Source organism: Zootoca vivipara, chromosome 9 (genome assembly GCF_965207765.1).
Source record: "Zootoca vivipara chromosome 9, rZooViv2.hap1.1, whole genome shotgun sequence".
Taxonomy (NCBI): Eukaryota; Metazoa; Chordata; class Lepidosauria; order Squamata; family Lacertidae; genus Zootoca; species Zootoca vivipara.
This window is the reverse complement of record NC_142592.1, coordinates 23,982,968-24,042,198: the sequence shown is the minus strand read 5'-3', so window position 1 is coordinate 24,042,198 and position 59,231 is coordinate 23,982,968. Positions and strand designations below refer to the sequence as shown.

General features: G+C 42.2%; 1 protein-coding gene across 2 annotated transcripts; it reads left to right on the top strand.

Moving 5' to 3' along the window:
- Nucleotides 1–8,453: 8,453 nt before the first annotated feature.
- SLC38A1 (solute carrier family 38 member 1) lies at nucleotides 8,454–52,636 on the top strand. 2 transcript variants are annotated; one of them, XM_035128289.3, is made up of 16 exons: nucleotides 8,454–8,850; nucleotides 17,990–18,184; nucleotides 22,664–22,739; nucleotides 24,110–24,225; nucleotides 32,613–32,686; nucleotides 34,014–34,106; nucleotides 35,224–35,305; nucleotides 36,951–37,033; nucleotides 38,576–38,634; nucleotides 38,734–38,862; nucleotides 39,469–39,548; nucleotides 41,261–41,361; nucleotides 42,832–42,950; nucleotides 44,224–44,365; nucleotides 44,465–44,562; nucleotides 44,751–52,636. In XM_035128289.3, the coding sequence occupies exons 2-16, from the start codon at nucleotides 18,066–18,068 to the stop codon at nucleotides 44,850–44,852; spliced, it is 1,473 nt and encodes a 490-aa protein (XP_034984180.1). In that variant the 5' UTR covers nucleotides 8,454–8,850; nucleotides 17,990–18,065; the 3' UTR covers nucleotides 44,853–52,636. The 2 variants fall into 2 exon arrangements, with proteins under 2 accessions (XP_034984180.1, XP_088532962.1); XM_088676836.1 differs by lacking the exon at nucleotides 8,454–8,850 and adding an exon at nucleotides 11,552–11,645.
- The last annotated feature ends 6,595 nt before the right edge of the window (nucleotides 52,637–59,231 follow it).

Sequence of the window (59,231 nt, the reverse complement as noted above, 5' to 3'; positions counted from 1 at the left end):
GTAGTAATTGACAGCATGTACACGGAACAAAACTGAAAGGCTATGTTGCTGAAGGTTGGGTCTATGAGAGCATACTTATTGCTATGGCAGCAAAGCACATTATTGGCGGGACGGGGGAGTGACCAATATGATCCAGGGGTTGGAGCAATTCCCCTATGAGGAAATGTTACAAAACCTGGGGCATTATAACTTTTAGAAAAAAGGCAAGTAATTGGGGGTGGGAATGAGAGATTTTTATCCTTCTCATAATACTAGAACCAGGGAATATCCAATTAAGTGGATGTGAAATTCAATCTATTTTAGCATTTTAACTTTTTGTACGTTTTAAAGTGGGGGGGGATCAAGTTTTGTAAGAACAGAAGGCACCCCACCTATCAAGTCTTTGCTGGAGAGAAAATATGTCTGAAGATCTGCATATGACCTTCTCCACCTGCCCCCCCCCATCTTATTTTTCTTCTTCCCAGGAGGGGTGAGGGGTTAAAATTAGGAGCTGGGTTTGATTTGATCACTGGCAGTTTATTAATCTTTAAATCCTACCTAAGATAAAATGAATCAGCCCTATAGATAGGTATAGATAGATCCCCAGCCAAGCTCTCCCGGGCAGCCCCATTGCCACTGCAGAGCACTCCTTCAGCTCACCAGGTCTCACCTGGTGAATGGGGCTTGGGCTAGAGGGTGGTTTGGCAGGGCACATACCAAACTTTCTGTGGGATGGCCGCCCCTGGAGTCCTTTCCAGTGACTGCCACAGAGAAGCCTGTTTGTATATTTCTTGGAGTATTTTAATCATAGGATCACAGAACTAGATGGTTGGAAGGGACCCCCGAGGGTCCTCTAGACCAACCCCCTCCAGTGCAGGAATCACAGCACAAGCATCTCTCCCAAAACAAGTTTGCTCTATCTTTCCTGTGAACAGCCCTTCAGATACAACAGAATCATTCACATAGTTGGAAGGGAACCACCAGGATCATCTAGTCCAACCCCCTGCAATGCAGGAATATTTTGCCCAACATGGGGCTTGAAACCACAACATTAAGAGTCTCATGCTTTACTGACTGAGGTTTGTTTATGTTTCCTGTTTTATTTTCCCAAGCAGAGATAATGTGTAAGCGTGGTGTCAGCTCCCTAAAAAAAGGTCAGTTTCACCTGGGCTCCGTAGCCCCACCCACATTCCCACTTTGTGGCCCCTCCCCTCCCGTGTCTTGGCCCCGCCCCTGAATGACCATGGCTTGCCCCCCCCCCTAGTTTTGATCCTGGGTACGCCCCTGAGATCAAGGATTTATGATACTGTATATTTATATGGACTTTTCCAGCTGATCTTCGCTGCAGTTATCTTAAATCTCATCTCATCAAAACATGACATACAACTTTCTCTCTAGGCATCTGAACACAGAGGGCAACTGATGAAGGCTGTCCAGTCAGACAGCCTTCATCAGTTGCCCTCTGTGTTCAGATGCCTAGAGAACTCTTAGAAAAAAAATCAGCTACAATGTTGATATTGCTGAAAGTCAGTCAGAACACCTAGGATGACTTGAAATGGTAAAAATGAAGTACAGTATACCCCAAGGGAGAGAGAGAGAGGTAGAAGACCCCTCTCCTTCCATCTCTTTGGGAGAAATGTATGGCATAAGAAAATTCAAACCCATGCCTGTGGGGACAAGGTGCAGCAGCACAATCACTGCTTCTCTCACCAGTCCATGGAGAATGGGCATTGTAGTGTCATGGAGAATGGGCATTGTAGTTTCATATATATATAGTGCAAAAATAGCAACCAAACATCCAGCATGTGTGTAAACCACCACTGACCACCAATTGTGGTCCTGATGTATACATGACAGCCATATATATATAGCGTTAACCCCTCTGCTGGGCTGAGCAGGCATAGGATAAAGAGATCGCTACACCAGCCTAGTCACAATGTGTCTGCACCCCCCACCATGAAATGGTGTATAAGAACGAAGGAGCCCCACTGTGGCAGACTAACAACCACAATTTCTCCAAATCATGCATATCTTTTATCATATCTCTATCATGTCACCATACAGTCATTGTTTAAAAAAATAAACTACGGTAAATATTGCACCCTTTCCTCATGTGGGAGTTGTTCCAGTCCCACCAACATTTTGGTGGTTCTGCCCATATTTTTAAATGCCACCGAGCATGAATTTCCATTCCTTTAGGTCAGGGGTGGCCAACTTCCAAGAGACTGTGATCTACTCACAGTTAAAAACTGGCAGTGATCTACCCCCTTTTGGGGGGTTCAGGTCGAGGTTGTTGAGCTTTTTTAGGAAGGAAAGCCCTGTTTTGGGGGCTTCAGGGCAAAGATGTAAAGGTTTTTTTTAGGGGAGCCAAAGTTGCTGAGCTTCTTTGGGGGGAGCCAGTGATCTACCAGTGATCTACCACAGACGTCCAGTGATCTACTGTAGATCATGATCTACCTGTTGGACATGCCTGCTTTAGGTCAATGGAGATTTGCAAACATTAACTATATATGTTATGATAATAACACAGAAGCAGAAGCTGTGCTGTTGTTATGACTTTTGGCATTCTTATTTGCATGGTGTTAAAGACTTAGAAGTATATTTACTGTAACCGTCTAGCTACACATTGGTGTGTTTTCTTTTCAGAAGCACACAAACACTGCACATTTTCCTCCTTTCAAAAATAATTTGAATGAATGTATTTGCTGAACATGTGCCGAATCCTGCTAAAACCTACAATAGAGCCAAAAGGTTAACTGCAAGCTGGCAAATCTTTGGCATCGGTGTAATCATTTTTTTTATTATTATTTCATAAAAAGTTATACACCGCTTGATTGTAAAAATAAATAAATAAATCTCAAAGCGGTTTACAAAAGATAAAACAGTAAAATCAAGGAACAAAAATACAAACCTACTTTAAAGCATACGAATGTTAGGTAAAGGTAAAGGGACCCCTGACCATTAGGTCCAGTCATGACCGACTCTGGGGTTGCACACTCATCTCGCATTATTGGCTGAGGGAGCCGGCGTATAGTTTCCAGGTCATGTGGCCAGCATGACAAAGCCGCTTCTGGCAAACCAGAGCAGCACATGGAAACGCCGTTTACCTTCCCGCTGTAGCGGTTCCTATTTATCTACTTGCACTTTGACGTGCTTTCGAACTGCTAGGTTGGCAGGAGCTGGGACCAAGCAACGGGAGCTCACCCCGTCACAGGGATTCGAACTGCCGACCTTCTGATCAGCAAGCCCTAGGCTCAGTGGTTTAACCACAGTGCCACATTAAAATTAACCCCAGCTTTCCAAATGTCTGGATGGGTTTGTTTAAACAGGAATGATTTTAGCAGGAGCTGAAAATAGGAGCGCAATGAAAGTGGCTACTTGACTTCAATAGGCACTGCCATACGAAACTATTGAGTTCTTACAGGTATTATGTGCTACAAGTATTCTGTGGCACCTGTACTATTGCCAATTCCATCAACTGAAGTGGCTGAATGGGCACCTGTGGGGTAGAGCATTCTCGTATTAAGACAGCTTAATAGGTTATCTGATTTCGCAAGTTAATGAATACTTAAGAATGGGTGTTCAACCGATGCATCTCTGCAGCAGGATTTCTCTTTTGACATTTGTAACGGTTTATTCAGAAAGGAAGGAAATGATCAATACATATATTAAAACTAACAATGACTGCTCAAAATGGACTTCGACCGAACTTTGAGTATCAAATTCCAGGAAATCTGATTTCAGCTGTCAAGCTTCTCACAGGTTCCCATCCCTTTCTGTGTACAGATAATATCAGGACTAGCATAGGCTCCCTGGCCAATACAACCTGAAGCAATTATCAGTGATTAAAAGAAACTATTCAGCTATTTCAAAATCCTATTTAAACATCCTACTTGCAAACTTTGCACAAAATGTACATGGCCAAATTGAAAATGTTATATCAGACAAAACAAGTCTACATTTGGTATAAAAGCATCTGAACATATATTTGGAATATGTTTGCGTTTCCCCCCTCTACAATGTGATTTCTGTAAAAATCAATAGAAATATTATTTTTAAAGAATTCAACATGGGAAAGCCCCATAGGTACCTGCTGCTCCTCCAAAGTAGGAACTTTGACGTCAATCTGCCTTTGTTTTTTTCTTTTCGGAGAGAAGCCATCATATGAACCCATGGCTGCAGGGATTAAAATGTGAGCAGCAATTGGGGAGGTCTCATTTTTATTGCTGTTGCATTTCTTGTTTTACTAGCATCGTATTGGTTTAAGTAGGAGATGAAAATGCAAGGCCTGTGGAAAATGTAAGTTATTTAAAATGAAATTGGATCCAGGTAAATCTTTCAGCCCTGTGGTGGCACTGTAGCATTCTCAGAGTTAGGTAGCTGTCGTTTAATAGCCCTGTACCAATGTTACCTACCAATGACTGCTTTATGAATTCAAGCCTCCGCAGTCACCTGCCTTTCTCTCTCAGTCACATGACCTTTTTGATGTCAGAGCGTGTGATCTCTCTCACTCCACATAAAGAATTCTAATTTTTTTCTCAAGGAAGCCAATATTCCATATGCACGCAGACCAGCTTTTTAGCAGCTGGATTCTGAGCTCAGAATGCTGGTACATGCACACGCAAACACACACGCATATATAACACACCACACTATGTGAACATGGAAGGAGCCACAAAGCAATATGCAACCCATGAATAATATACACTGCTGAGCCCAATACTCAAATATACAGAGGAACACTTCAGTAGCTAATATAGTAAACAAACAAGACTGTGATAAAAGGATGCTCAGTTTTGTTTATCTAACTGTCACAATACCGCCTAGATGAAGCACATTTCATGAATTCCAGAAGCAGAGCTGGAAGGAATTCCCTTCTGCTAATTTTTGTTACCATCTTCACACATTGCCATGAAAATGTAGCTGTGGTTTGCCTCGCAGACTGACATGTTTTCTGCAAGTGAAATGAAATGCATGTCCAATTATACATTACAGGCAGAGGCAGCTGTGGCTGCAACCCTTGACAAGCTTAGTAAAAGCCAATGGGTCTTCATTTGAATTAAGTATGCTTAAGAAGATTTATTTATTTATTTATTTATTTATTTATTATACCACTCTTTATCTGTAGATCTCAGGGTGGTGCAAAACCAAAAAATGAGCTTTTATCTAAAATTCTCCTTGCTGGCAAATACCACACAGGTAGCATTAAACAGCCCCTCCAAGTGTCCCTATTTTCAAGAGACAGTCCCAGATTTATAGAGGCTGTCCCAATTTCTGATTTGATCCTGAATGTTCTGCTTTTCCTTAGGATGTCCCTATTTTCATCAAAGAAACGGTGGAGGGTATGGAGTTGTGTAATCCCTGAGCTAAGAAGATGAGTAACTAACTATGCAATCTTTAGAAGACAGCTGAAGGCCACTGGCAGACAAGGGGGGGCAGAGGAAGCGGTCCGTCTCGGGTGCCATCCCTGGAGGGGTGTCAATGCCCCACGGACTCCATGGGCAGCGCACCATGCCCTCCCAGGACACACGCCAGCCACGCCGCCTCCTGTTCTCCACTCCCGGTGCCGGAGCATGTAGCTCTGCCACTGCTGAAAGCAGCCCTGTCGAAGGAAGTTTTTTTTAATGTTTAATGTTTTATTATGTTTTTATATATGTGGGAAGCCACCCACAGAGTGGATGGGGCAACCCAGTCAGATGGGCAGGGTATAAATAATAATATTATTGTTGCTTTTGTTGTTGAATAGGCTGTCCCTATTTTCATCATAGAAATGTTGGAGGGTATGCATTAAAAGAACTATCAGGCTTAACTAGATAACCTAAAAATTATTGTCTGGACATTTGGCTTTCACAAATACACATATACCATTCAGTTTAATCCAGTGCTCAGATTACAGGTGGGGGGAAAAGAGTGCCTGGCCCCAGCCCCCTATTTTTTGTGATGCCCTTCCTCAGGGACTGAAGAGGGGCATGATTTGGCTAAAATATAGTGGCAAGTAAAGCAGCCTCCTGTTAAATCACATGCCCTTTTGCAGCCCATCCACCTGCAAGGAAAGGAAATAAAGTGTGGTGGGAGGGGGAAGCAAATCCCCCCCCGCCTTATATTTAAAATCATAGTTTGGCAATTCACATGGGAATCCCCAAGTTCCCCTCTATAATTCGAGCACAAATCACATTACTGCTTTGCAATGTTGAAAACAAAACAGTGGCAACGGCTTCACCTAGACTGAGGATCCCAAGCATGCTCTACCCCAGGCATAGGCAACCTCGGCCCTCCAGATGTTTTGAATGCAATGAAACAGAGACAAGTGGAGCGATAAGACACTGAATGAAACATCAAAGAAAGCTCTTAAAAAACAACAACACCCCACCTTCTTTCCTGTGTATATAGGTTGCCACCAACTTTCCAGAAGGCTGTGTGTAGTTTCCCCCCTACCTCCCCATAAAACAAAGATTGGCTATCCTGCATAGGAGCCAACTTCTAAGCATGGGCGTAGGCAGGGGGGGGCAGGAGGGGGCAGCTGCCCCCCCCTAGAAGCAAAAAAATTAATGTATTTTACAGACCATAACCAGCACTTTTCCCCTCCAAAAACTGAAGTGGAAAGGGCTTTGCTTTAGCAAGAGCAGCTAAGTCTCCGCTTGCTGGGGGGGGGGGGACACACAGCAGTAACAAAAACACATCAAATAAATAAAGCAAAGTGGCTACCAGTAGTTAAGCAGTTAAGACAATGGAGCATATATCCCCAGGCAAGATTCGATAGCTGACCATTTCACCCTATTGTTCTTAAGTGGGAGCTGTTAATGAGCATTCAGGAGCATTAAGAGTTCTATTGGCGATTTAATGAGGGTGCAGACTCAGGGGATTCAATTTGACTAAGGTGGCTCTGCAAGGCTAAAAAGAAGTGAATAAGAAAGGGGGGGTGTAGCTTTGACAGACACAGTGATGTTTATAAAAAGCATTGGTGTTCCAGTCTGCCCCTCCTCCTGCATCTGTATACTGTAAATCAGGGGTGGCCACCTCCCAAGAGACTCTGATCTACTCAGAGTTTAAAACTGGGGGTTCAGGTCAAAGCTGTTGAGTTTTTTTAAAGGAAGGGAAGCCCTGTTTTTGGGGGGTTAGGTCAAACTTGTTGAGCTTCTTTTAGGAGGGAGGGAGGTCCATTTTTGTTTAGGGCTTCAGGTCATAGTTCAACTTTTTTGAGGGAGGAGGAAAATTTTGGGTGAGCTTTTTTTAGGGGTGCCAGTGACCTACCAGTGATCTACCACAGACATCCTAGGAGTAGGACAATTCAAGAAAGCAGAATGATGCATATGCTATGGTAATATATCAATAGAATCATAGAATTGTAGTCGGAAGGTACCACAAGGGTCATCTAGTCCAACCCCCTGCAATGCAGGATTTTTTCCTAAGGTGGGGCTTGAACCATGGTTGAAATATTATGCTGATATGCAGCAACGCCTCGGAGCCGTCGTGGCTGCGGCCGTGTCTTGCCTCGCCCTCGCCCGCCCTGCCACCCCCTCTCGCCTGCCCGACCCTCCCGTCCTCTCCAGCCAAGCAGGGTAGCCGCCAACGCTACCAGCCCCAGAAGCACAAGGTGGCCGCTGCTGCCACCGCCACGATGTCATCAGGCCCGTTGGCCCTTTAGCCCCGCCCACTTTGTGGCCCCTCCCCTTCTGTGCCTTGGCCCCGCCCCTGAACGACCATGGCTTGCCCCCCCCTAGTTTTGATCCTGGCTACGCCCCTGCTTCTAAGGTCCCCACTAAGCTGTTGGGGATTGCCATTGGAATGGTGTGCATGCACAGCATCATGTGATTGATTATGCAGGGTGGGGCTTACCTGGATCTCCCCCATATTTTATTCAAGTTGGCACCACTGATATCCTGTATATCATGGGATAGGTCTGTCCGTACAGCATAGAATCCTAGAAATGTAAAGTTGGAAGGGACCCTGAGAATCACCCCTGCAATGCTGTCCCATCCGAGGATCAACCTTGACGTTATCAGCACCATAATCTCAGAGTTGCGAGTTCGGGTCCCACTTTGGGCAAAAGACTCCTTGCATTGCAGCAGGTTGGACTAGACGGCCCTCGTAGTCCCTTCCGACTGTACAATCCTTTGGTGTGTGTGTGTGTTAGATGTGTGTTGTCCCTTAAACTCTCCTCACCTAGATCAGAAGAAACGGTTCAGCTCAGGCCTAGGGAAAGCTTGCCCACGCTTGACTCCCTCTTCGTATCGCTTTCTTATTATGGGGCAAAGCCGATCGCGTTCAAAACACAAAAGCACAGATGGTCCTACGGCAAACAGCATCCTTGCCACCTGCGAGGGAGGGAAGGAAGGAAACGAAAAGGGCTGGGGCGGGGGGAGGTGGAGGGAGGAGAGCCCACGCGCCCCAGCCTGAGATTTAAAAGCATTTAATCCCTCAAGAACGGATTAAGAATAAAATATAATAATAATAATGCGATACTGAGGCACAGAGCATCCATTCACCCACCGACTACGACGACGAGGAGGAGGAGACGCGAGAGGAAGGAGGCGGGAGCTGCGCGCTTAGCGCCCCCTTGAAGGTCGTTTGGCATCTTCCATTCATTCCGTCTAGCGCTTCGCCACGCCGCCTCAGAAACAATCGCTTGGCTTTAAAAATTAAATTAAATTTTAAAAAGGAGACAAATTTTCTTCCTCTGAGCTCCCAAACGTCACCCCTTCTTTGCAGCAGCTCGAAAAAGATTCCGAGAGCGACCAAGGGAGAGCCAGATCTTCTAACAAAGGAGAGACCCCCTCCCCCGAAGGCGGGGCGCGGGAGAAACACCTCAGCTTGGGCTTCTTTTTTTCGTGAAGACGGAGGAAAAAAAAGAGGGATCGGCTGCATTAACAGGTACGGAGTTTGGGGAGGGGGTGGCAAAGAGATAGCCTCGTGTCCTCCCTCCCTCCCTCATCTCAGCCATTCACCCTCGGAAGGACACATGGCCGGGGACAGGAGACAGCAGCTTTCTAGCTGGCGCATGTTGGGCGTAGGTGCTTGGCCAAAGAGGTCGGGAGCTCCTGCACGCCTGAGGGAAAGGCTCGAGGAAATGGCGAGAAGAGGCGCCTCGCCGCGGCCCGGGAGCCGCGTGTCGTAGCCGCATGGCTAGGGGCCCCCAGCTGCTTCTTGTCGGGTCTGCTCGTGAGGAGACCCTTACCCCAGCCAGCCCCCTTTCTTCCCGCCTTCGGTTCTCGGGCTGGCAAGCATTCTTCTCCCGGGCAAGTAGCGGTTGCGAAAAAGACCCGCACGTTTTGATCTCTCTTTTCTTTCTCCATTGTGGGTGGAGGAAAAAGGCGCGTAGGAAGCGAATGCGTGTGACTCATGCGCCGCACTTATTTCCACCTCAGAGAGATATATATATAAAATATACAGTATATATACACCACACACATGCTAAATGAGACCCTAATGAAACAGTTTTAGCAGACATAGGTCACTGTTCAGGCTGAGGCGCAAACCATGTTACTAGAATGTAGTCCTAATAAAAAGAAGCGGGCTTGCTCCTCCAATATATAAACGGATTTGACGGCTGGCAACCTTGACATGGGGAAAGAAGGGGAGCGAGCAGGGAGAGTGAAATTCGCCTTTGTCCTCCTCACTTTACAAAAAGGTTCCACCTGAAATGGTCCCTTCCTTTCTTCCAGAAGCCCCTCCCCCAGTTTATTTCTATTTTAACAAATGGAATTGGGTTTCTGAATTGCTGGCAAGCTAAAGCTGATACTCTTGAAAGCCAAAAATAGGGAATGTTGGTGGACCGAAACCAAAAGAGAGAGATTTTAAATGACATGAGGGAATTTTTTGAATGGAACATATTGTCACTGATCTTTCTCTTTTTTTTAAGGCAGTTGACTTTTCAGCTGCTTAGGTACATTTGCCGTGGGTGTATTTATTAATGCTTCGCTGCATTGGTCCTTTTCACCACAAAAAGACTTTGTCCCAACCTTGCTTGTGGCCCACTCAGGTCTAAATTATGCATGCCATGAATAAAGAGGTTATTGCTGTCACAGGAAATTCAAATTTGCCTTCTTCTTTTTTAGAACCAGTAGTTTCACCCCACTCCACTCCACCCCACTCCACTCCACCCCTTTAAAGCTCCACTGGAACATTTTTGTGCCTTTTTCTTTTTAAGATAACAATCATCTGTGCAAAATTAAAATGCTGCTACCGGTACTCTGCTCAGACTGATTCTGTAGGGCTCTGCTGGGTATTCAAGAGGGATGCTACAGATTACTTTTGAATTAATTATCAATTTCTTATGTCACTTGGCTGTATTGTAGTCCTTGTGCACCGCTTGGAGACTGGAAGTTAAGCGGTTTATAATTTTATCAAATAAATAACCGCTTCACTGGGGAGTACAAGGTTATGCTAGGAATGCAGGCCTGGTTCCAGACTGAATCTGTATAGAGCTGGCATCTTTTCCAAGTCTTGGTTTCTCTCCTAGAGAGCCTTTTTCTCTGTTCTGTTCTTTTCTCTCTCTCTCCTGTGGTTAGCGCCTTTGCTCTTTTTATCACACACCACCAGTGTCCTTTCTGCCATAAGCCATTTGTTCACAAAGCAGAGTTATCATACAACCTGTTGCTATCACTGATTGCCTTCATGGGCAATACAGAAATACTGGGTGATGTCCAATGAATTCCTAGAGTAGGTCCATTGATTACAGTGGGTCTGCTTTGAGTGTGACTAAACACTGTGTAGTGCCCCTTATAATCACCACACTCATTAGTATTATTAGCTTAAATTCAAGACAGAGTTAAACTTACTGAAATGCACTGAAATCGGTGAAGTTAAGTAAGTCCCGATTCTGTGTTGGATTTAGGCTATTAATATTATGATTATTGGCATCCTTGTCTTCAGCCTGCTTAAACATGTTAGAGTATCATTTGATTATCCTGCCTCCCACTGGTCTCCTTCTGCTCCTTTTATAGACATTTTAGTCAGGCCTCTTTTATCCATGAAAATAGTTGCATCTTTTATGGAGGTTTTCACCTTTCCCTGCCTGATTTCATTTCAAAAAGAATGCTGAATTTATCATTTATACCGTATTTATTCATGTGGTGCAGTGGTTAGAGAGTGTTGGACTGTGACCGGCGAGACCAGGGCTCAAATCCCGGAACAGCCCCTGCGCCTGCAGATGTAGCAAGCCGGGCTTACCAGATTCTGAAATACCTTCTAAAGATCACCCCCACCACCTGCAACACGATGAAACCCAGAGTCTAAAGTTACCTAAGTGCTCCATTTCTCATATCTATCCTGCCTGAAGATCTTTGGTGAAAGAAAGGCAAGGTATAAATATAATAAAATGCTCTTAAAGATGTCCCATTGGACTCTTTGGGAGAGGGGCTTAGCCACTAAACTTTACATCAGCTTGCAAACTGAACTTTGATAATGAAGTAGTGGGTGGGAAATGGCTGTTCAGTTGAAATCCACCACCAGAAAACCACCAACATGCTTTTCTTAGAACGGAAGAGTAATTTCCATAACGCTACTTGTGCCACATAGTTTATCTCATCTATTTAAACAACAACAACAAAGATGTGTACATACAGAGAAGAACATGCCAATCCACAATGTAGCTCTCAACTCTCCTCCATCCCACAACATGATTTCTGCCTTCCCCCACTACATTGTTGGGATCAGAGATAAGAATGGTGAGGATGTCTTAATATCCTCTTTTTGCTATCGTTTTCTCTCGCTCTTAATAGTTCAGGCCTAAATGAATGTGGGCTTTAAACCACAAATTGGGCAAGAAAAAAGATATTTAAAGCACTCTTCAGTTGACTCTATGCTGTATAAATAGCCCTTCAGTCCATATATTTAATGTTCTGAATCAAAGAATGAATAGAATTTAGGAGGCCGATGAGCTAGAGGTGCTTGCGGTCTAAAGCCCTGGCATTATGGAATAATTTTAATATCCTACATGATGATCTTAATAATGCATTTTAAGAGACTTGAATGAAACACTGTTTGGGTAGCTAACCTTCTTTACAGTAGCTCTTCTCAAGCCTGAATTAGCTTTACATTTTGAGGTGATGTGGTGAGGGTTTTATATTTGCTTACTGTATGTGTTTTAAATGTTTTGGTATTTTTTAAAAAAAGATATTTATATTTTTGTCAGCTACCACATGCAAATCATTGCTGGCTAGTTGGTAGAATGCTCCTTTTAGAATAAAATAATAATAAAATATGTCCATTTTGCAAAAAACGAGAACAGGCTCAGAGAAATCGCATGTGAGCTGATAAAGAGGATGTTAATGAACATGAATATATATATAATATTCAGTACACTTCCAGCAAAGTGCAGAATTAATTGCTTTTTACTATGTCTGTTCTGCATTTGTGATCTCTCCACCCCATGCCTGCACCTGCCCTCCCCCTTCTATTTTAAATGTTTGGCTGTAATTCTGTAGCCAGTTTCCTGGGTGTAAAGCCTGCTAAACTCAGTTGGACTACTTCTGAGTAGTCATGCATAGGACTGCACTGTTAGTGGTGTGTTGATTTGATATAGCACAGCAATTTGTTTTAGTTTGTAGCTGCATGCTGGCATGTGTAATCACAGTGGTTTCTCATGGTTATGCTGAGTTATCAGCACAGGGATGAATTTAGGAACACAGGTCTCAGAGGGCACCTCTCATGGGCTGGCTACTCATCTCTCCAGTCAACAAGCAAAGCAAATAGTTCACCTTTACTGTTGACAAGCGAGCAGTGTGACATTTATGTTTGTTTGTGTTTGTTTAATTTGTGGGGAACTTTACGCCACCACTGCTCATTCAATGACGTACATATGACTGTGAGTGATTGTGATCCAGACTCATGCATGCAGATTTATAGTCTTCTATGGCAAGCATGCTCTATGCATCAAAGTTATTAAATCTCTGCACATACAATAAAAAAACAAGGTATTCAGAAATGGAGCAAATATATGCAGGGAGCACTACTGATGATTCTTGTTCCTGATCCTTGGTTGACAGCTCCATGCCTGGTTGGGTACGCTGAAGACCCTGTCCCACCAGCAGGCAAACCCTTCTCATCCTTGCTTTTTCCTTGAGCTGCAAATTGGTGCTGGGGACAAGATGGACAAACAGTCACAGAAGACTGTTCCTTGCAGGAGTACAACTTCATGGTTCAGTATGGAGTTGGGCTTGGTGTTAGCCATAGCTGTCAAGTTCTCCCTTTTTTTAAGGGAAATTCCCTTATGCTGAATAGGCTTCCTCGCGAGAAAAGGGAAAACTTGACAGCTATGGTGTTAGCACAGAGTGCTTAATAAGCACACCAAAAGCTGCTTCTGTGTTTGGCTGACAGAGAAGGGATTTTTCCCAGAGGTTAGAAAAATTAGCAACATCATATATTTTTCAGTTCAATCTGTCCCTTTCCCAAGCCTGGCTAAGAGAAGTTTCAAAGGAGAACGATGAGCTTGAATTGATTTGCATTTTCTCCCCTTGGTGGTGCATGTGATTTGCCCAAAGCTAAATGCAGTGAGAGCAGTCAGATTAGAGTTTAATGATTCCTGATCTATTTATCAACCTGGTAGCAGGAAACCAGTTTCTGAACATGTGCAGTATGGTTTGTTGGAACTCTCTTTTTTTAACAGTTGAATAGAACGTTCTGTTTATGTCTCCAAATGGAGCGTGTGTGTTGCCGGGGGGTGGGTGGGAGAAGTAGGGTTGCAGTAGCAGGCCAGGCCTTTGACTTTTACACATTCAATATACCCTATCTGTGTGAAATGAAAGCCCACACCTATCAGAAAATTCTCTTTTCTGTTTCGCAAACTTTTTCAAACTTAGAAAACATGCCCTTTCTGCATATATGCAGTATGGCTAATAGGTGGTTCATCAGTGGCAGTGTTCAAAATTAGCCAGGCATATTTTGCACCCTGCTATCGGTCACTTGGAACCAAGGGAAGCTGCCTGGGCACCAGGATGGCACCTGACATCTCCACCATCTGGAAGTGCATGCCTGGTGATCTTTGGAACTCAACTGTTTTTACACAATAATACCACATCCTGTAGAATTTCTATCCGTTGTATGTTATGTGCACAATCAGAATGAATTTCATGAACCAATATGCTTTTTCTGTGCAGCAAGCAGGAGCAAGCAGTAAACAATGCTATAGTTAATTGCTATAGCTTGTCTTCATTTACCCCACCCCACTGTCCTGCTCATAGTTGCAAAGAATATTCCTACATTATGAATGGTCTGTGTCACCATAAGAAAAAGAGGTCGGAACAGGCCAATAGATATTTGACAGGCCCTGGATCAAGTGGCTTTTCTTATTTAAGTTCTCAAAAGTTCTTAGCCCAGCTGAAGGTTGTCATATGAACTAGCCAGATGTTTTACTGATAATCAATCACAGGCAGCCCATCATTTGAAAAATAAGACTTTAGAGCCGTCTTGCCCCAAAATTCCATTTTGGCAACTGTAACCTTGGTTTATGGAGCCATTTGGCGCCTAGCGGCACTGTGGTCTAAACCACTGAGCCTAGGGCTTGCCGATCGGAAGGTTGGCAGTTCGAATCCCCGTGACGGGGTGAGCTCCCGTTGCTCGGTCCTAGTTCCTGCCAACCTAGCAGTTCGAAAGCAGGTCAAAGTGCAAGTAGATAAATAGGTACCTCTCTGGCAGGAAGGTAAAATGGTATTTCCGTGCGCTGCTCTGGTTTCGCCAGAGGCGGCTTAGTAATGCTGGCCACATAGCCCAGAAAAACTCTGCAGACAAACATTGGCTCCCTCGGCCAGTAAAGCGAGATGAGCGCCGCAACTCCAGAGTCGTTTGTGAGTGGACTTAACTGTTAGGGGTCCTTTACCCTTTTTACCTTATATCTCTTGAGTTTCTAACAATGATCAGTAGCATAATAATGGAAGCATTAATATGCCTAATTTAGGGTTGCCATATTTCAATATTTCAAATTCGGACACAAAACTTGTTGAACTTTTTTTGGGGGGGGGGCAAAGTTGTTGAGACTCTTCCCCCTCATCCATACTTCTCCAATGGCAATTAGAGCATGTTCAAGGCAGTGTTAGAAACTCATCTATATAACCTAATCATTTATATATCTGAGGAAGAAGCCTACAAAGAAATAGAAGTGCAGAAAGGGTCAGTGCTGGATTTATTTCTGAATGTTTGCTATTTCCTCAGTGAATCTTTATTTCCCTTAAAGAAAAGGATAGTATTATCCCCTCAGAGCAGAAGTACTTAGATGGTTAAACTTTGTAATAAGCTTTCACTTACTTACATCAATGTTATGAGATCACAACCCATTTGAAGACTTCCCTCCTTTTCTTTCTTTTTAAAAAGCGGGTTATATTTAACATTCCTTATCGAGCCTGCCTTTTACATTCAATGTTTTACAAGCAATTGTGCTTTTTAAAAATCTCTTTCCTGTTGCTGAACTTTATCTTCTAGAAATTATCACCTGTGATAACTTCCTTCCTTTCTAGTTCTTGGCATGTGTTTTGTTTGAAAGGGCCAGTTTTTAGAGTTGCTGTGGAACTTAATAACTTATGCCAATAATTCTCTAGTCAGTCTTCCTGGTCCTCGTCCTCTTCTTTTCAAAGGTGAGGCTAGGGAGAGGAGGGAACACAAAAGATATCACATGGCAGTCTTTACATAAAGGAAGCAGTTTATGTGTAACTAGAGCTCTAGGTCTGAAGGCATCACTTAGGCACATAAATGAGCCTCTAGCAAGATCAGCCTGCCTATGAACAGAAAGAGGAATCCAATTTCAGACTGTAAGCAAATTGTTGACTTCTATGGCTGAAGCTAGTACCCTCTAAAGCCCAGCTTTAAAATCTACCTGAACTCAGGTGGAAACAGTCCAAAGGAATGGAGGCTGAAAGTCTTTTTTTTAAAAAAAGAAAGTAATTTTAAGAGACCCCATAAGGGTCAGTGTTAGAGTGCTGCCTGGACTAGGACCTGTGAGACCAGGGTTCGAATCCCCACACTGCCATGAAGCTCACAGGGTGACCTTGGGCCAATCACTGTCTCCCAGCCTAACTTACTTCATAGAGTTGTGGGAATAAAATGAGGAGAGAACCACATACACCACTTTGAGCCTCTTGGAGAAAAGGTGGAATATAAATTTCTGTCCTTACACTTTTAATAGCCTTATAAATCAGTTTTTTTCTCATCACATTTCCCACAGCCAGACAAAGATAAGATGAACATTTAATAAGTGATGCTCGCTAATAGTATTATCACTAATTAGTTCAATGGCACGTTTTAACTGTACAATAGTTGCTGCCGTCATTATTACCACTACTTCTTTCTTTCTTTTTTGCCAATCAGTCGTAGCTGAGTAAGATTGTCTTCCATAATCACGCTTTTAACAGTGACTCCGTACGTGACTGTGGAGGCCAATTCTGGATCCACACGTCCTTCTACAGTGGAGACATAGGTTTCTGGGTGGGAGTTGACCACAGTGAGGATTTTCCAAGCATGCTTTCCTCTTAGCCCGTTTCTCCCTTTCATCCTGAGTTTGTGCTTCTCCAAAGTTCATGATGCCTTTGGTCGAGGCGGTTATCCAACTGGAGCTCTCACAGGCCAGTGATTCTCAGTTGTCAGTGTTTTATGCTACATACTGAATTTATTAGCTACTTTCTCCAGGTTTGATGTACTTTTAAAACATGGTTTTAAAAATGAGCAGCTGGTACTGCTTTAGAAATGGCAACAAAATTATAATTTTAAAGGATACTGTACTTGTATAAACAAGATTTTCCCTTCCCTATGAAATAACATTCCATTGGGAGGCCAAAATGTCTAGGGCAGGTGGCAGGCTTCAATCATGTCCCAGCTTCATTATCTGGAAATTATAAGTAGGTAGCCATGTTGGTCTGTCGTGGTCAAAATAAAATAAAAATATTCCTTCCAGTAGCACCTTAGAGACCAACTAAGTTTGTCATTGGTATGAGCTTTCGTGTGCTTGCACACTTCTTCAGATGCACTGAAACAGATGTCACCAGACCCTGGTGAGTTGCAGTCCACTTATGACAGTCATTGGAACGATCCTTTGATACAGATCCTCTCTTCTGCGGATCTGCATGGATCAGCTAAGAGGTGACTGTGTGTTTGTAGGAGGGGGAGTGGCCACACCCATTTCTGACATGTGGCCACCAGATGTTTGGCCAAGGATTAATGTGGCCCTTAGGCCAAATAAGGTTAGCCACCCCTGCTTTACACTGTTGATAGGATTTTTAATCTCCTTACCTTCTCCCTGCATAATTGTCTTCTTTTTAAAGGATTATTCACATAGTATCTTTGTCCATGCTAATATGCAGCCTGTCACCACTCCAGGTAACTAGTTTGTAGAGTAAATGGTGACCCTGCACTATCGGCATTAAACAGCAGGTGCAGTCCAGGAAAAATGCATGATGGTGTTACATGTGCAACTGCATCCAGAGGAACTGCATTCATTGTATTGGGACTGGAGAGACATGGGTTAAAATTCCCACACAGCTATAAATCTTACCAGGTGGCCTTGAAACAGTCTCTTATCTCTCAACTGAAGAGAGTTATTTTGAGGAGGAGATGTGGGAGAGAAGCGTGGCAGCTGCCACAAAAAGGGCATGGTGTAAATGTAATTATTAAATTAGTTGTTAAGAGTGCAAGCATTAATAAAGTTTTTTTCACCTCATATAACCTGCAATAATATTTAATTTCATAATTTTGCATTTTTCTCAAAGTATGTACACACATTGGAGTAGAACGCTTTGCTTGCCGAATGACAACCTTGATTATATGTTGTGCAAAATTAAATACATCTAGATGGGGAGGAAGAATCTCTCTTAATCTTCCCCAAAGTTCTCAGACTGCTGTTTGTCTGTCAACAATTATATACTGATGGTAGAAATATACAAATGCCATATAGAGCATTCAGATCACCAATCCTAGAGAAAGTCCTAGCACCAAGGTGTGTGTGTGTGAGAGAGAGAGACACTTGAGAGGTTATTGTTCATTCTCTTATTCTGACTTTGAATTTTTCTCTTTTCTTTCCTTTCTGCAGGTTTTCAGGCTCACATTACAGGTGCTACTGATCTCTAAAGACCAGGCAGGCTTCAGAATAAGTTCACTAAATCAAGATGCCTTTCAAAGCAGGCCTAGAATTAACCGAGATGCAGAATATGACAGTTCCTGAGGATGATAACATCAGCAACGACTCCAATGATTTCACAGAAGTAGAAAATGGCCAGATGAATAGGTGAGTAGTTTTCCACTGGCCCAGATTTACCGTGTGAAAACACGTTGCTTAAAAACAGTGTTTCTGACTTGAAACACAGCTCATGAATGATTCATTACTGAGTCATGTTCCATTTGAGAATGTGATTTGAATTTCATACCCAGCCTCTGTTGGGCATTGGCAGTAAAAACATAGTGTACTAATTTTTTCAACCTTTAAATGTTGGCATATTTAATACAAATGTATAGTGTGCTGTGTAACCAACCAACCCCACAACTCAGCCTGGTCATTAAAAGCACAGCACAAAGTAAAAAGAAAAAGAAGAAGCAACAACATTTAACATTTGGGATTAGCATTACACACAATCTTATATGTTTCTGGGTCTTTGTCTACTTTTCGGTCGCCAAAATAGTGGCTAAATTGGTTCCAAACTGAAAGACGGTTCAGATAATCCAATTTTCTTAGGTTTGGAGCATAATGTAAAAGAGTAAACTTCCCTGTTGTGCAGGATTCTTCATTAATTTGGTTTACATTGAGATTTGTGCATCTTCAAGCAAGATTATTTGTTATTATTATTGCATATTGCACCAAGCACCTGTTTTTCTGCTGCTGAACTTGATGCAGCATGATGCATTCTTAAATAAATGAGCTTGAAAGTTCAAAAATCTCATGAAGGCCAACTTGGTGGAAGAATGCTAGATCAAGGATAACCCACCTGCTTTTGACAGTACATTGCACCATCTCCTGTTCTAAAGCAAAATTACTTGAACCCAAGTTACCTAAAGAACCTCCTGTCTTGGTATGTGCCTACCTGTACATTAAAAACTTCAGTAGAGCCTCCCCCCGCCATCATTTTAGGTGTGGTGAGTAGTTACCATGGAGAGGACCCTCTTACTTGTAGAGTGCTCTCCCCAGAGATGTTTGCCTGACTCCTATTTTATTGCCCTTTTAGTGCCAGCCAGGCAAATACGCTTCTAAGTTTCCCAAGCTTTTTTTGATACAGTTTCAATCCTACTGCCTGTTTGATGCTGTCTTTGTAACGTTGTGGCCTTTAGCTTAATTGCGGATGCATATTTTGTATGTACATTTTAATTGTTCTAGTATTCCATGCTACAGATAAGACTGAACCCTAACCCTACCACTGCCAAAGAAAAGAAGCTCAGCTCATAGAAAACTAGCATATAAGAAAAAAAAGGTTATAGACCAGGCTTCTCTTAGCTGGGCTAGTTTTGTTTTCTTTGCACTGTATATCCTGTGTGTGTGTTTACATATACAGACATACACAAAGGGTAGAGCATTCAGCATGTATTTCTCCACCTGCATTCTGAAGTGATACACTCCCAGGAGGTCTTGAGCTGTTCATTATGTTTGAGGCAAGCAGACTAAGAGCTAAATAGGTCAAATCCTTCTCAGGTCCATTTTGAGTCAGGATAAAAGCTCTGTTTTCAATATACGCACATATGTTTTCACCATGCCTTGCTGTTTTAATGGCTTGATTAGCTGTTGCAAATGTTGTTAGCTTATTCTAGCAAATAAGAAAGAAAGAAAAGCTTTGCTGACTGTTGTAACCTCAGATCACAAATGTGCACCTAATAAAAGCTGTGTGATTGCAGAACCTTTGCTAAATTCCTTTAGAGGGAGAAGTGTAGAATAAGAAATCAAAATGTATCAAATTTTATGAAATGCCGTGTTTTAGCAATCCGAAGAATGCAATATTTTAAACTAATGTTTTCATTAGTTCAAGTTGCTTGTTCATATATTTTCTGGCCCTAATCCAGCAAAAGTTTGTTATAACTGAAGCTGCAATCCTATGTACACTTCCCTGGGAGTAAGGCTGATTAAACACAGTGGCCTGATTGCTTCTGAGTAGCTATGTACAGGAACATAACTTCACTGTGCAATCCTAAAGACTGTTTGATGAAGGAATAACCCTGTAAGTTTTATTGAAACTAATGGAAGAAGTTAGCTGTGACTAATTAAAACTCCATTGTTTTCAGATTTATTTGCATGGAGGCCATGGCATTTAATATGAGCCAGTTAAACTTGTCACACATACATGTCTACTTAGAGATAAGTCCTGCTGAGTTTAGTGCACATAGAATTGCAGCCTTTAAGTCCCACTAATTTCAGTAGAGCAGAGAAACGTGTGCTTCAGAGTCTTCCACTGAAATAAATGGAGCTTATATGTCCTTGCTTTTGGTTTTTCTGTTCTCAAGGACCGGATCCAGATTTGACCATGCATAGAGTAGATCCATAAAATCAATGAGACTTGAGTTAGTAAATCCCATGTACTTACCGTGTTTCTCCTAAAATAAGACACGTCTTATATTTATTTTTCCTCCAAAAAAAACACACCACGGCTTATTTTCAGGGGATGTCTTATTTTATTTTTTATTAAGTATGGTACAACAACTGGGCTGGTATCCTTACAGAGCTTTCACAGTCAGAGTTTTGCAACTGCGGCTCTTGCTGAGTCCTTCAGCATGGCAGAGCCTATCAGGTGCGAGTTATATGGGCTGGGGAGGAGGCTTACCAGCTGACCTCCCCACCCCGACCCTGGGATCATGAGTTTGTGCAGACTGCCTTTTCACCACAAAGCGGCCAAACCTCTAGGGTTAAAGGGCAGAGCTTTCGGGCTGCTGAACCAGCCTCCCGAGCTGGCTTGAGACTGCTCTGAAACGGAGTGCGCGTTGCATGCACCTCAAATAGAGCCTGCCTGATGCTCAGTCAACAACCGGTGGAGGGGCGCCTTAAATAGCTGCTAAACTGCTGTGAGTCTGGAGCTCTGAATCGGAGCTGCCAGAGATCTCTCATTGGCAGCGTACCAGGAGGTCCCGGCTTTGGTTATTATGAGTGCATATTTATTTACATGTAAATGAAAAAGCAAACAATCCCCAGCCTTCGGACTTCGGTTGGCATTTCTCTTTTGCTTTAAACGCAGTAGCTGGGAGCGTGATAGCTGAGAGTGAGTTGGGAGCCAGGAAATCGTCACTTCAGAGCTCTCTGAAGTCGGGGCTTGGTGCGGCGCGCGCCGCTGCCCTTGCCGGCTCCCGCGGGGCCAGGGCGCGGCGCGGTGCGGCGCTGCGACTTTCGCCGGGTCCCACTAGGTCGGGGCTTGGCACAGCGTGTGCCGCTGCCCTTGCCGGCACCCGCTGGGTCGGGACGCTGCGACTTTCGCCGGGTCCCGCTAGGTCGGGGCTTGGCACAGCGCGTGCCACTGCCCTTGCCGGCTCCCGCTGGGTCGGGGCTCGGCGCGGCGCGCACTGTGACTCTCGCCAGGTCCCGCTAGGTCGGGGCTCGGCACAGCGCATCCTGCAGCTTTTGCCGGCTCCCGCTCGGGCTGAGCTCCACGTGGCGGTTCCGGCAAGGACAGGCATCTTCCTTTTACTCTTCGTTACAGAACCACCATCCAGACCTGCTCCCACCACTACCCCGGTATGGCTTATTTTGGGGGTATGTCTTATATTTTGTTGCTTCAAGAAAATCGTGCCATGGCTTATTTTATAGGCACGTCTTATTTTGGGAGAAACACGGTAGCTGGATCAAACGCCAAATATGTATGGCATGAGCAACATAAATCCTGGTGGCAAGCACCCTAACATATAATACTTTTATACTGAATATATTTCTGTATAGATAAATTTTAAAAATAATGAAAAACAAGATTTACAGTGCAGTCCACAAATGTATTTTTAATGCCTATAACTGGATCACACTGAAACCCCATCTCATCCAGCATTTGATTTCCAGCTGTAGCTAGCATTGGTTCACAAGCACAATGAATTGCATTAGCAAGCAGGCGAAGCTGGAGTTCATGGCCTATCCTGAGGGTTTTTTCCGTCCATGTTTGCCCTCCTTATGGTCTTCTTGCAAGCATCTGGCTGGCCACACTGGTGAAACAGTATGCTGGACTTGGTAGACCTTTGGTAATGCCACCTTTGAAAATGGAGGCTTTGTCCAGCTATATGGCTAATGGCATTCAGTAGAGCTGTCCTCTGTAAATTAGTGTAAAAGCAGTGGTGCCCTCAGGGTAGGACCTTGGGGCAGATGCCTAGGGTGTCATTCAGCAAATTGAGCAAGAAGACCCCCCAAAATGCCACTATTCAAAGAGAGAAGCCCCTGTAAGACAACTGAAGCCCAGCAGATTATTGTTTTAATGGTTTTAAAATCCCTCCAACAATCTAAACTAGTCTTCCTTCCTCATGGCAGTTTATAGGAGAGCTGAATATGGCTCTGTACATATGTACTTCCCAGACTTAATCATTCATGCCTATCCCTTTTTGTGTGTCTTTTCTTTCGTGTGTGTACCAACCCATGCCGTTATCTGTATGATTCATTTCCTTATGGCCCAACCTTCTTGTACAACTGGGTTCTAGGTAGTAGCTTAATTAAAACAATACACACCAACTCCATAACGGCTACAGCTCAATAATAGCACTAATATATGTTCCTCCTGTGTATGATGTAATGCTAAAGAAAATCCTGTTTGTTCTTTTTCAGTAAATTTATTTCAGACCGCGAGAGCAGAAGAAGCCTAACCAACAGCCACTTGGAAAAGAAGAAATGTGATGAATATGTAGGTTACCCTCCTTGCCCTCCTTGCATGAAGAGCCAACCTGATGCCCTCCAAAAGCTGTTGGACTACATCTCCCATAATCCCTGAGCACTGGCCATGCTATCTGGGGCTGTTGGGAGATGGAGTCTAGCAACATCTGGAGAGAACCATGTCTGCTACCCCTGTCCTACAGTTGCACACAGATCTCCTTTGCAAACAGATCTCCTTTGCTGTTTGTGGAACAGCTCACCCACATTTTATTTATTACATCGATATTCTCCTTTCTAAAGAGCTTAAGGCAGTGTGCTCAATTCTCCCCAACCTCAAATGTTACCCTCATAACAATCCTGTGAGGTAGGTTAACCTAAAAGATACTGACTGACGCCAGATCACCCAGTTAGCTTCATGTGGCTAAGTCAGGGCTTGAACCGGGGTCTTCATGTTCCTAGTCCCGACATTTTACTGCTACACCACACCGAACTCTTTTGAGTTCCACTGAAGTGAATGGTTAAGCTCCTTGGTAGAAGAGGTATCTGTAAGTACAGAGTTCTCTTGTCCTGGAGGAAGGATTGTGTGGGATGTCACCACCCATTTCTCCACTGGCAGGAAGTCAGACTTTCATGAGGGTATACCTGGTGGGCAGGGCAACCCCTTCACCAGCTCAGCTTCCTGCCAGCTCCACTGCACGTCATTCTTGTCGGCTGCTCCAGGCAGGAAACCATTTCGGAAGGAATTTTCCTTTGTCTTCATTTGTTTGTCTTTCCTAGATCCTCTTTCCTCTCCCCCATCTGCTCCTTTTTTGTTTCCTTCTGGCTCCATAGATCTCTCCTTTCCCTCCTCCCGGCATCTATTTTCTTTTGGCTTTTTGGGCCTACAGCCCTTGGAAGCCTCTGGACATCCTGGAGGGGGAGAGCTTTGGAAAGGGGTGAAACATGGCAAATGGGGCTTTGCGCAGGAGGAGGTCCCACGGGCCAAGGAGCAATCCCAGGGAGTAGGCAGTGCCTCCAAGGCCTTTCCTGAGTGTAGCCCCCCCCCCTTGAGAGTTTTCCCTTTTCTAGAAGAGTTCAGTTAGAACATCGTGCATGAATGGCAGATTCCTGGGGCCTCAGTGTGAAATTACAGGTGATATTCAGTCTATTTGATTTCAATGCATCTACTGAATGTATGACTTTGTTGGGTATCATCCTATGTTCTCTCTGTTACTTTTGTGGCTTTTCAATTATAATAATTCACCTCTTGCCACTGTACCCAAATGGGCAAATAATCAAATTATCTGACTCAAGGGAAAGGGTTGGGATGAGAAAGTATATTCAGAAAAAAGCATAGGATCCTTTTCAAATATGCTGCAAACCATAGGAAGTTTTTTTCCCCTTTTACTTCAACCTGTACAGATTCCAGGCACAACTTCATTGGGAATGTCTGTCTTCAATCTCAGCAATGCCATTATGGGCAGTGGAATATTAGGTCTTGCCTTTGCGTTGGCCAACACAGGAATCCTGCTCTTTACGTAAGTCATCAACATGCAAAAGGCCTTACTTAAATTTTCACTTTGACACAGACATGATCAATCAATGTTCATACTCCATTCATATGCTGTTTTAATAAATGAAATAAGCTATTAAAAACTAAGTGTGCAATTCACATACAACTTAAAAGGCAGCTGTTTAACATTCAGGCAGCCCAACACACTGGTGTCTAGTTTCTTCTTTTTCACCTTCAGATTTATTTCTGTAGGAGTAAGGCAGAGGATTGCATAGAATCCCAAGCAATGCCACTTTTCCCTTGTGCTAAAACAGGCACCCCCAAACTTCGGCCCTACAGATGTTTTGGACCACAATTCCTATCTTCCCCAACCACTGGCCCTGTTAGCTAGGGATCATGGGAGTTGTAGGCCAAAACATCTGGAGGGCCGCAGTTTGGGGATGCTTTCCCTTGTGCTAAAACATCTCTCAGAGAACAAATGCACTATTAAATGGCATTATTCTTATCTGATTTCTGGGGGTGATGTTCAACTAAGTTTTACTCAGAGCAGACCTATCAAAATTAATGGCCCTGACATGTTCATTAATTTCAATGAATTTACTCTTGAGTAAGCCACCCCAGTTACCTATCCTTAGGAAATTGTGTTTAGGTGATCATATATTAAAATCACAGCATTGAAAACTAGCACATTTCAGAGAAATAGTTCTTGTTCTGAGCCAGCAATATTATACCCCATAATAATATTTTGAATTAAAACATGTAGTAGGTTAGTGCAAAAATGCTTTAATGCTATGAACAACAGAGGCTTCAATTCCTAGCATACTTTCTTGAAAGCAAGTCCCATTGAATCCAGTGGGTTAGACCCAACCTGTAAGTGTTATTTGTGGAGGGTTGCCACTCTAGGTAGGAGTCTTGCTGATTCTGCTTCATGGAGGAAGCTCAATGGCCACTGCCGTGTCCCAGAGCAGCCACTGGAGGGAGGCACCAAGGAGGGGCCGGTCCAGTCCAGGGCGGGAGGCTGCGGAGCCCCCTCTGCGGGAGGTGAGCTCTGCGCCCCTGCAAGGTGGTGTGCGCCGTCCAGGCGCCACAATCCTCCGTCTCCACCCCTCAGCCGCCCGCTACTGCTGCCGTGGGGGGGGGGGCGCCGAAGGATTCTTGAATCACGGCGCTGGATACCCTTAAGATGTTACTGGGGGAAACCTTATAGCTGTTTTAAAATCTCCCAATAATGAATGCTTATTAGATGCATTTTGGCAGTCCATCCATAATGTTTGCCTTTGGTCATTGGTAGGTCCCAGCTCGTCATTTGAGTATTCTTATCTAGACCAAAATATATTTCCTCTATATAAGTTCCAGTATCTTAGCAGCATCTGAAGGAGCAAACCTGAAAAGTTTTAATTGCATATAGGAGTGAATTACTTAAGCTTTAAGTAAGACTTTAGGTGTTAGAAACACAGGTTCTTTCAATCTTCCAGAAGTGCCAAAGAGTGTAAAGGAACATTGCAGTAACTTCACAGTCTTTAAAAAAGAAACACCTTTGTGAAGCAGTTTTACAGCTTCCTTGAAAAAGATGTCTCTTGTAAACAAAACAGATTTTATAGATTAAAGATGAATCAGTGCCCACCCTCAAAAAACATAAAAATATTTTTCGCTCCAGAGACATGTTATATTTTTAAAATAAAATTTGATTTTAAAAAGTAGTTTAGAAGATCCTATTAATGTGAACATAGAGAGAAAACCAGACTGTAACTGAAATCCTGTGTATATTTTCTTGGGAATAAATCCTCTTGAATACAATGGGGGTTACTTCTGAGTAAATATACATATTGTGTGGGCAGGTTACAGAGAGAGGGTGCCTTGTGCAAGCCTTGTTGAAATGAATGCGAACCAGATTAAAATTAATAGTTTATTTCATGGGCAGGAGAGCTTCTACCTGAAATGCACCCTTTGCAATTACGTACATTGTTAAAAATAAATAAATTCCAGTACAGTACTGCACTGGAGAAATTCAAGAGAGGTCATATATGTGCTACTCAATACCCAGAGTCATTGTTGAGTATCTAATATTTGTTACAAAGGAACCACAAACTGCTTCACAGTCAAGGATAAATGTGCGTTAGGTTGTTTTTTTTTACACTGTAACCAAAATCTTTGTTTCCAAGGGAAGCTGTGGCTACATTGCAGTGTATCAAAAGCTGGGTTACTAGAGCTACAGGTGTTAGAATGAAGCTTTTTTTAAAAAAACTGAGCTGGGAACCTCAAGAATCTACCCAGAATATTCAAGGTGATTCACACATTTCCAGATCACATATGGAGTGAAAGAATGAATTGGGGTTTTTTTGGGGGGGGTAGTGGTGAGGTTAGTCAATGAGGTTGTCCAGAGATAGCAAAATATCCAGCCTTGGACCTGTTCAATAGAAAGAGGAACTATTTCCTGCCAACAACCTCCCCCCCCCCCCAGTTTTTGAAGGCAGCCAAGGAGATTCTTCAGGTGTGTTTTATGCTATGAAGATATGTAATGTTTGAGGCTATTTGAATGAGAGGAAAGGGAGAGTTTGTGTGAAAAAGGAGAGCAAAAAAGGAGGGAAGGGTCCTTCTTTGCCTTGTGTGCGCTCCCCCCCTTCTTTTCAGCCCCCAAGCTATACAAAAGCAAACGTACGGACAGGTCTGGCTACATTTTTCATGTAACAAATATTCAGCAAGCCAGGAGCAATTTGACCACAGGAAATCACCTTGTGGAACAGATAGCTGCAGGTGACTCACACAAATGAGCAACACTGCTTTTGAGGGCGAGGAGCTACTTAGTAGCAAGCCTGCTCTCGGACGAAAGACCATGTTGTCAACATCAAGAACAGGGCTCAGATAGGTGATGAGGCAAAGGCCTTCACTCGCGATTAGGCAAAAACCACATTTCATTTGTAGCCCAGTATTCTGAGAAATGGTGGGAGGGAAGTGAGAATAACTTTAGTATTTACCCAGTTTAATAATAAAAATGACCAAAAGTTGCTGATTGGCAAAAAGAAAAAAGAAAACTCTGGCCTTCTCTTGGACCTTTAAGCAGCAAACAGACCCAGAGCCAGGACTGTTGCTGTCACATGTCAGCTGCAGGGCTGGCTCAGGATCCAGCCCCATTTCCAGAGTTTCCACTGGTTACCAGTGGCAGGGATAGCACCAGCTGTTGTCTTTGCCCGGAATCTGGGCAGGCGCATTGCGGTGCTCCTCACCAGCAGGCAGGGGCGGAGCTAGGGGGCGTAGGGGGTGGGCTGCCCCGGGTTCCACTATGGGGGGGTGACAGTCGGCGCCCCACCCAGCGACTCCCAAGGCAAGCCCCTCCAGCCTCCCAGTAAAAAGCCCGCTTGGCACGGCATGGCACGCTGCGCCAGTGGGCTATCTACCTGGAGCCTGGGCATTCCGTTTAGGCTCCGTTTAGAAGTCGCGGGGGGCATGATCCCCCTCTGTGTAGCACGCATGTAGCTACACATCCCCCCGGTGCATGGCAATTTGCTGGCCCAGGTGTCGCGGCGGCTTGCTACGCCGCTGCCAGCAGGCTTCCCTGCTGACAGTAGAGCTTCTCTACTAGCCAGTGGGAGGGTCCAAGGAACATCTACGCTCTATCAAGATCCCTTCCAGCATAGCTGATTGGCAGCTTGAAATGCTCTGTTACACAGAATGGAGAGAAGCAGTCGTGAAATTTACAGCAACAGTGGTCAGTGGAAATGCTGGAAACCCAGTGCTTTTTTCCCCTAAAATGTTTAGGGGTACTCTCATTTTCCTACTCATATTGAAATACTGGCCCTCAATGAGGCCAGACTTAGATTCACAAAATGTTTAGGGGTATGCGTACCCCTGGGTGCCCCCCCCCAGAAAAGAAAGCACTGTGGAAACCCTAATGTGTGCTCCAGCACAAAAGAGCACGAGGAGGGTTTTTAAAAGGTTAAGACAGCACTAAATGGCTTTGAACCTGACACAGTCATTTTCTGAAGAAGGTATCTGAAGAAGTGTGCATGCACACGAAAGCTCATACCAATGACAAACTTAGTTGGTCTCTAAGGTGCTGCTGGAAGGAATTTTTTTTATTTTGTTTCGATTACCTCAGAATGTTATGACTGCAACCTTAAATCTCCACCCTCCCTCACACTGCAGCCCATTCTTATCTGTTCTCACTAATAGGTGCAATGCCATCTAACACTTAACAGGGTAAGAAGCAGCACCTTTGTGTTGCTAGCAGGAAGTAAGAGCCATTTGCTTTGTACACATTTAATATCCCTCAGACTCAGGTGAAGAACCTTTTTTCTAACTTCAGTACATTGATGCTAAAAAACGCTGGAACTGTTTGAGGGAAGCCTTGTGTGTTGTGAACCCGTTAAATGGCATTATCACTTGCACACTGTTTTCCTTTCCATTTGTGGAATAAATAGACAACAATCAACTCAGGACAATGCTCCATATGTATTCACATATGTATTTGCCGCAAAATTAGTTCTGCGGATTTATTTTTTTTAACAGTGGTTTTTTACAAGTATGCTTTTGTTAGCCCTGATTCAACATATGAAACATAAGAGCTCTTTGGGTGCTGCAGAGTTTTCCCGGCTCCGCAGTGCATGTTTTGAATTTGCAGAAAGCCAGCGCTGTTCATGTTTTCATACCATTCCCTGGGTTGGTACTGGCAGTAGTCAGTCTGTCTCAACCACAACCCGTACAGCAAACCATCTGTTCATGCTGTTTTATTGGAAGCCATGGAAAATACCAAGTTTATGGATAGCAACCTGCAGCAGCTTTTGAGGGCAAGGAAGGACAGCAGATTAGAAGATTGTTCCCTGTTCCCCTTTTTATTTGCAAAGACCATCCTGGGCTTGCCATGGGGAGCTCAAGACTAGAAACCACATTGCTGTTTTGCAGAAACGACAAATTGGGGCTCTTGAATAAACATCTGTGACTAAGCACGAGTCACCAGAGACTTCTTCCTATCCAATTCAAACACTGGCCACAGCTACTGATGGCTTGAACAGAAACATGATTAGTAGCAGTTATTTAAAGAACTCCTCAGCCATTAGGCAATGTGCTGAAAATTCAGGAAAGACCGTATCATGTCCTGGATTTTTTCTGTCTCCTAAGTACAACTTCTTGCAGTTTGGCGATCCAGTACTCACATACCGTATAGGCCCAAATATAAGCTGCACTTCTTTTCCAAATTCTGGCCATAAAAAGTTAAAGTGCGGCTTAAATTCTTGACCTTACAAAAATGGGCTTTTACGATATCACATACGGTAAAACAACGGGTGTGAGTGCCTGCAGAATTTTAAGGGAGTGACTTATATTTAGGTATTGTATTCCCCCCCCCCTGAATTTTAAAGGTGTGGCTTATTTGCAGGTGCGGCTTATATTTGGGCCAATAGAGTATTATGCTAAGCTTTGGTTCACCATTACATGCATGAGCTTCAGGGTCCACATGCTCCCCACCAAGACATTTGTTTGTATAGCACAGCCACAGGGAGGAGATCAGAAGTTCTTGCTTCAGTGAACAGTGGTTATTTGTTGTGTCTGAACCCAGACAAGCATAAGTTAAGTAAGGTTTAGGGAAACCATGGTTTATAATCTTGTTTCTCTAAACCATAGTTAACACTAACCACTAACAGTTCTTAGTTTGGATCGGTGGGAAATACCTACATTCATTTATTCATATGCCTCTTCAAAGCCAATAAATATGCAGATCAATACAATGAAATACAATTACAGATACAAATCACAAGCTCAAGTGTAAAACTGGGTAGACATATGGAGAACAAATAGAGGCTAGCCTGGGAATGGAAGTGAACATTCCCAATTTCATCCTCCCAGCTGCTCCAGTGGAGGGAAGGGGAAGGAGGAGTATGAAAGCCTGAGGCTTACCTAGGCTTGTTTCTGATATACTAAACCTTGGTTTAGCATTATATCTGAACACAATCATTATCTGGCTGCTACCGGAATTGATTTTGCTAATGGGAGAGGATGTTTTCTTTCTTAGAGAAGTTCTGCAGGAATGATGCTCAACCAAAGTGGCCATCCAAAGTGGTCTAACAACATCTGACAGATGTGCAGGGACATTATTCATTTCCTTGCTTGAATACAAAGGACAATAGTCTGGATGGAAATCACTACAAGAGCATGTAACTCCCAGCTGTGTCATATATTTAAACATTTTCTTAATACAACTCTTGTCTATTCAGACTAATTTATCTTGTTGGCTTGCATCAAGGTACTAAATATAGCTGCATTTGTAACTAACCACCACACCGTTTTCATACCATACTCATTTGAAGAGCTTTACACTGCTTGTTCCAATTTATGGTACTAATTTATTGAGTGAGACTATTTGGAGAGTCTGGTTTTGGGCATCTGCTGTAGCATTAGCCAACACATGAGCAATGCCGTCTGTACCCAGGCCTTAATTAAAGGAGGCCCAACTTTGGCTCATTCCATAATACTTGCAAGACACAAAAGAGCTCTTAGAACAGGGGTTAGCAATTTTTTTCAGCAGGTGGCCAGTCCACTGTCCCTCAGATCTTGGGGGGGGGGGCTGGACTATATTTTTTGGGGGGTGTTAACAAATTCCTATGCCCCACAAATAACCCAGAGATGCATTTTAAATAAAAGGACACATTCTACTCATGTAAAAACACACTGATTCCCAGACCATCTGCAGGCCAGATTTAGAAGGCGACTGGGCCGGATCCAGCCCCTGGGCTTTAGTTTGCGTACCCCTGTCTTAGAAACTATAGCTTCCATTATATACCCCACAATTTAGTTCCATACAAAATATGGGTGATGATTTCCCCTATGTATATAAAAATGTACATATCTTGCCATATCGCTGCTGTTATTAGTTTATAATATTTATAAGGCCCCTTTTCACACACAAAAATGAACTCTTGAGTGTCTTGCAGAAACAAACATGAAAAACAAATATAAAACCCGGAATATAAACATATTAAGCCACAATAATATGCATAAAAGAGCAAATCCAACTCAACACCACCTCACTAAAAATAGGCAGAGAATTAAATGCCAATGGCCAAGTGAATAAAACTGTTTGGGAAGGTGCCAAGTGGGCCTCCCTGGGGAAAGCATTCCACAGCTTTCCTAGAGGGGCCTAGTTTAGCTAACACGCCATCATTAATTATATGGATAGAGAGTTTGGCCAAAACAGTAGCCCTTAATTGAAAATTAAATTCAAAAGTTCTGGTGGTAGTGTAGCTTAGCTATTGACTTTCCAATTAATGCAAGGCTATCCTGTTCTGAGGGCTAAACTGGGGTCAGAAAATCTCATAATAATTCTGGTATTAAAATTCCCCAATAAATCCATATGGATTTATATACTAATATACTAATATTTTTTAATATACTAATGTTTTTTTCTTTTCTTTTTAAAGACCCGGGCCTTTGATCACTCCACAGGAAGATGAATGGCCTATGATTCAGAGTTCCTAGTTCTTCTAAACCAGGCACCCCCAAACTCAGCCCTCCAGATGTTTTGGGACTACAATTCCCACCATCCCTGACCACTGGTCCTACTAGCTAGGGATGATGGGAGTTGTAGTTCCAAAACATCTGGAGGGCCGAGTTTGGGGGTGCCTGTTCTAAACTATCATTTTTTACAGGAAATATCTTAACATTCATTCTGCTAATTGAGAAGTCAGCAGTATTAATTATTTTGCCCCTTAACTCTGGTTAACTCACTTTTTCAACACTTAATGACAATCAGAAGAATGACAGTATCAAATAAACTAGAATGGACAGGGTTTTAAAAAAATTGCATATGTGAATTGGCAAACAAAAAACAAGCAGGAAACACATGATGCTCAGGGATATGTATGACGCCTGCTATGAGCCTGTGAGGTCTCTCTGGCTCCCTCAGAATCACTGAGGGTGCTCCCAGACAGAGGTTGATTGTTGAGTCAGTGTTGCTCATCTGCATAAAATTTTGTGCTGTCCACGCATCATCACTGCCTTCAAAATGCCAGTCCGTGCATTTTTACATTTAACCTTTCCTCTTGCCATGCAATATCTGTTAAGTCATAACAACCCATAGCTGCCAAGTTATCCCTTTTTTTAAGGGATTTTCCCTTATGCTGAATAGGCTTCCTCGCGAGAAAAGGGAAAACTTGGCAGCTATGTAACAACCCATTACACATTTGCAAGCACCACTGGTGTGGAAGCCTATTAGCACTGCAGCCTGTGCTGTGATGATATTTAAATGGGTGGTATCTTTCCCCATATCTCTACTTCCATTTGCTCGTCATCTGAGCACTACTGAGTCATTTTGTTTCCAGTGGCTGAAACAATATTTATACCACTGTTCCAAATTCAGTGCCGTACAGGACCTGGCTTATATAACGATGATATGTTTTTCTTTCTTATTTCCTTTTTTTATAGGTTGCTTTTGATTTCAGTGACGTTGCTGTCTATTTATTCAATAAACCTCCTGTTGTTGTGTGCCAAGGAAACAGGTAATTCATACGAACGTTGTACAATTCAACAGCAATGAAGGTGACGGGGTGAAGTATATGGAGAATAAAATAACTGCTTTTGCTTCCCCCCCCCATCAGTGCTATAATAGTGCGGGAGGGGGGATTTTAGTAGTAGTCCTGAATACAATAGAAAACATTAAATGCACTTTACTTCACCAGAGAAATTGAAGCCTTGCAGAAGTGTATCAAAGGAAGCAATAATCGAGCCTTCTATTCATGAAGGCAGATACAGACTCAGGTGAGACTGCAGGAAACAGAGCAGAACCAGTTCTTGATGCATTGCCTTTTCTGCCTCAAACTCCCCATCCTGTGCTTTAACAAAGGTATAAAGAGACAGTGTAAATGACAACAGTGCATAAAGGAAGTGCATGTAGTGCCTCAGATTTCCTAAGCTAGATAAAGGAACATTCCTGCTGCTGGTGCCATGTCGACTTAAAGTGTTCTTACGTATTGGCTAACCCTAAACAAATGGATCCTTGGTATGATTGCAAGTCCTTCATGCATGCCAAAGGAAGCGAACATTGTTGGAAACAGGAAGGTTCTCTAATTTTCTGTACAGTGCACCTGTTAGGGATCAACAACATGAAAGGGTGGTTTCCTTAATGACCTGCTTGTGAACTTCCCTGGGGCATCTGGTTGGTCACTGTATGAAACAGGATTCTAGACCAGATAAACCATTGATCAGATCCAGCAGTGCTCTTCTAAGGTTCAGTGGTTTATTGTGCACCAAGAGTTGTGTTGTATCATGTTCTTCTTTTTAATTTTTCACCTTTTAAAATAGTTTCTTCTCAGATTGTAAGATTATATCCAAAAATGATTTTTTTTAAAGAAAGAATTTGAAGTGAAATAAAAAGAAAAGTTTGCTTGTTAATATACTCTGAGAGGTCATAGACCTCAGTCTGCCTATTTACATGACCCCCCCCCCCAAAAAATTATGATGATGCAAATGCTATGAATGGGCTTTAGAATGCTTGGTGTTCCACTTGTTCCTAGAGCTCTCGATATTCAATTTCCTGCTGTTTCAGATATGTACATTTGCCAAAACGTATTGAGGTTAAAGGAGCTTACTGAAGTGTTTGAATAGAAGCGTTACAAATGTCAAGGAGGTGGGAGCAAGGAGATTTCATTTTGCTTTGAACTCCACCTCTCTAAGTGACAACTCCTGACATTTTGGAAATGCATGATAAGTGGACTGGACTACAGAGATGAACACAGAATTATGAATGGGGTGTATGTGTAGATGAGAGTGCGAGAACTGTAAATGACTTGCCATTATTGTATCATATCACGACTCTTTTCCAACCAGGCTGCATGGTCTATGAAAAACTTGGCGAGCAAATCTTTGGCACCCCGGGGAAGTTTATTGTTTTTGGATCCACATCTCTTCAGAACACTGGAGGTAAATGCTGTGTGCTTAGAGGAGACCTTTTGGTATTTTCAGTCTCCCTAGTACCACTGTACTCTGCTCAAATTCTCGCTGCATTGTAATAAATGTTAGAAAGTATATCTAGTGTTTATGCTGTCTTGGCTATTTGGATTCACTTTCTGCCCATATGCCTTTGCTCCTTCTTCTGCCAGTTCTAATAAAGAGACCGGTGTGTTTCCAACGATAGATGGAAGTCTAGCAATTCCTTTCCCCACCCATATATTTTTTTTGGAAACCCTTTCCTAGTATGGGTCATGTTAATGACATCATGTGAGTTTGCCTGCCCAGTTATTCTATTTCTATAGGACTATCCCTGGGTTATATTCACTGCATAAGCTGAAGCCTGGAGGCCACTTCAAATGAGACCTTTTGTACTTGGTTATGGTTCCTGACTTGAGTACAAAAAAACTTACGCTGTGTGTCTCAGATTCAAATGATGCATTTTAAGTGACTTGTCTCTTTAAAATGCACACAAATGGTGAGTGGGAAAGGATTGGGCCACTTCTGGTGCATATATTAAAGGCATAAGCCACTGACAGTACTGTACAGGCATGTGTCATTTAGACATCCATGTGAGATACACAAACAGAGGGCAGGTTCAGACATAACATTTCTGGTCCATTGGAAATGGGCAAGCAACCTGAGCATTCCCGCATTCCCTTTATTTTCAGTAATATCTGCACTCGAAAGTTTGAGTGCTACCTGCAAGCCAGAATTGCAAACCACAGCTTGATACTGGTTTGCAATCCTGGCTTGCCAGAAGCAGTTAAAACCATGGTTTCCTCATCCAGATGACATGGAGATACTGCAATTTAACAGACTAGGCACTCTTCTCTGCAGCTGGGTGGGCTAGAAGAGAAAGAGGGAGCCCTCAATCTCATCACTTGTTCACATGCCAACATACCAGAGTTTATTGGACCAGCAATATTAATCTCTGAACCCACCCACTTGGGGATATCATAGCTGAATATACAAAAAGACTCGTTTGAATTGGCCCTGAGGATAGCACAGAGAAAAACCAAGCACACAGCAGTGTCTTAGCATCATGACTGATTATGTTCCCTTTCTAACAAGACCTTGTTTTCCCCAGCAATGCTGAGCTATCTCTTCATAGTTAAAAATGAACTACCTGCTGCCATAAAGTTCCTTATGGGAGAAGAAGAAACATTTTCGTAAGTTTAATTTGTGGCTTTGCTGACTGGACTAATTTGTTCATCGGTCTTAGGCAGGGGTTTATCAAAAGTATTCCATGCTAGAAATGTTATAGGCTGCTGTCATGCTTGTTTTGAATGCTAGGTGTTACATCACAACTTCTTATGGGATTATTAAAGGCAGAGAAATAAAAAGAAGCAAAATATATGCCTGAAAGTTATCTATTCTGTGCTGCTTCAGTTGTTTTTTTGTTTTGTTTTTGGAAAATTATAGTAATAAACAAAGCATTATTATCCAAGTTCTTGAAAAAAATGCACCATTGAGATATAATATATACCAATACTAAGCTAAACATAAAAGGCCATTAGGGAAGTGGCAAGCCACTCACAGATATATATTTTTTCATGCTAGATCAGCCTTCACCCCCCTGGTACCCTCCAGAGGTTAGGACTACAATTCCCATCAGCCTCCAGCACTGTGCTAAAGAGACAAACTGAGCAGTTGTATTCAACTAACTTTTACTCAAGAGCGGACCTATTATTAGACTTAAGTTAACCATGGTCATTAATTTAAATGGGTCTACCCTGAATAAAAGTTAGCTGAGCATCAGCACCAAGTCCTAATACCTGACTGGATGTCTTGCTCTGCTCAAAAGCAGCAGTCAGAATTTTCCATAGTCCTCCTTTTGCAAAGTATAGAGCTTGGGTAGCCAACATTGTGCTCTTCAGATATTGTTGGACCACAACTCCCATCAGTCCCTGACAGCATAGCCATTTGTCAGGGATGATGGGAGTTGCATCCAACAACATTTGGAGAGTGCCCCATTGGCTACCCTGGTACAGAGAAATAAGTTAATGGGAGAGTTTGTACAATCACCCCTCTGCTTCATAGGCTGAGATATCAACAAACCTTTTGCTTGCACTTGCAGACCCTTTATTCCTTCCTTCATGCAAACTGGCAAACCTACCAGAAAGTCTTCCATTTGCTACAGTTTCCCATTTCATTCAAACCAGGAAACTATAGTTAACAGCTTTAGAATATGGATTTTAACTCCAAACCATTGTTTTAATATTCTGTCTCGTTCTGAAGCTGTTGAGTTTCCCAGTTCAGACAAAACAGAAAACCGTAGTTAATAGGAGACTTTCTGATTTGTTTGCTAACTTACACAAAGGAAGGAGCTAAGAGACCACATATGTGGACGGGGTGGGGGTGGGGATTTGTTCATATCAGCTTATCACAATAGACATCATACGCCTAGAAGCAAGGACTTTTCATTCAGTGCATGTTGTCTTATGGCCACAGCACATATTGCAAAATAACTGTCTGCCTGGTTGGGCAAACCTTTCCTGTGTTGACAGCCTGAGGCAGGTCTAAAGCCAGTTGGCATGGCTTTGCCCTCCACCCCTGGCATTGCTTTCACCACTTGGGCAATCCTTAATAACTCCCATGCATGAAAAAGTGATGTTTGCAGACTCCTGTGGCTGAGATTCAAGAAAGGCAACTTCAGATTAATAGCTGTTTACTTATACCTGTCCTGGGAAATAGTGTCTTTTTGAGCAACTAGTCACTTAATAGGGGGTGGGGAAAACCCTGACGGTATAAAAATATGAGAATTCAGGGTAATAAAAGTGATGCTATCCTGTCACTTTTGAAAATGTTTTACAGGGCCTGGTACGTGGATGGGAGGCTTCTTGTCGTAACAGTGACGTTCTGTATAATCCTTCCCTTGTGTCTTCTTAAAAATTTAGGTAAGGATAGATACCTTCTTTAGTTTGAAGTATGGTTCTTAGACTTAATTTTTAGGGTGTATTCCAATCATGGAAGGCCACATTCTGATTCAAGCAGATTCCTTAGCTCCAGAATAAACTATGCACAGGGAACCTTATAATATAAGAAGCCTAAGGTACAATTTGGTACTGTCTGAATGCATCTGGCTGTCTGAACCTGAGACAAAATATTGTCTTCGTTTGGTATTTTCTATTTCTGAACACTGATTATGGCCAAAAAAAGATTTCTTTCCCCCTGAGGCAATGTAAATAATGTTGGCTTGTCTCTCTCCCTCCTTCTTTCTCGCTCTTTTAAAAATCCTTTTAACATATATTTTGTTCTTAAAATAAGGGAAGGTTCTGTTAAACATCACCTTTAAGAAAAGGTGAGCAATTCTACATAAAGCACAGACTAGTAAACACCTCAGGACATTCATTGGTCTAAGATATTTTTAATTGACTTTGACACTCACCAAGCCTGGCTCCAGAACCTTCTTTCCACAGTTTTGCTTTTTGCCAACTCTTCACTCCTTCCTCTGCCATGTCTCAAGACAACCTTTCCTTCTCCAGAAGTCAAACTAGTGCACTGAAAAATGCCCTTTTGTTTTTCATGGTATAATACATGTTATTTAACTGGATTTCTCCATTCAGGGAAAACCCTATAGACCTTTCACTGTGCATTTGAAGACAGGATAAGAATGTGACAACAAAATTGTCTTTCGCAGTTGAGAACCCTCTGTAATTCTATTTGATGTTTGCTCCTTAATGAATCATCTTTCCTCCCGCAAAGATTGAATTGTTTGAGCCAGGGTCCTAAAAATATAAAGATATGCCATCAGAACCGTTGGTGTTACTCCTGCTTCAATGTGGAGAAGCATTGTTTCCTTTTGAGTTGCCAAAAATAAAAATCCAAATGAAAAGTTAACTAACAGTGCAATCCTAACCTTGTCTACTCTGAATTCAGTGGTAAATGGAGTTAAGTTTACAGCAATAATAATTAACATATAAGTTCATTTCGGTGGCACCCCTTACACACACACACCTGCCATGTCACCCTGCTCCTGCTTATGTAACTATAAATCAACTAAATAAAAAAACAATTTGATCAGCTGGTGGTGCCAGCCTTCTGCCACCCATATAGCTGCTGCTTACTAAGAAGTAGAGAAGGGGTGAGGTGGAGGGGAACTTGTTCCATTACAAACGTACAGCAAGAACCAATCTGATGCTCTCATCAGTGTGTTTGCACCATGCTGACTTCATTGCTGCCTCTTCCTCTACCTCCTGGTAAGCATGGGCAACATGGGTGACAGAAGGTCAGGTGAGCTCCCCTGCCAGCTGCTCCTGGCTTTGTCTGGAAGCCAGCGTCTTTGAAAAGTTATTTGTGACAAAAGTGGCATAGGTATTCCCTACATGTTATTGGAATATTTTCCATATTATTCACCAGAACTTAAAACATTTAACCTGTTCATAGTTAAATAAATGTGAATGAGTTGCTGGATAAGTTTTCCTTTGATTTTATCTCAGGGTATCTCGGCTACACCAGTGGATTTTCCCTGACTTGCATGGTATTTTTTCTCATAGTGGTAAGTTTTGCTTGGTGTTTTGGTTAGAATGGCATTATTAACTTCCAGCGTCAAGCCATTTGTTTTGGATATTTTTTCAATGGTGGTCCTTTATCCCAGGTTGTATACAAGAAATTTGAAGTTCCTTGTCGTCTGGATGAGAAAAATGCCACCGCGCCTCTGTCTCCAAACTCTAGCATTGCCTATGTGGATATGTGCCAACCCAAGTATGTCACCGTTAATTCCAAGGTATGTTGCTTTCCACACCATTTTGCCATTTTGTTCCACATGCCAGCAGCTAGACTGTGCAATAAATCCTAGACAAATGTAAGTTTTCCAGCCAGCCAGAGCTGTCCCATCCCTCCCCTCTGCTGCAGCAAATCAAATGTAATAATCATATTAGCAGCAACACCAACACTATAGTTTCCCTTGTATTCAAACATCATTGTTTATGCTTGTTATTTAACAGGTGTTCCCAGTCCCATGAAAGCCATGTTTTTCTAGGCAGAGCTCCTAAGGTTTCAAATCATGGCAAAAACACAGTAGGTTGGATCCAAAGGTTTCCACCCGCAAACAGAATGACACCTTTCATCAGAGCAAGGGAACCTCTGGATTCCATCCCATTTCATGGGACTTTCCCCGGTCATTGCATTGCAGCGCTGGGCGCCCCTTCACATGACATGCAACTATAAAAGGCACAGGAACCCTGCCAGAGCAAAACATTGACAATCCCAGTTGAAGAGTGCAGAAAATTCAAACTTGCATATTGGAAACGATGACGATTTTCTTAATGACATTTGGAGGGACTAGGTCTCTCCCTCCTGACTCATAGTTTTGTTTTTGTTTTTCAAACAGACCGTGTACGCTTTGCCTACCATTACATTTGCATTTGTCTGCCATCCCTCGGTTCTTCCAATCTACTGTGAACTTAAAGAGTAAGAGAGAAATCATTGTTTTGTTATTAAAGCAAACTGCTTTGTCTGTAGAACGTTAGTACTGAGTTGCACTCTGCACTGCTAAGAGAAAGGAACTTTAATTTGAGAAAATCAGCAGGACCTGCTCACCATCTAGGAAGACTTGGCTCACCCAGGGGGTTTGATGGTGGCAACATAACAAATATGGGGCTCTCCTTAGATCTACACAGCTGTTAGCAGAGATGCAAACAGTGTGAACAATCACTTTATACAAGGCAATGCCAGAGTGCAGCCAATAACTGGTGTCTGTCTCTTTACATCTGGTACAAGAGCTAGCAGCATTGTCAATGTTATTTTCTGGAGCTTTCGATCTTATATGCTTTATACTAGCTTCCGTTTTCAAAAAGAAAGAAGAATCGCTGCCAACGCAGTGCTACTTAAAAAAGCATTTGGAAGGCAAAAGTTTGCTGAATTCTGAGATTAGCTGGGGCCTGCTCTGTTTTGTGAATGTGTGGACCATATAAAAACTCCTTAACCTTACATAGATTTCAGGATCGTTTCAAAATGTTGGTACTCCAGGAATATCCAGCTAGAGCTGGCACCTCTATAATTGCACAATGTTCCTATAATGGATGCATTTATACAAAGATAGTGGACTCCTCACAGGAACTGCTTAACTGCGGCAGACTAATAAGTCATCTAGTCTGGTGGTCTGTACAGTGGCTGGCAGCCCTGCCCTGAACTGCTATTTCCTAGTCCTGCTGCTTGAGTTCCTTAAACTAGCAAGTGTTAGTTATCTCTAAACAAGAAGAGTTAGTTGTTGAATCTAGCACCTTATGCAAGCAAACCACATGGACTTTTCCTTACTAGATTGGACTTGATACTCTGTTGGAATCTCTGTAGCAGAGAGGGTGGAAATTACCGCTCCCCACCCAGGAATCAAGGGCTCCCTAAATTAATCGGAGATCCATTTTGTTTTCCTGGTCTTCACTAAACTTTAAATACCACAATGCCATCGTTATATCTTTTTACCTTAATTATGTGGGCTTCAAACCTTATTTGTTGTGTTTCTCTTTTAGGAGACATCTGAAGGCAGCCCTGTTTAGGAAGCTTTTAATGTTTAATTGATTATTGTATTTTAATGTCTGTTGGAAGCCGCCCAGAGTGGCTAGGGAAACCCAGCCAGATGGGCGGGGTATAAATAATTTATTATTATTATTATTAGTAGTAGTAGTAGTAGTAGTAGTAGTAGTAAAAGCTGTCTCATAACTGCATGCTGTGTGTTGTATTCCTCATGTGAGAGTCTGGTGCAGGCATTCCCAATCTGCGGCCCTCCAGATGTTTTGGCCTACAACTCCCATGATCCCTAGCTAACAGGACCAGTCAGTGGTCAGGGATGATGGGAATTGTAGTTCAAAACATCTGGAGGGCCGAAGTTTGGGGATGCCTGGTCTGGTGGTTCATTGAATAGCCAAGAAAGGGTCATGGCTTCATACATATAGGGAAAGCCACCTATAAATCAGCCCTTTAATCACTATCATCTCAAGAAGATGGACAATGAAGTGGTATGGTGTGGACAGTTGTTTACTCCAAACCATTCCCCTACAGTGCTGCTCCTTGAGATCTCAACGGTCTTCAGACTTGTTCCTGTTAAGTGGCATACATTCAAGTCTAGTACCAATTATTCCTTAACTTCCCCCATTGCCCCATCTTGGTTTTGTTTGTTTTTTCAGTCGTTCGCAGAAGAAAATGCAGATGGTTTCAAGAATCTCTTTCTTTGCCATGTTTGTCATGTATTTCTTGACTGCTATTTTTGGCTATTTGACATTTTATGGTAAGTGACTATTTTTGGCTACTCACCTCTTCTGCCTTACTGTACATTTAGAGAAAAAGAAACTAAAAGGTGTGTTTGTTTCTGTCGGTTTTCTGAATTTTGTAAATGGTTGAGGTGCTGCTTTCTTGTTTCCTCACTGTGCACAGAAGGTAACGTGAAAATTGGGGTATCTTCTGCTTATTTGAAAGTGGCATTTCCTTGGCCCTTGACATCATACTTGCACTCCCAAGTGTTTGGGGGCAGGGAAGTACACAAACCAGAGCACTGCCCCCAGTCACTTCATTCTTAGCAGGAGGTGGGGAAACATTTGCCCAGGCCCACTGGGTAGGGGTGGAGCAGTTATGCTAGCTTCCTAGCTGGATGCTTGCTGGTGCTTAACAAGAAGAAAAAGGAATGAGAGGTCAGTGCAGTGCAGATGCATCATCAGAAGTGCCAGATGGGACCTGTCAGTGCATTTGCACATCACTGATCTCCTTGCAACCTCACCCCTCTCCCTTCTGGAAAGCAACAGTGGCCCACCTGAGAGCAAACAAGTGTAGCCCCTCTGCTTCACCTGACGATCTGCTTCTCCCTCCCCCCCCAGTCAATTATATGAAAAGAGCATGGGAAACCTACTATTCATACTTTAGCTTCAGGTTATTTCTTGAGTGGGTAGGAGGGAAAGTGGAGGGAGCTGGGACAATAAGGGGAGGAAAACAGGGAAAGTCAAGTGTCACGGGAGTCAAAGGAGAGAGAGTAGGGGGGGAAATGGAGAGAGAGAGAGGGAGAGGGAGGATGTGCACACACAAAACACATCAGATCTAGTACAAATAGATCCTCTTGAAATTGCGTCAGAATTTTGTGGGTTCTTTCTCCCCTCTCCCCAAAGGGAACAGCGTCCACAGCACTCTCAACACTCCAATTTTGCCCCAGGTGCAAAAGCCGCTGGTGGTCCCTGAACTTCAGAATAATCTCGTAACATCCCATTAATTTGAATACAGCGAGTGAAAACAGTTATATTTACAAATAAAATGACTGTTTAAATTGTCCTAATATCCCAAGTTAAAATAATTTCATAAATTTATTTGTAAAATGCCACTCTTTTTTGCATCATTTGCGCTTGCAACCTGTTTGATTTAAACAGGGACTAACTGAAGCTGAGTACTTGGGCTCTTTCCCTCTCGCTTCCTCACTGCGTTCAGGCCCAGATTGGTGGTTCACACCCACACTGGACATTAGCACAACTGAGCTCCACTGAAATGAATGGGACTTACTCTCTGGCAAGTGTACATCGGGTTTCAGGCTGAATTTGATCTTTGCGGTTCACTGGAGCATGAGTTAAAACACTGTTTCCGATCCAGCCTGTTTCACCGCTATCCCTGTTGCCTGCAGATTAATCACTTGTTGTTTGAGGTGGCTCTTGCCAAGTGACAGCTTCTATGAATTAATTGCTTAATTGCTGGAACAGTTCTCTCTTTGTCTTCCCTGCAGAAACCGTGTCATCAGATCTGCTTCACAAGTATCAGAGTAAAGATGACATCCTCATCTTGACAGTCCGTGTTGCTGTCATAGCTGCAGTCATCCTCACAGTCCCAGTGTTATTTTTCACTGTAAGTCTGAGGCTCCCGTTCACTTTGAGATGTCTTACCATATCCTAGGAACAACTATCAGATTGCTGCATAGATTCATTTAGATTTGGTCCTGCTGACGGTGGCCTACAGTTTAAAATAAAATCAACCCCACCCCCTGAAAAAGTGCAAGTAAACAATAGCAGTGCCATGGAGTCCTGAGCCACCCAGCACCAGTGGTCTTGGCATGGATGTTGAAGTCCCCTATAACCAGCAGTCCTAGAGTCCTCAACACCACCTTCCAGACCAGCTCTGTCCGCTCAGGTAGGGAGACTGCTGGGCAGTCAGGCAGGTGATAAACTAGCAGAATCTGTCCTGATTGCCCTTAAATGGCTCAGAACCGCCTCTCCCCATTTGAACTGACCTGGACCCTGCAATCATCATCTGAAGCCCTTATTTGTGTGCCTCCTCCATGAGATGTCAGGAGGGTGGCAACACGAGAACGGGCCTTTTCTTCAGTGGCTCCCCATTTGTGGCATGCTCTCCCCAGGGAGGCTTGCCTGTCACTTTTGTTACATATCTTTAGGTGTCAGGCAGAAACATTCATCTTCTCACAGGGCTTTGGCTACATTAAGCAATCTATGGCCTTTTAAACTGTGGGGGGTGTATTGCTTTTGTTTTCTATTATTCTTTCTATTGTTGTGTTTTTTATACTGTAAGCTTCCCTGTGATCTTTGGATAAAGGGCAGCATAGAAATTTGATTTAAAAAGCAAATAAATGCATTCAGGTTACTGCCTGTGAATTCCTAAGTGGGCACTATCCCATTCCACAGTAAGGGCTCAGTTAGCCAGAGGAAGGCAGAAATGTGACATACGTATCTTGGTGCAGGAAAATGTTCATCCTTTCCTGTTGTGAGTCTGATTTGCTAAGCTCTGTGAGAGGAAGAATGAATTTCATCCTGGCAGAAGAGTAATTAATTTTGACACTAGAACAAATAATGTTAACATAAAAAGCCTGCAGCTGTAATAAATAGCATCTGGTGGAAATGCAGATAATATGCCCCCCCCTCTCATACCCACAAAGACATTACCATGTCTTAACAGTGCAGTCCTAACCAGGTTTTCTCAGAAGTAAATACTGTTGGATCCAAAAGAGCTTATGCCCAAGTTAGTGGCGTTAGGATTGCAGCCTAAATTCTCTAGAGTGGATTTGGAGTCAAGCAAATCTAAGTGCATTATACAAAACTATGGAGGGAATTAGTAAGGGAAATTATGCAAATTTTGACTGCAATAGTTTTCTTTTTTCTCTTTACAGGTGCGTTCTTCTATATTTGAGCTTACTAGAAAAAACAAATTTCACATGTGCCGTCACGTTGTGGTTACGGTGATCCTTCTGGCGATCATTAACTTGTTAGTTATTTTCATACCTTCCATGAAGGATATTTTTGGAGTTGTAGGTACAGTATTCAAATTATATTTGATTAAGAAATGCCTTTTATTGTGGGTCACATCAACTTGTCTGTTATAACAAAATCTATGTGTTTGATTTGCCACAGGGGTAACTTCTGCCAATATGCTGATTTTTATTCTCCCGTCATCACTTTATTTAAAAATCACCCACCAAGATGGATCCAAACTGATTCAGAGGATTTGGGTAAGTTTCAGAGATCAGGAACTATCTCAAGCTTTGTCCCAGTAGCAATCCCTAAACTAAGTCTGAAACTGTAGTCCTCCAAGAGCATAAAATAATTCTGCTTGGCTTTGATGCACATTCTCATTTGGTTAACCTATTTATGAAAGTAAGTTCTGCTAGCTGAACTACTTTTCCCCTTTTGGTTCCAGGCCTCTCTCTTTTTGGCATTAGGAGTAATGTTTTCCCTGGTGAGCATTCCTCTCGTCATCTATGACTGGGTACATTCAGGAGACACTGCTGAAGGCCACTGAAGTTAATGGGACATTAAGAAGAAGACATTTCCATTTTGCTACTCACACCAAAATCATTATTATCCCATTTTGTTAATATGCCCATCCACTCTTTGTGAGCATCCTTCATGAACTCAAAACAATGGAATACCAGTAGAATGCAATGTTCTACTGTGGGTTGCAGCCAACTAAGTATTACTCAAGAGTAGTCCCACTGAAATTACCAGTGATGGATACAAGTTAGTCATGCCCATTGATATCAGTTGGTCTACTCTGAATAGGACTAACATTGGCTACAACCCAATCATTTTATGTTACCTTATTTTAAATGTTATCCTTCATGTTCCCACAAGCTACTGGATCAGTATTAAGTTTATGGTGGTGGTCAGTACAATTTTGCATACTCATAGATTTGTCCATTGGCCATTGGTGTTCTGTGTGTGGTAACTGACACTAAAATAATTGAGGGTATATACTTGCAAATTAATATATCAATTTGTTTTCAACTACAATCAGTTAACCAGCCTTGATCAAACTAGAGAGCACTTCCTGGAGATAAGTTTACCTCTACCTGATTGTTCTTGTCCAGCAGTGTGCTTAGTGGATAGATAACCATTAGGTCACATATGTACGTAATCTATAGGGTCTTTCATATCCGTGAACAAAGCCTGTACACTATTAAGCCTTAGTAGATCATCCCTACAGGAAGTTGTCTTTTGCACACTCAGTTTGTGAGTTCCATGTATGCATGTTTGGTTTATTTTCAAAGAAATGGTTTGTGTTCAGATAGTTGTCCCCTGGGGATGTGAACAAATTCATAAGGTTGATTGCTGCCAATTATAGAACTGTTGGTTTCAATCTGGAGCTGCGGAGGTGGTGGCTTCTTAATGAGCACTGCTGGAAGGATGTCCTAGAAAAGAAGGGAAGATTTCCCTAGACTTTGGCCCAGGACTTTAAAAGCAGGATACACTTCTAAATCACAAATGGTTATGAAGCTGAACACAAACAGACTCAGAACGGGTGTTTGTTTCAGCTAAATAAGTGGTCTGACAATCATTTGAAAGCAATGCCACAAATAAAAGCACTGATGGAACTTCAGGAAATTGACATCGGGCCGACCACTGAAAAGTGAGCATGCAGAGCTACGGCAAGCTTTCAGGTGAACAGAGCAGACCCTGTCCCCTTTGAAATGTGCCGTTTGTGAAGGCAGTTATCACCAGTATGAAGGATCTCACTGGAGGTCACAGACAGACATCTTAACTGCCAGCCCTTGGTAGCTTTTGCGCACTGTGGTAGAAATTCTTGCGTGTGTATTTCCCGGTTTGCATTTGAGTTTGTGTGGTGGGTGTGTATGCTATAGTGTAGCAGGCAGCCAGGCTCCACAAGGTCATAAAATTCACTTGGCTATATCTCCCCATGAACCTTGCAGTGGAGGCAGGGAAATCTCTCTCAGCCTGACAAGGGAGAAGAGTTTGATGAGAAGCCACTGCTTAAACTGAGTGGATGTAGGCAACCATTTACCAATTGGAAAGTCAGCACAGTTTGCAAATATGATTAATATTGTCCTTTCAAATGATAAGGAGAATCTTACCACATATCAAGTGAAGGTGTGCAGGAGTTGATCACCTGTATCCATCCAACCACATTCAGCCTCTGTTCTGATGACAGACTCTATGGGAATTAGAGTCTGTATCAGCAGCCTTCGACTTTTTCAGACCCAGTCTCATCATTAACCCAAACATACATTTGGGGACTCATTTCTCCTGTTTTTACCATGCATTTGTACAGTAGTTTTGGCGCTGCTGGACTCACACTAGTAGAGAGTCCTGACCCACCAATTGAAGACCAGTGGTCTACAACAGTGTTTCCCAACTGGTGGTTGGACCCCCAGGGATCCATGTAACCTACCCTTGGGATCCATGGCACATACCCATCAGCTAACCAGGATAGCCTGTGTTTTTGGGGTGCTCTCGCATAAGAACACTGTGCCCCAAAACACACGAGATCGCAGCACCTGAAAACATATGCAGGTCACATGACTTGTGACTTATGCGAGCTCGCGGCCTGGAAAATGTGTGTCCTGTTTTGCACTGGGACATGTTGGAAGGTATGGTGGCACCACCAACATAACAAAAAACTGCCACAGATATATCAGCATTTTCAAAAGTAGGGGTTCCATAGCTAATTGAGAGCCTCTGCCCTTGAAGGCAGATAAGACACTTTCACTGGAACAGAATGCTGCTGACCAATTATTGACAGGTGCCACATATACAGAGTGTTTAAATCACTCTTATATCACTCTGACAGCCATGGCTTCCCCCAAAGAATACTGGGAACTGTAGTTTAATAAGGGTGCTGGAAGTTGTTAGGAGACCCGTATTCCATCACAGAGCTATGATTTGCAGAGGTCTTTAACAATCAAGCTTTCTTCCCATGGAACTCTGGGAATTATAGCTCTGCGAGGGGGGATAAGGATCTTAATTCTTAGTCTTAACAAACTACAACTCCCAGGATTCTTTAACCAGGACTGTTAAAGTGATCTAAGAGTTGATTGATCTAAGCTTTGTTCTGATTAATATGTGTTAATGGGAAAGGGGCTTGCATAGGTTTTAACATTTCAGCAGTTTATATGGCTTTTAATTTATTTTGTCAACTATTCCAGACAATTTTTAAAGCTGAGAAACAGCACATAAATATTGTAAATAAATATTAAATTTGGATGGAGTTTAGAATGAGTCCCACCTATCCAGAACCAGTTAAGAACAGGTTGTGAGAATCTCTCTCTGTTGTGTCAGGAGCAATTAAAGATAAACCAAACTTATTTCTAAAACAAGTCAATGCTGCAGTTCTATTGTCTTTGTTTTTGGAATTCTCCATCATTATTTCCAATATACTTGGTTTGGGGTACATGTCTGGAAATGTTGGGATGGTTCAGACTTAATCATGCTTAGAGCAGACCTATTGAAATCGCTGAGACTTAAGTCTGTCATGACCAACTTACATTGATTCTGATTTCAAAGCAGAATCCAGCTCACGGGAATCACTTGAACTGTTTGTCTTTACTGTAAAAATTTTTATTCTATTTAATTGTACCTCTTTCAAAAACCCTTTTATTGGCATTTTGTTTCCATTGCTGCGCCCGCAGCTTTGATTTACATATGCTGCTTAAACTCTTTGTAGGTTTAAAAGCTATTGAGTATTTCCTCAAAAAGCTGTGCCCCGTTTTCTAGATTGCATTGATAATAGTATCTCTTCGATCGAAGCTTTCATAGAATCATAGAGTTGGAAGAGACCACAAGGGCCATCCAGTCCAACCCCAGGCACTGAAATGAAAGCAAGCAGGTTCAGGGGTGATTGCAGTGTATGGCAGATAAATCTCCTTGGTACCATAGTGGTATTTGTAAATTCAAATGTTTAGTTTTATGTTAAGAGGATTTCTACACACTACACACCCGCCCACCCCACAAGAACATAAAGCTAAAAGGGAGAGTGTACCAGCAAGGCTGAGAAATAGTAAAAAGAACTACTGAGGAAGTCGTAAGTTTCATCTCAGTGCCTTGTAAGGAAATACAGTTTGAAAACCACCTCAAGCAATTAAATGTAACGTGACAGAGAAACTGGGGAGACTTTGTTCTCTCCAGCCATTGTCCACTCAGCAGAGACTTGTTCTGGAACAAATGAAGAGAAAGTTGAAACTGTCTTCAGTCTGAAGGGTCACATGATGATCTTTCTGCATACACAGATACCCCCACACTGCCTGTTAAGCTGCTCCTAAAACTCAAGAGACTAGCCTTCAATTCAGTAGAAGGATCTGTGCGTGTGCGTGCTCTTGGTTGTAGCCTGAGTTACTGCAGTGTCTGTTATCCAATATAGACACCTACCAGCATGTTTCTTTTTTAAAAAAAATCAAATCAAATCATTATAATTGCCCTTGAGGTGTTCCGCAATGAAAATTTCTGGATCACAGTTATCCACCCTTTGGATCAATCAGTGTTTGTTTTATCCAGTATAGGCTCTGGGACAATTGTCCTACTAATATTCAGCCCACCTGTATATTTTTTAAACCAAAACTCATGATTAACTGTACATATTTCATAGTACTATTTCATAACTGCTTTTATAAATATTTTGCCTCTTTTCGGAATGTGTAGGACTTTAGAATGTGATATTATTTATCATTTCTGCAAAGTGCTTTACAGATAGTATCTTGTTCGTCTGCAAAACCACATTGTGAAGTAGCTCAGTTAAGAGTTCCCTGTTGCAGAATGGAGGTTTGGGGAGGGAATGAATTGTTCATGGCTGAGCAAGGATTGGACTTAGGTCTCCAGTCTAGGATTTTGTCCATTAGACTATTTTGAAGGATGGTACAAAAAGCAAGTTGCTGTTGGCTTCAGACTGACACATGAAACTGTGTACTAGGTTTCGTTTTTGTCTTAAACGCTGATATAAAATGGCCTGGTGATTCCTAGAGACTCTTGGGATTTACCATAATATTGTGGTATGCTTGCAAATACTGTAAATTACCAAATGGATGAGTAATGGAGAATAATAAGCACACAAGGTGTTAGGGGTGGGGTAAGTCTCAGGGTCTTGAGATGAGATTCACAGGAGCATTGTCAACATTAAATGATAGTTGGTTCCCCTCAGTTTGGGAATAATTTTGGCAGTGGTGTAGCACATTTCAAGCAAAGCCACAACATCCAAGCCATTAATTCATTGCCCAGGCTATCTTGATGAAGATGAATTCCAATTAAAGCTACAGCATAATTGATTTTTTTAGGTCACACTTCCAGCGTTTTGGTTTTCTATGCCAGCCTCAATTTACTCCTTCCCTATCCTTCTTTTGTGCATGTTGATATTGACTAGGAGCTCTGTTTTTATTAACTTGAATTGTTTTAAAGGGGGATTGGGGGGGGGAATCATGGAACGTAAGTCTATCAACAGCTGCTAGCCATGATTACAAAACAGAATCTCCATGTTCCAAGACAGGGAATGCAAATTATTGAAGGGCAAGAGAGGGCCGGTTCCCTTCATTACCTGCTGGGACGATCTCCTGGAGGCCTCTAATGGCAAACAGGATACTAGGTGGGCCATTGGACTGATTTAGCAGGGGCTTAATAGCTGGCTATAAAGGTATTTTCCAACCTTAGGTGATAAAGCACAGTACATGTGTAATTGCTGTAGAGGATCCAAATACCTCCCCTCATCCCCAGCAGTATGTCTGTTGCAGGAATGTCATGTTTCCTCATCACAATCATTTGTCCCTGGGGGTGGGGAGAGAAAGGGAAAGGGAAAGCAATGGGTAGCAAAACTTGCTCCCAGTTGCATTGCATATGACGTTGCACTATTGCTTGAAAACCAAATACAATCCGGATGAAATAAAGACAAGGATATTACATATGCCTTTCCTTGGTCCCCCAGTTCCACAAACTTCTTTCTGAACTTTGGACAATATCACAGTAGAATGTATTGGCTTAGCTGGTTTTTTTTAAAAGCCTCTCAGATCTCCTCTGTCCAGGGATCTTTCTTTATTCGGAAGTGACCATTCCTGAGAGTGCTTGGCAACAGGAAAGCATTTCCTTTTGTTTTTTGTTTTTTTATTTTAAAAAAAACTGAATGTGCCCATTGTTTCTCAGTGTTCTGTTATCAAATGTGAAGATGATAACATTGAATGCCTTTGTCAAACACAGGGCTGGCAGGACCTTGATACTCACATGCTGTACATATATCCCCTAAGTCTGATTTTTTTTAAAAAAAACAGCAGCAGCAACAACAAAAAGAATTATGCAGTTGTGTTGTATTGTAGGAAATGTTTCATTTGTGTATGTATATATATATATTGTAAATAAATAGGATGCTTCTATTTTTGCAGTTGTGTATTCCGTAAAATGAAAGTGCTGAGGTAGTCTGTCCATAAGAGTTATTTAAAAAACAAAAAATGTGTTTGTAGCCAAATCTGAATAGTAGCATCAAGGCCTTAGCTCTCGACTTCACTGAATTTGTCCTCTCCCACTTGTCCAGCTCTATTATACCATTTATTGAAGTTGCCTAAAGCAGATCCTAAGCTTATATAATGGTGTTGTTTACTGTAGCACATTTCTAAGAGCACAACTCAATGAACTGCCATACTTTGCTACTGTCTGCCATATAGTTCTCTTTGTTAACTGGAAGTAAAATGTAATCCTTTTGCGGTGCCCTCTAACCTTCTATGAATCTATGCTGTGATACAGAGCTTCATGTGTGCTTGGATGTGTCCATAAACAAAGAAACTACCTTATATCAGCTCAAACCATTGGGCCATGTTAACCCATTTCTGTCTGCTCCAAACTGGCAGCCGTTCTGCAAAGTCCAAGGAAGAGGTCTTCCTCTGCTGCCTGAGATCCTTCAATTAGAAGTGAACCTGAAGCAATATGCTTGTGGTTCATCCATCCCCTACATACAACACTTCCAGTCCCCACTAGACACTTTAGCTATACATTGGGAAGGGGGGCTGCTTGCAGACTCAACCACAGCAGATCTTCAAATCAGGATGCTTGAGTGGAATACATCAAGTTCTGCTGTTGACCAGATTCCCATTTTAAATACTCTTGTATAAGAAACAAATAAAGGATATTAACAGCAATGGATGCAAATGGGAAAACTTGCAGGTTGCATAGTGATTTGTGGCCAACAGTGCAACCCCTAAGCTGGAATCCTAAAGGATCCTCAAATTATGAAATTCTAAGGACACCATAAGAAGTAGCAGGGTGGGTAGGTGGGTGTGAAGGCAGCCCCTATACAGAGCAGGCAATTTTATATAAAATGTCAACACTGCTTATTGACTGGCACTGGGTTCAGTACACTATTTTGGGAGCAAATGAACTGCAGGGAGCGGGGAGTGGCATTTCTTTGTTGTTGCTTTTGCCAGCATTCAAGGGGGTGTAATCACTGTTCTTCAATTATGGGAGTTGTGTGCTCCCTTCTCCATGTTAAGGAACACTCCTCAACCCACCCCCAAAAAGCACCATAGACCTGTGTTTGTGAGTGTGCATACATACCATAGCCCTCTTAAGCTCTGAATCACAGCCTAAAAGTGGGATCAGTTCTGTGAAAGATAGTTTTGTATGAGAGCCCAAGGAAATTATGCACCATGTTCAAAGAAGCACTGAAGGGCATTTTGCTAGCAGCATTGATTGTATGTTTGGTCTGCTTGCTGGGACATAAGCCAGGCCTTAAGTAGAACTGTGTTATGTGGCAAGCTGACTGTGTGCTCTCAGCACAGAGATGAATCTTACCAGCTGAATTGGTCCTTCATTTAAATCAAAATTGTAGTCACAAATATCTTGCGTAACATATTTTTAAAGCTGGAGTACCTTGTTATTCAGTATTTCAATGTTGTCCTACTGATTTCCAATGGATCGTCATACATTTACCAGGCTTATTTTGTGAGTATGAAATGGCAGGACCTGAAGCAGCACAATTTTCAAATGAGCACAAATATCAAATGTAGGGGTGGGGGTATCTAAGCTCTTGCTTTTTAAATTATGGCATTGTTTATTCTCTGGTGCTGCAGATAATCCAACAAATTCGGTTTAAAAAGTGAAAAATATCCCATTAAGAACTGAATGTACATTGTTTACATTAAATCAGTTTTCTAAAGTCCTAAGCAATGTTTTAAGCTGAGTGGTGTCCACTCAGGTTATTAAAAAAATACTATTAGAAACATTTTCCTCTGGCTTCTGTGTCATTGTTATCTGTGTTGTTCATATTTAATGATATAAATGTAAATGATGATCTGTGTAAATAAAAACAATGTAATTCTGGAATTTTCTGTTCTCATTATAATTTTTAAACATAAAAGTATGGTCTGAAACAATTAGATGCATTAATTTTAAGAGAAGATTTAGGTCCATTAACCACACTTTGGGTGTTAATGCCCTAGTGTTCCTCAACATGGGAGTGAGGACACAACACCTAGTCTTCGTAAGAAAAGTGCAACCATTTGTAGTAGCAGTCCCCAACCTGTTGTCTTGTAGATATTTTGGACTACAAGTCCCATCATACCCAGCAGGAGTTGTAGTCCAAAATGTCTAGAAGGCAACAGGTTGTGGAAGTCTGGTCTACAATAATTGGGTCTTCACTCACACAGCTGTACACAAAAGTGCTTTGCTGAAATGCTGTTTGAATGAAAAGCAGGGAGCAAGGTGACTTGACATATCCCAGATTCTTTCCTCATGTTGACCAACAAGAGAGCATTAGCTTCAAAACAGAGCTTCAGGTGGACAAGCTGAAGTAGCAGTATTAATGCTAGGGTTCTCTTCTGCCCTGGGTCAAGAGGGAAAATGCAGGAAATGTATGCTGCAGAGTTTTGTCAAGTTTAACCTACATCCTGAACCAGCTCTGAAATGGATAACAAACCGGGTATCCAGGAAGGATATGATGTATGATGGCAGATCAACAACTGGCCATTTGCAACCTTTAGGATGGTGACTAAGGTCTTTGTATTCCAGGGGGTGTTTGAGATGACAGGAATTGCTGTCTGCTTCAGCTGAAGCTTTTGTGGCTCCTCCTCTGGGAATCTTTGATCAGGTTTGCTATTCTGAAACTTCAGCCTTCATTTTAGCAGGCCTGGCATCATATTTGGGCAGCTACTGAGTCCCAGGCTGTCTAGTGGGTCCTGCCTGCCTGCCTCTCCTCCCTCCATCCAGTGGCACTGCCACCAGTAGTACTACCACTAGGACTCACTGCACCTACAAAAATGGCAATAATAAGAGAAAACTGATACACAAAATCATTGACATCTCAATGTTGGTGCACAAGTTATTTAGATATCCAAAGGTGCCCAGTGGCTGAATACGCTTACAAACAATAATCAGTTTTGATTGTGGGAGAAAGCTAGATAATTAATCCTCCAGCTCTCCTCAGCCCTGCTCTCATCAGTTTTAACCAAAACATACCCCACCTCCCCTCCCCGTTGCTTAAAAACAGTCACTAACAGCATGATCCTAAACATATCTATGCATAAGTACATCCCATTTAGTTCAATGGGGCTTGTTCTCGGGTGAATTTGCTAAACCATGGCTCTGTGGATGTTGTTGGGCTACAGCTCCTGTTATCTCTGACTATTGGTTATGCTGGCAGAGACTGATGGAAATTGGAAGTCCAACAATATCCAGAGAACCGCAGGTTCCCTACCTACCCCTGGTGTATAGGATTGCAGCTTAAAGGAGCTGGTTGGGGGTCCTCTGACTGGCAGCAGCTCTCCAGCATTTTAGAAAGGGTTTTCTCCCAGTCCGATCTGGAAGGATTGAAACTAGGACCTTCTGATCTGTTGCCCTTCCCCTTAAAGAAAGGGTATCTTTAAGGAAAAGCCTTATCTAGTTCCATGGCAGCCTCCAGAGGCAAGTCTGGCAGCTTCCTAAAGGTACTCGGATCTACAGCTCCAAGAAGGTAATGGGGCTGAGCAATGGATTTTCTACTAGCAATATCTAGGCATTTTCCCATAGCACTGAAGCCACAGTTCTGATCCTAAGGACAATTATAAGGTAAATATGTGGACAAATGGACATATTAATGGACCAATCCATGTTTAACTTAATCATTGAAGTTGTAGTCTTAACTCCACATACCTGGGAGAAAGTCCCATGAAATGTAGTCAGACTTCTGAATATGTGGTTTGAATTGTGCTATGAGGTTGAACTCCTTGCATTTATTCTTGTTTGTGAACTTTCATTGGTCATGTGCAGGCACAGGCAAACTCGGCCCTCCGGATGTTTTGAGACTACAATTTCCATCATCCCTGACCACTGGTCCTGTTAGCTAGGGATGATGGGAGTTGTAGTCCCAAAACATCTGGAGGGCCGAGTTTGTCTATGCCTGGTCATGTGCAATAACTCTAAAGAACTGGTTTCTTCCAACCCTTCACAATACAGCCTTTCAAAGCTTAGTTTAACCAAGACTTTTCAAAGTAGACTGCTGAAATGCATGATATCTACTTTGATTAATCTTCCCCTTCCAGCTTTTCTGCTGTTGTTTACTTTGATTGGGTGGAGTGCTGAATACTTCATCTATTCTAATTAGCACAGTGTGGATGGCTTAGGTTAGCAGAGATGATTCACTGGAGCAATGCCCTATTTTTCATGGACTTCTGCTTTCATTGAGGCTGTGTTTCATGGATATTCACACACACACACAACATTCACATTTGTCTTCTAGTTTTCCTCACTGCAAGAGTGTAACGAAAAGCATTCTCCCATCCAATGCCAATCTTTAATTACACTTTGCAAGTCTTAAAATGGATTTTCTCCCCTTACTTAGTCATGAGGCTCTATGCTTCCTCTAAGCCTACAAAGACAGAATTTTCTTCTTTGTTGCTTTTTATTTTATAAAATCATTTGTATTCTGCCTCTCTTAACATAGCCCACACTGAGCAGCAAACATATAAAAAATAAGAACATCATCTTAGATAGCATCTTAGGCCTCATGAGGCTGGAAATTTATTCTGGTGAAATGTCAAAATGGTTATTTCTGCAAAGTTAACTACGGTAAGTTCATTTATTTGTCTGCAAAGCTATTTTGATTGCAAGAGCTGCTGTTCTATGTCTGATTGAGTGCAGGGAAATAACTTTGCTTCCATGGAAACAAATCTTGCCTCCTGGTGGTGAGTAGATAGGACCATACTTTATGCTACCAAAATCTGTGGCTAGCAAAGTTTTCCCATACATTTTTTGCTATACAGATCAGCCTTACCCCATCCAGTGTCCTTCATATGTTTGGATCTAGGACTCCCATCTTCTCCAGCCATAATTACCAATGGTCAACGTTGGTTAGTTTTAGTCTTAAAACACCTGAAAGGCACTACAGTGGTACCTCGGGTTAAGAACTTAATTCGTTCTGGAGGTCCATTCTTAACCTGAAACTTTTCTTAACCTGAGTTACCACTTTAGCTAATGGGGCCTCCTGCTGCTGCTGCGCCGCCGTGGTGCGATTTTTGTTCACATCCTGAAGTAAAGTTCTTAACCCGAGGTACTATTTCTGGGTTAGCGGAGTCTGTAACCTGAAGTGTCTGTAACCTGAAGCATCTGTAACTCGAGGTACCACTCTGGATGGTGGAAGCCTGATATAGACAAATACCATATTTTTCTGTGTATAAGACTGGGTTTTTTTCATTTACCAAAAATTAGGTTTAAAATTGGGGCTTGTCTTATACATGGGTAGTGCTGAGGGGTGTTTACTTAATTTGGAGCCCCCCAAAATAGGGGGCGTCTTATACATAGGGGCATCTTATACATAGAAAATAAACATAAAATCGCTACCTCCTTTGAGAGCCCTAGCCTTAAGCATCATGGAACAATCACTAACTCGGTTTCTCTTTTAGTAGCCCCACAATTTCCTCATGTGTGACTAAGGATATCTGAATTCTGGTGTTGTTATATTTATTTTCCCAATGGGTCATTACTTTCCCCCACCCTGCGAGTTGCAGTTTCTAAAAAAAGCAGCTGCAATAGCTTTTCAGTTGTAGTATTAGATAAAGAACTTGAGAATTGTTTGTTCTCTTTCTAGAGACAAATTATGTTGTGTATATCGATATCTTTGCGGTAACTGAACAGGCGTCATTACATACGTCAAACTACATCCTTTAATTGCAATGAGTAAACTGCAGCATGAACTCCAGGTAGGAAATGTTCACTTCTCTAGGAGAACAAACTTGCCCTTTGCCAAAAGAAGGAACGGAATATGTCAAACATTTCTAATACTTGATCTCCAAAGTTATTTAACAGCATTCTGGTCACATCACTCTACTGTATAAATGTGTTGTGCAGAACTTTGTTGTTGCATCTTATTAAAGAACTGAGTCAAGAAATCCAGAAATGTTAAATATCACATAGCCTGCTGTTTCATCAATGTTTGGTCAAACAGGAGAAATGGTGCGTCCAACTACAAAAAAAAAGTATAGCAGAAAGGACAATGAAAATAGGAAAAAAAGTTTTATATGCACATATATACTGGTACATAGGCAAGGATAAAAACTAAAAATTAATAATCTAACTAAAACATATATTTTGCAGTAAACACTGTGCAGTCTGCACTTGACCTGAACTGGGTCTCACTTGCCACCAGTGATGTTTGGAAGCTTACGGACAGACCTAATGAAATGTTGCTACAAATTATAGTTATTTCTTTGCAGATATATGACCACAATGTAACAATTGTGTAGTCATTAAGTATATATTTATCATCTCATGTCTGGTTTAAAGTCTGTTTTCCTTGTTTCCTTTATTTTTAAGCAATTATGTAAAGATTTAGAAAATTGTTTTACTTAGGGGGTCCCTCATAATCTGTAACTTACTGTAGCTGTCCAGCAGCATCATAAGCAATAAAAATGCTGTCTGGAAGGGCCCTTAGGCTGCAATCCCATACAGCTGTATCTGGGAGTAAGTCCCATTGAACTCATTGGGTCTAACTTCTGAGCAGATATGTATAGGAATGCACTATTAGTCTGCATTCAAACTAGTGGGAGCAGTTTATTTTCTTTGAATTACCTTGAATGTCTTCTTAAGAAAGTTGGACTGCTCTCATTTAAATTAATAAGCAATATTCTCAGGAAACATGATAAACTGATTGCTGATTGTTGTTGGGCTTTGATCTCAGTGAGCAATTAACTGGCATGCTTCTGGCATTGACACCATAGGGCCATGTTCTTCATGCAAGAAGATAATCCAAAATGTTCCCATCTGATGCAATAAGATTCAGAGATATTGACATAAGAGGGAAACAGTATTTGCTTTATTACAACATCCTCCTTGGCATTTTTTTTTAAAAGAGAAAAGCATTCTTTTCACATCAGCCAAACAAAGGTTATCTTGGGGAAACGTAAATAAGAAGCTACACGGTAGTTTAGAGTTTCAATTATATGCATGACAATTAATCAGAAAATAGGACTAAACTTGTTTAGAGAACCAGTGTGGCTGACAAATGCGCAAAGTGTGACACAGTCCTTTTGTGAATTGCCTGGTTTTTTGGGGGTGGGGATGGCAGAGGGCTCTTTGTAAAAAGTTCTTTTTTAAAAATAATTTTTATTGAATTTTACATAGAGAAAAAAAGAAAAGAAAAAAGAGAAATTTTGTAAAAAGAAATACAAGAATACAAAGAACAAAAATAACAATATTTATCACCTCTTATTCTTCAAACTTCTTCACTTCCCCTTCTTACAGTCCTTATTAATAATTAACTCTTACCATTTCCAAATCTTAGCTAGACATCATGAAATTACGTCTTATCTCCCATTTAATAACCTTATTCTTAAATAATTCTTATTCATTTTGTATAGAAGAGTGAAGGAAAAATAGAAAAACCCAAAATAAAAATAAAAAGACATAAGACATAACCTGCTCTGTCCCAATCTAAATTTTGCTCAACCCTTCCCCCCCTGCTGTATTCCCAACATTTTATCTTCAATCTCATTCTCTTTCTGCCCCCCACCTGCTTCCTTCTCCCCCTCTCTCACTGGGGTAACAACCTTTTTGTTTTTCCCCTTTTTGGGGGACTTTTGGATCGAGTCCCTTCCCTGTTCCACCCCTCCCACCGGTGAAACTGGTTTCTTCTTCATCCTCTTCTGTCTCAAAAATCAGTTCTGTTGAATCAGCAGTCTTCTCTCCCGTAGTTATTGCGTTTCCTTCAGGATTGCGGTTCTCCTCTGTCATTTCCAGAATTTTCCCTACAGTCAAATCACAGCATGCGTCTTCTTCTAGTCCTTCCCCTAGTCCTTCTTCCTCTTCTCCCTCTTCTTCCTCTCTGAATTCATATGGATCATCCATTTCAAAATTCAGTTATATTAATTCATCAATCCTCTCATCCATGCTTGTTGCAACACCTTTAGGATTGCGAATCTCCTCTGTCATTTCCATAATTGTTATCAAAATCAAGTCCCACTGTGTACCATTCTTCTCACAGTTCAGAACCTTCTCTTCCTTCTTATTGGTGCTCTCCGCCTCCATAATTGTGGCAGAGCAGGAAGTGGTGTTATTGTTTTATATTTTCCAAATTCAAAAAGAATATAAAGTCCTGTCTGAACTGGATCCAACCTCTATTTTTTAACCTTTTCTCTTATTATTCAGTCTCAAATTCAACACTGAGTAGCCTTGAGGTCTATTTTTTAAAACTTCCTCTTTTACTTGTCTGCAGCTCTCAGCCTCAGACTTGTACAAACAATCACATTCTTTTCTATTGTGACATCACAAAGACGGCTAGCCAATCCTTCCTTTGACCCGACTCCAAGTTCAGGGGGGGGGTATCCCCTTTTTGTAAAAATTTCATGACTGATCTGAGTGCCACTTCCTGTTTTACAATGAGATTTCCCAGTTCAAATCTCATCTTCAGCATAAACACACACACTAAGCAGTCATAAGGGGGAACTACACA

What these genes read in the sequence shown, in the direction of transcription:
- SLC38A1 (XM_035128289.3), top strand. Translation starts at nt 18,066, where the DNA reads ATGCCTTTCAAAGCAGGCCTAGAATTAACCGAGATGCAGAATATGACA. An exon ending in ATCTCTTCAGAACACTGGAG is followed by an intron (nt 34,107 to 35,223) that starts GTAAATGCTGTG and finishes TGTTTTCCCCAG; the next exon opens with CAATGCTGAGCTATCTCTTC. An exon ending in GGAGAAGAAGAAACATTTTC is followed by an intron (nt 35,306 to 36,950) that starts GTAAGTTTAATT and finishes AATGTTTTACAG; the next exon opens with GGCCTGGTACGTGGATGGGA.